At 42.7% G+C, this 72,089-nt stretch overlaps 1 protein-coding gene and 1 long non-coding RNA gene across 3 annotated transcripts; one reads left to right on the top strand and one right to left on the bottom strand.

Moving 5' to 3' along the window:
• Positions 1-12,992: 12,992 nt before the first annotated feature.
• LOC311142747 (uncharacterized protein) lies at positions 12,993-16,946 on the bottom strand. Its single transcript, XM_084178413.1, has 6 exons — positions 16,068-16,946; positions 14,699-14,725; positions 14,479-14,508; positions 14,354-14,389; positions 14,148-14,255; positions 12,993-13,980 (listed from the first exon to the last, which is right to left on the bottom strand). The coding sequence occupies exons 1-6, from the start codon at positions 16,083-16,085 to the stop codon at positions 13,927-13,929; spliced, it is 273 nt and encodes a 90-aa protein (XP_084034539.1). The 5' UTR covers positions 16,086-16,946; the 3' UTR covers positions 12,993-13,926.
• LOC311142748 lies at positions 16,732-66,114 on the top strand. Of its 2 annotated transcripts, XR_014614376.1 has the most exons (5): positions 16,732-16,819; positions 25,121-25,188; positions 25,411-25,526; positions 64,152-64,232; positions 64,421-66,114. It is a non-coding gene; the product is annotated as an uncharacterized lncRNA (long non-coding RNA). The 2 variants fall into 2 exon arrangements; XR_014614377.1 differs by lacking the exons at positions 64,152-64,232; positions 64,421-66,114 and adding an exon at positions 26,522-28,153.
• The last annotated feature ends 5,975 nt before the right edge of the window (positions 66,115-72,089 follow it).

Raw genomic sequence — 72,089 nt, 5'->3', positions numbered from 1 at the left:
ATACTGATAAAGACTAACAGCATCAAGGAAACAAAAACCCACAAAACCAAGGTGAAACCACACAGTATAAATATGGCTCCCAATCAGAGATAACGAGCCGACAGCTGACACTCGTTACCTCCGATTGGGAGTCATATGACTAAATCAACATCAAAACCAAACATAGAAATGAAACAACTAGATCCCACATAGAACTACACCCAAACGAAAATGACAACCCTGGCTCACTACTAAGAGTCCCGGAGCCAGAACGTCACAGTACCCCCCCCTAAAGGCGCGGACTGCGACCGCGCCTCACAACCCCACAATAGGGGAGGGCTGGGTGGGTGTTGCTCCCCGGAGGCGGTTCCGGCTCCGGGCTTGACCACCACCCCACTATAGTTACTACCCGCTTTCTTAACCTCCTCCCAATGACCACCCTCCACTTAAACCCACCTGGATTAAGGGGCAGCACCGGACTAAGAGGCAGCACCAGGCTGAGGGACAGCCCCGGACTAAGGGGCAGCACTGGACTAAGGGGCAGCACTGGACTAAGGGGCAGCACCTGACTAAATGGCGGATCCTGGCTGGCTGGCTCTGGCGGATCCTGGCTGGACGGCTCTGGCTGCTCATGGCTGGCTGACGGATCTGGCTGCTCATGGCTGGCTGACGGATCTGGCTGCTCATGGCAGGCGGAAGGCTCTGGCTGATCCCGTCTGGCGGAAGGCTCTGGCTGATCCGGTCTGACGGAAGGCTCTGGCTGATCCGGTCTGGCGGAAGGCTCTGGCTGCTCCTGTCTGGCGGAAGGCTCTGGCTGATCCTGTCTGGCGGAAGGCTCTGGCTGATCCTGTCTGGCGGAAGGCTCTGGCTGATCCTGTCTGGCGGAAGGCTCTGGCTGATCCTGTCTGGCGGAGAGCTCTAGCGGCTCCGGTCTGGCGGACGGCTCTGAAGGCTCATGGCAGACGGGCGGCTTTGCAGGCTCAGTACAGACGGGCAGTTCAGACGGCGTTGGGCAGACGGACAGTTCAGACGGCGTTGGGCAGACGGGCAGTTCAGGCGCCGTTGGGCAGACGGGCAGTTCAGGCCCCGTTGGGCAGACGGCAGACTCTGGCCGTCTGAGGCGCACCGTAGGCCTGGTGCGTGGTGCCGGAACTGGAGGTACCGGGCTGAGGACACGCATCTCAGGGCTAGTGCGGGGAGAAGCAACAGGGCATGCTTGGCCCTGGGGACGCACCGTAGGCCTGATGCGTGGTGCCGGAACTGGAGGTACCGGGCTGAGGACACGCATCTCAGGGCTAGTGCGGGAAGCAGCAACAGGGCATGCTTGGCCCTGGGGACGCACATAAGGCCTAGTGCGGAGAGCAGGAACAGGCCGGGCTGGGCTGGCGACGCGCACCGTATCTCTGGTGCGAGAGGCCGGAACAGGCCGGGCCGGGCTGGCGAAGCGCACCGTATCCCTGGTGCGTGGAGTAGGAACAGGCCGGGCTGGGCTGGCGACGCGCACCGTATCCCTGGTGCGAGTGGCCGGAACAGGCCGGGCCGGGCTGGCGAAGCGCACCGTATCCCTGGTGCGTGGAGTAGGAACAGGCCGGGCTGAGCTGGCGACGCGCACCGTATCCCTGGTGCGAGTGGCCGGAACAGGCCGGGCCGGGCTGGCGAAGCGCACCCTATCCCTGGTGCGTGGAGCAGGAACAGGCCGGGCTGGGTTGGCGACGCGCACCGCAGGCTTCGTACGAGGCTCAGGAACAGGCCGGGCTGGGCTGGCGACGCGCACCGTACACTTGGTGCGAGGGGCCGGAACAGGCCGTACCGTACTGGGGACACACACTACTGGCTGTACCTCGGGATTAGGAACGGGCCGGACCGGACTGGTTACACACCCCAGTACCTCTCGCCGTGCCTCTACACCTTCCTTCCCTGCTTTTCCCAGTAGCCCCCTTAACCTGGTAGCCTCCTGAATCCGTCCCTTCTCTGCCTCCGTCAGCCCCCTTAACCTGGTAGCCTTCTGAATCTGCCTTGTGGCAGCCTCCTGCTGCTCAGTCGCCCAAGCCATGTGCCCCCCCCAAAAAACTTTTTGGGGTTGCCTCTCGTCCTTCCGACGATGGCCCTGCCGATGCCGTTGCTCCTCTCGCCGTCGCCTCTCCACCGTCTCGTTCCATGGTCGGCGATCCATACCATCCAGGATCTCCTCCCAAGTCCAGGACCCTTTACCGTCCAACAGTTCCATCCATGTCCAGACCCTTTGCTCCTGGACGCGCTGCTTGGTCCTTTTATGGTGGGTTTTTCTGTCACGGTCGTCAAAAGGAGGAGACCAAAGCGCAGCGTGTTGAGCGAACATCGTAGACTTTATTATAAAGAAACCACGATAAAACAACAAACCAAATATGACGAAAGTGAAGTTCAATACTGATAAAGACTAACAGCATCAAGGAAACAAAAACCCACAAAACCAAGGTGAAACCACACAGTATAAATATGGCTCCCAATCAGAGATAACGAGCCGACAGCTGACACTCGTTACCTCCGATTGGGAGTCATATGACTAAATCAACATCAAAACCAAACATAGAAATGAAACAACTAGATCCCACATAGAACTACACCCAAACGAAAATGACAACCCTGGCTCACTACTAAGAGTCCCGGAGCCAGAACGTCACAACCATATGACAAATTATCATGCTTTAACAATTATTCCTAATACCAATTCCTAATATACTTCCCAATTTCTATTAGATAAACCCTTTAAATACATATAACCGAATGGAATGACAGCCAGTTGATTCCTGAAAAATCTGGAAAATCTTGAAATTATTGGAGGTCTATAGCTCTGTTCCTCCACTGAGGTAATCAGTCATAACCCACATCTCATCAGTATCATTCCTCAAACATCGTCCTCCATCACCTGATAATTGTCATCAACAGTATCCTCATCTCCCGCATCTCTAGATCGTCAGTTTCCTCGTAGCAATCCGTTGCATTGGTTGACCTGATACCTGGTCAATCTCCCCTCTATCCATACCTCCGTTGGTGTAGACTGTGTAATGATGCTTGAACCTTCTTCCTTCACTAGTTCTATGATCATGCAGAGTCCTTCTCCATTTATCACCATCTCTCTGTGGATTGTGTCCTTCTATCAGCGTACCAATATTCCCTGCTTCCAAAAACACACAAACAAAACAAAACAATGCTCCGCCGAAGCGGTGCCATCTTCCTCCTCTGCGTTAGAAAAGTCCTACAATGGTACATACAGATCTAGGAATCTCTCTCTCTTACTCACCCCTCCATCAAGGTAGCCATCAACACCTATTACTAACCTTCCCACTTGGGTGTTGTCCATCAATGACTTCCTTAATCCTTTACCATCACATAGTCTCCAAGTTGCAAAAAATGTCCAGATTCTCCTGGTAGGTCTGGCAGAGCAGCCTTCACCTTTTCGAAAGAAAGTCTGCATAACATTGTTAGTTGAGACACAGCATGCTACTTCATCCTGTCTTCTTATCATTCCTGATAAGCCTTTTAGATTAGGAATTGCACATTCTTGCAGCTTGTTATAGTCACTAATGTCATAGAAAGGCCTCCTCTAAATTCTGCCTTATACCCCAAATACATTTTCCCCTAAAACATTTAATCTAACCCATAACACATGACTTACTACTGCTCATATTCTAAATACAATATGCAAATGTACCAATAAATCCTCATACCATCCATACTACCCCCTTTTTTGAACACATGAGTCACAACGTGATTCATGCTTTCAAAAACAAAACACCAACATTGTTTATTAAACCCTAATAAAAATGAAATAAAAATGACAACATTGGATAATACCTCAACTTACTTCTATCCCGTAAAGTAATCCAAGATTAGTACACTTAACTATCAACAGGTATCCCTCATTCAGGATAGATCCCTCTCCCTGTAGTTATTTTATGGTGGGATTCATATATATTATTACCAAATTATAAACTTCCTCACAATTATCCTTATCATAACTAACCCCCAATTCAACATGCCTCAATGATTTACAGTGCGGGTGATCAAGCCACACTATAAATCCAGGACAGATTGCAGAGGTTATTGAAATAATTCAATGAATTGTTCCATGCAATAGTATACTAAACATTACCAACATTCAAAACATCTAATAAATGTTATGTACCCCAAGTGTACATTAAATCCTCATGACATTTATTCTCATAAGAAATCATGTATACCCTAAAATTCACTGTGTGTGCTCCTTTAAGACTTATCACCTTTGACCTGTTGAAACTCCTAACACTCAAAATAACAACCCTTTATATAAACATCATACTAGGTGTGTTGTGTTTTATATGAAAAACCCATTTGGAAAACAAATCAAACAAAAAACATGGCCTTATTTAATTTAGTAGCTCCTTATGACAACCTAAAAATAAGACTACTTAATTTCACTAACTGTTCCACCCTAGCCCTGGGCAATATTCCAATGAGATAAAGAAATCCCCTTTCTCTTGGAATAGAAAGTATACATGTCGTTAACATATAATCAACAATCCAAAGAAAGTAATTACACACAAAACATGATACATATATCCACAGTCCTATCTCATCAATAATCGTTTATATCAAACTAATTCCTCATAACTACTCCATAAAAAGACTATATAATATCTTTCAAAAATTAAAACCACTCAAAATTCCTCTGAGTTTACAATGATTATGTTGAATTGATTACCCTTCAGATCATATCCTCTTTAAATCTCACCATGATTACTGAACCCCTACAGTGGGGAAAAAAAAGTATTTAGTCAGCCACCAATTGTGCAAGTTCTCCCACTTAAAAAGATGAGAGAGGCCTGTAATTTTTATCATAGGTACACGTCAACTATGACAGACAAATTGAGAAAAAAAATCCAGAAAATCACATTGTAGGATTTTTAATGAATTTATTTGCAAATTATGGTGGAAAATAAGTATTTGGTCACCTACAAACAAGCAAGATTTCAGGCTCTCACAGACCTGTAACTTCTTCTTTAAGAGGCTCCTCTGTCCTCCACTCATTACCTGTATTAATGGCACCTGTTTGAACTTGTTATCAGTATTAAAGACACCTGTCCACAACCTCAAACAGTCACACTCCAAACTCCACTATGGCCAAGACCAAAGAGCTGTCAAAGGACACCAGAAACAAAATTGTAGACCTGCACCAGGCTGGGAAGACTGAATCTGCAATAGGTAAGCAGCTTGGTTTGAAGAAATCAACTGTGGGAGCAATTATTAGGAAATGGAAGACATACAAGACCACTGATAATCTCCCTCGATCTGGGGCTCCACGCAAGATCTCACCCCGTGGGGTCAAAATGATCACAAGCAAAAATCCCAGAACCACACGGGGGGACCTAGTGAATGACCTGCAGAGAGCTGGGACCAAAGTAACAAAGCCTACCATCAGTAACACACTACGCCGCCAGGGACTCAAATCCTGCAGTGCCAGACGTGTCCCCCTGCTTAAGCCAGTACATGTCCAGGCCCGTCTGAAGTTTGCTAGAGTGCATTTGGATGATCCAGAAGAGGATTGGGAGAATGTCATATGGTCAGATGAAACCAAAATAGAACTTTTTGGTAAAAACTCAACTCGTCGTGTTTGGAGGACAAAGAATGCTGAGTTGCATCCAAAGAACACCATACCTACTGTGAAGCATGGGGGTGGAAACATCATGCTTTGGGGCTGTTTTTCTGCAAAGGGACCAGGACGACTGATCCGTGTAAAGGAAAGAATGAATGGGGCCATGTATCGTGAGATTTTGAGTGAAAACCTCCTTCCATCAGCAAGGGCATTGAAGATGAAACGTGGCTGGGTCTTTCAGCATGACAATGATCCCAAACACACCGCCCGGGCAACGAAGGAGTGGCTTCGTAAGAAGCATTTCAAGGTCCTGGAGTGGCCTAGCCAGTCTCCAGATCTCAACCCCATAGAAAATCTTTGGAGGGAGTTGAAAGTCTGTGTTGCCCAGCGACAGCCCCAAAACATCACTGCTCTAGAGGAGATCTGCATGGAGGAATGGGCCAAAATCCCTAGTACGCTCTGCCTCTGGCCATCAATTTATAGAGCGGTTATCAGCTCCTGTGACTTTACAACATGAAAATTCAGGAGGAGAAGTATGCATACCTGTACTGATATCAAGCCTGTGTCCAGTTAATCTACTAGGAAGAGATGCTATGACTCAGTTGAACATAGCTGTGACACCGACTGAGAGAGGTATGAAGGCATATGTAGTAAGGGATAACATGGTAGTGAGCGGGGAGGGAGAGCCATGCTATTGGTATAGCCAGGAGTTACTGAGAGGGGGACTTACAGACATACCTAAATCACTGGTAGACCTCGCAAATGATTTAGTGACTGGACCAACCAAGATGACGGTAGATTACTTACACTGTACATTGTGGTATAATGAGCACCCAGGCCCTGACACAGTTTATGAGGAAGAATTGTTCAAAACCACAGAAAGAACAATTGGGTTAAAATGGGTTCACTATGATAACACATGTGCAGCTGTAGAGGTGGGGTTGGGACCACAGAGCCAGAGACTGTACAGAGAAAGGTGGAGCCCCCATGTTTCCCTAGTGAAAGAACCTTCAGATGAATGGTTATCACTAGGAAAATGGGTAACGCAGGGTATGAACATCAGTGACTGGCAGAGTGCACCAAATGGGGATCAGTATAGCCACTCCACTGGGAGATACAGAAGAAAGTTGAATTGGAGAGCAAAAACCCAACCCGGGGTCCACCTAGAGACAAGTTTTGACAAACTCAGGAACAGGAAGATAAGATAGCAGCAATCCCGTTCAATTTATGGTCACAAGGACCTGCCGATGTGGGGCTAATTAAGGGAGTAGCTCCAGTGCAAGTGGTTCCTCGATCCGATCACAGGCCATACCAAAAGCAATATCCTATGAAGCCAGAAGCAATAAAAGGGATAACACCTACGTTTGAGCATTTACTTAAGGGAGGGGTGATAATTCCTGGAGATGAGGCACAATGCAACTCTCCAGTATTTCCTGTTAAAAAAGCGGCACCCAGCGCCGACTGGAGGATGGTCATGGACTTGCAGGGGGTTAATAATTAGTATTAGAGATAGAAATTCTCATGACAGTTTCTAAAAACCTGTTTTTGCTTTGTCGTTATGGGGTATTGTGTGCAGATTAATGATGACAAAAAACAATTTAATCAATTTTAGAATAAGGCTGTAACGTAACAATGTGGAAAAAGTCAAGGGGTCTGAATACTTTTCGAATGCACTGTATATATTTTCGGATATCTGACATTTCAGTAGATATAAGGAGTAGACATGCTCCAGATATGCATGTCCTTAATTTCATACACAGTGCTACGATATTCTCCATAATGGGACAGTTTCTACATGCATCCAATCCGGACCTCAGAAATCTCCCTGCTACCGTGAGTCCAGGGAGATATCTGTGGTGAGATACGTTCAAGACACGCACCTAATGAGTGTGCCCCCGTCTACGTATTTGTAGAATATTCTAACTCTGGAAAGGGTATGTGTCAACATACTGACATATCTAAGCCTTTATACTTAGGCTTGAAGGAATCCACATTCACTATATATACAAAAGTATGTGGACACCCCTTCAAATGAGTGGATTAGGTTATTTCAGCCACACCCGTTGCTAACAGGTGTATAAAATTGAGCACACAGCCATGCAATCTCCATAGACAAAAATTGGCAGTAGAATGGCCCTACTGAAGAACTCAGTGACTTTCAATGTGGCACCGTCATAGGATGCCACCTTTCCAACAAGTCAGTTTGTCAAATTACTGCCCTGCTAGAGCTGCCCCGGTCAGAGGTAAGTGCTATTACTGTGAAGTGGAAACATCTAGGAGCAACAATGGCTCAGCCGCGAAGTGGTAGGCCACACAAACTCACAGAACGGGACTGCCGAGTGCTGAAGCGCGTAAAAATAATCTGTCCTCGGATGCAACACTCACTACGAGTTCCAAACTGCCTCTGGAAGCAAGGTCAGCACAATAACTGTTAGACGGGAGCTTCATGAAATGGGTTTCCATGGCTGAGCAGCTGCTCACAAGCCTAAGATCACCATGCGCAATGCCAAGTGTTGGCTGGAGTGGTGTAAAGCTCGCCGCCAATGGACTCTGGAGCAGTGGAAACGCATTCTCTGGAGTGATGAATCACGCTTCACCATCTGGCAGTCTGACGGACTAATCTGGGTTTGGCGGATGCCAGGAGAACGCTACTTGCCCGAATGCATAGTGCCAACTGTAAAGTTTGGTGGAGGAGGAATAATGGTCTGGGGCTGTATTTCATGGTTCGGGCTAAGCCCCTTAGTTCCAGTGAAGGGAAATCTTAACGCTACAGCATACAACGACATTCTAGACGATTCTGTGCTTCCAACTTTGTGGCAACAGTTTGGGGAAGGCCCTTTCCTGTTTCAGCATGACAATGCCTCTGTGCACAAATCGAGGTTCATGCAGAAATGGTTTGTTGAAATCGGTGTGGAAGAACTTGACTGGCCTGCATAGAGCCCTGTCCTCAACCCCATCGAACTGCTTTGGGATGAATTGTAACGCAGACTGCGAGCCAGGCATAATCGCCCAACATCAGTGCCCAACCTCACTAATGCTCTTGTGGCTGAATGGAAGCATGTTCCCACAGCAATGTTTCAACATCTAGTGGAAAGCCTTCCCAGAAGAGTGGAAGTTGTTACAGTATAGGAGCAAAGGGGGGACCAACTCCATATTGATGCCCATGATTTTGGAATGAGATGTTCGACGAGCAGGTGTCCACATACTTTGGTCATGTAGTGTATTTTCCAAAATGTATCATTTATGTATTCGTATTTCTACCAAAATTCATAATTTCAATAGATATCCTTACATGATATGTAATATTCATCCTCGTATGTCTGATCGAAAATGGGCTAAATCTGACTCATGATCAATACAGTGCCCAAATTATTTGACCTGTTCAGGCGCAAAAAATCATTGTGCTTCTTCACATGAAAGTGACATATCTGAGCATACATTTGCACCATATTCAGTAGTAGGCTACAAGGCACGGAAAGGCAAACATCGTCATTGCTATTTACAAAGCATATAAATATTCAAACATAGGCCAATCTTTGCTAAACATTTATTTGAGTTATTTAACAGAAAATAAAAGTTGCACACCCTCAACACCCCTGCCTGCCCTGTTTGTTATGGACGATGGATGTGATGGGTACAGATTGGGTTGTCAGCGGGCGTTCCTCCAGACCCAACTTGGTGGAAGTGTTGGTCTGTGATCCACTCCAAACTGACAATGCATAAATCATGAATCAAAATTGTGTTCATATTGCAAGAAAATATTGTCATTTCACATAACCATACCACAAGGTAGCTACTCTACCTGCTTCATTCATGATGCGAAAACTAACTGGAACAAGCTAGCTAGCTAGCCAAGTTGCTAGTTAGCTAGCTAAGTTAGTTAGCTAGCTTATATTAACAGGGTAAAAAAAAATATGCCTAAATGTTTTAAAATTTTAGCTGTCACCTGATGGGAAGGCAATTTCGTTATTTGTTAGCTAGCTAGGCTACCTTTGACAAACCGTCTGTAATAGCCGCAGAACCCAAGGAAAGACTGAAGGGTCTTGAGGTTGGTTGGACGAGGCCATGTGACCAGGGCTTCAATCTTGGAGGGGTCAGTTGCAATGCCTTTGTCAGACACAATGTGGCCAAGGTATTTCACAGATGTCTAGAAGAGCTGGCACTTGTCCACGGAGAGCTTCAACCCACAGGCCTCCAGCCGGTCCAATACCTCCATGAGCCTCTCCTCATGCTCCTCAAGGGTCTTCCCGAAGACTATCGGGGCATCGAGGTGTCACCCACAGCCTTCTCCATCTTTTTCAATAAATTTACAAAAATGTTTAAAAACATGTTTTAACTTTTTCATTATGGGGTACGGTGTGTAGATGGGTGAGAAAAAATCTATTGAATCCATTTTGAATTCAGGCTGTAACACAACAAAATGTGGAATAAGTCAAGAGGTATGAAGACTTTCTGAAGGTACTGTACATGTAGGCCTGCAGACCTGTTAACTCTTATCTGCATCACCTTTATTTGTAAGTCGCTTTGGATAAAAGCGTCTGCTAAATGGCATATTATTATTATTATTATTATTATTTATGTTCTGCTTGCTAGCTAGTAATGTAATTTACATTTTACATTTTAGTCATTTAGCAGATGCTCTTATCCAGAGTGACTTACAGTTAGTGAGTGCATACATTTTTCATACTACTGTCATGCACAGTTCATACAGCACATTTTTGGCTAGTCAAACTGAATATAAATTAAGAGCCGGCTACTGCATTTTGCCATGGTGCAGATAGAAAAATTTGCAGTTTTATTATGCTATTACACATTTTGTCATGAGGCTAAGAGAAAAGTTTTAAACGTCATTTTATGCAATACTACACTTTTTGCAAAGGGGCAGGGAAAACATTTGCTGTTTTATAGCTCTTCTCATGCTTTTGTTCAAATTTTGCCATGATGCTGAGAGAAAATGTTGCAGTTTTAAAGCAAATTTCCTACTATTCAGAACATTTTGCCAATAGGCTGTGAGACGATTTTGCCGTTTTAAAGCTAATTTCCTGCAATTCTACACATTATGCTATCTGGGTCATTTTAAGATATCACTAGGGTAATTTAAAGATGTAAGGCTTGAAAATCCATTCAGCCATTTTTGCACAGTGAAGTACTACCCAAACCAGATTTCGCACAGTGGTGGCGCTCCAAACATTTGCAAATTCCCATAGGAACACAGCCACTTTAAAAACGCAGGGCTTGTGCAACGTGCCGTGCCTTCATTTTTCGTCTTACAGGAATGATATACATATGAGGAGAAAGCTGGAGTTGTTGGTTTGTTTGGTCGTTGGTCTGTTGGTCGTTCTGCTGACAAAATATCCACAGGAAAGTATTATTAAACTGACTTTTCAAAATTTCTATCACCTGGCACATGCGCAAAACCATGTAAACTACTGCAAGACTTAAGGTTTGAATGTGTGAATCGCGTGCACGTGCCATTGGTGATTAACAAAAAAATGATGAGCCACACACAGACCCATGTTTTGAAGTCGGATTAATAATACTTTCCTGTGGATATTTTGTCAAAATGTTCAACCAGCATAAGGACCAACCGCACAGACAACCGGTAGAATAAGTTCAACATTAATTTTATTCAACATTCTGGTTTAAGAGGAAACGTTCACATTTTTTGCAGATAGACTGTTTACCCAGAATTGGTATCACTGTCGGATTTATTAAGCAATGCACAGTGATCAGAGCAGGATGGGCTCCTATACTCTGAGTAGCAGACTCATGCTTCAACATAGGTGCTGAATGCAGTGGGTCCCTCTGTAAAACTATACCCCTATGTTTACATGGCCTCCTATACACATAACGGCGAGGTATAGAGTGAAATCTTCCCTAAATGTTAATCAAAGATCAGTTTAGCTTTTTTTATCTTGCTATTTAGGTCAGGAAAGGTGAAAGGTCAAATCCATATCAACTCCGATTTGCAACTGCTTGGATTATCTAGCTGAGGGTTACCCAACCCTGTTCCTGGAGAGCTACCCTCCTGTACATTTTCACTCCAACCCCAGGTACTAACCTGATTCATTTTATCAACCTGCTAATTATTAGATTATTATTGTGCTAGATTATGTTTGGAGCAAAAACCTACAGGACGGTAGCTCTCCAGGAACAGGGTTGGGCAGTCCTGATCTAGCTAGATCAGGGTTTCACAAACTCGGTCCTGTGGCCCCCCTGGGTGTACGTTTTGTTTTTTGTCCTAGCACTACAAAGCTAATTCAAATAACCAACTCATCATCAAATCAGCTGTGTGGTGCTGGGGCAAAACCCAAAACGTGCACTCAGGGAAGGCCCCAGGACCGAGTTTGGGAAACCCTGAGTAGTCCTGCAGTCAGCATACCAATTGCACGCTCCCTCAAAACTTGAGACATCTGTGGCATTGTGTTGTGTGACAAAACTGCACATTTTATGTGGCCTTTTATTGTCCCCAGCACAAGGTTCACCTGTGTAATAATCATGCTGTTTATTCAGCTTCTTGATATGCCACACCTGTCAGGTGGATGTATTATCTTGGCAAAGGAGAAATGCTCACTAACAGGGATGTAAACTAATTTGTGCACTAAATTTGAGAGAAATAAGCTTTTTGTGCATCTGGAACATTTTTGGGATATTTTATTTCAGCTCATGAGACATGGGACCAACACTACATGGTGCATTCATATTTCTCCTTAGTATATGTGCTAACCTTTTGTTCTAGGTGTGATACGCACTTCTTAATGTACTGAATATAAGGTATGTTTCTTTCTTGCAGCCCTACTTAAAGGAGCTATGTCATATTTTTGCATTGTAATTTCAGAAAATTTCCTTTATACAGTATCTACAGTAAATACAGTTTCACAATATTTTTTACCCCCAACATTTTTTGGGCCCACACAAAATTGCATTCTAATGGTGCAGCCTTCTTATTGATCACCAAAAGATGGACCGGACATCACTTGTCAAATTGACTGGGGCCAGCAAAGTGCAAACATGTAGAAATCACTCAGCCCCAGTCAATTTGACAAGAGATTTGCTAGCCCCAGTCAATTTGACAGGAGACAGTAAATCTTTTGTTGACCAATAAGAATGGAGTTCCTTACTAATCAGTCACCTTAATTGATCAATCAAGTAAAAGTGCAGAGTGAAAACCTGCAGACAATGTGCCCATGGAATGAGTTTGACAGGAGTCTAATAACCTTTTTTCATGTAAAGGACAGATACTAGCTGTTGCCATGTCAGTCTCAGAACTGGAATTCTTTAGCTACAGCGTTATGTATTTGTGGTCAATCAGAACTATCAACTAGCATCTGAAATAATGTCTAGTTTTTACATTATTATTTGGATTCACACATCATTGTCTATTTCCATCACACAGAGAAAAAACAATTACAACCAAATTTTTATTGGTTTGTTTATACCAATCATTACACAGATACATCTATAAACAAAGAATAAAAGAACTGTACACTAGTACTTGATACCTAAAACCCACATGAATATTGCTACTGCTGGTTTGTGTATTTGACAGCTCAAGTGGATGTACAGTTTCTCAGCATCCAAGGAACCATAACCGTCAGTATGTTTCACACTTATGTACGTCTTTAGCTTGGCTAACAACACAATTCCATTTTTACCATCCACAATGTACCATTACACACTGCATATATAAAGTTGAAACCCCTTTTAACAGCAGCTATACAATTTTATTGCAACGCTATCACAGAACAGAGACAAAACCAATTACACCGAACGCACAGGCCTGATGGGAACTCTAGTACTAGGGAATAGGTTTATTAAGCAGAATGGTAAAGAAAAAACATAATGAGTACAAGAGTTAACATATGGAACAAAGCTTAAACATTCTAAATGTTTTCCTCATTATAAACAATACAACAATGTGTTCCCCCTTGAGTAATTCATCCCCACCACACAATGCAGGTTACATATAGCGTCCCTCATATAGCCTATGGAATGTAAGTCTCTCAGGCAAGCTCTGTTGTTTTGACCGGATCCTGTAAACGACGTGCTTGCATGTTCTTGGTGCAGCAACCTGTCCCATTCCCACCCCTTCCCCATATCGAAAATAAAAACCGTTGACATTTACAATGACCGTAATTGTTCCGGAGATGTAAAAACGTGGGATGCGATGAAATCCCCATCTCCAAATGTATTTTTTGTTTCATAAAAAAATGTGTTTCTACAGTCAAACTACTAAAAAACCTGCATTTAGAAAATAGTCGATAAAAATATACCCCTGAATTGTACAAGAAAAAGAGGTACAGGGAGCACTGATAAAAGATGTGGTTTGAGAGATGTTATTCGGCTGCCTCTTCTTCCTCCTCTTTCTGTTCAGGTTCTTCTTCTGGTGCCTAAAATTCAAACATAACGGAATAAAACAGTTGCAATAGTTTTGAGAGCTCTTAATTTACATTCAATATTTTACATTTAACAGTATAAGGTCATACACATCAAATGGATAGTTTTTTTTTCTTGTCTTTGTATGAGGAAATGCCTACATATCCCATCAGCCCCTTACTTCTTCCTCAGCTTTGGCTTCTCCATTCTCTGAGGGCACCTCCTTCTCCTCAGGCTCTGCCTTCTTCACCTCTTTAGCTTTCTTGGGCTTAGGTGCTGCCTTCTCCTTCTGTAAATAAATATGTTTAATGGGACAAGACACCGTAAGTCCTTAATTGCAATTCATTTACTATTACATTTACATTTTAAATGTCAGTGCTTCCTCACCTTTGGCTTGGGCTCTGCCTTTGCAATTGCGGGTTTCTGCAATGAAAGATTGATTGTGATTCTTAGCTGAAATTCTGTTTTTGGGTGCATCTTCAATTAATGTGTCAAAGGTGTGTAATACTCACATTTACCAATCTCTCAGATCTCCTTTTAGGCTGCAAAATATTTCAAAAGAAAATACAAAATTATTGAATCATCAAATGGGAGCAACGTTTAACATGGGTTGCTGCTGACCCCTGGTGGCAGAACAATGGAATTGTATTTTGAACATTTAAATCTTTACAACCAGCGATCGCCTTGATTAAATACAACAAATTATATTTGAGTAAGATGTTTATCACTCACCTCTGCTGCCTCAGCATCAGCGTTTGCCTATAATAATGATATAGAATGTTAGTGACAGCTCAGCATGGCAACCGTGATAGGTGGGTTTTACTGGGGGAGGGGCAGTTTAAATGCCACGAGTATTAGGGGAATTATGTAATCCAAAATAGGCGTAGGGAGGCAAAGAAAAGCATTGCAGCGTGTTATGTGTCACAGTGTCGATATAGCTGCTTATTTGTTCCACTTACATCACCCACGAACTACCTAATAAACGGATAATAGTGTCAACTTCCTCAGATCATGTTCCCATTGCCTTAGTTGCCTATGATTATACCATGCTGCCTGTGATCTCTATGGAGAGGAGGGGAATACCGACTCCGCCTCCTCCCTACGCATTCATTCACCAGTGATACATGGGATTTGCCAGGCAACATGACTGTGTCCTCTCCTCCGACCAGACAGTCTACTATGCGTTCCCGCCATTCATTCGAATTTTCCGAGATCCTCAGCGATTCTCCAAATGGTTACAGAATCTACTAGAATCCCCAGCAACAAGAGCGGCTCTGTGATGTCGACGAATCGCCATTGCATAACCCAGAATTGGCACGAGCCAACAAAAGGGCACAAGGACATGTAATTAAACCAAACATTTTAACGATGCAGCATGTTGCATTTGTGCACTTAAACGCATTTTACGTCCTGTAACTACTAAGTTTTATATTGCAAAGTAATAAAAACGTCGTCAGTTCGACTTGCTCACAAGGGCAGCCATGACACAAGACTTCGTGCCCTTTTCAAAGCGCCCTAGAAGCAGGCTTCTGCATGTGCATAACGCCCTCCGTGCGTTGAGCATTTTGCTACCAACAATTAAGTTATATTTTAATGATACAGTATTTAAATAAAATGGTAAATGCAATATAATCTAAATTAAGTGTTATTTGTACGATAGTCTTTGCCTAGTAAAAATATGTGTCACCAACTTTATTTCTGCAGATTCGCCATCTTACGACGTAGCTAGCGACCTACACCTCTTTGTCTGGCTATAGGTAAATGTAATGTATTTGTAAACAACCACCATGAAAACGTGACAAAACCCCAATTTAAAATTGATCTGATACGGTAAATATTAAGCACCAAACATTTAACCAGTCCTACATTTCGAAGAGTAAAATCACAGCGTGAAATACTAGAAAACCCGCCACTTCCCAAATCAAAACAGACCGATACATTTTAAACTCCTGACTGAACACAGCAGTGCAACAATGTTGCAACGGAGCGGAACAAAACATGGATATGCAGCTACATTTTACGTAAAAAAATAAATGCATTTCATGCAATTGTGTTTTTATCTATCAAAGGATATATACAACCAATAAAACATTCTACTTACTTTGCTCCTTTTAGGCATGGCTGTTTTGCGTATTTGTTAAAATAAAGAGGGAACTGTTCCAAAATGGAGCAAGAAAAATACTGTATGTTGGTATAAGATTCAAACACTACGTTCTATTACACCGTAGCAAGACCTTAATGTTCCATTGGAACAAAAACTAGCTCAAACCGGATTGGATTCTCCCCCTCCCTCCCTATTCAATTCATTATAGCATCAATCTGACGGACAAGCTACTCTCCGCCCCTGGTAGCCATTGATTGGCTTTAGGAGTCGTCAACACAGTTTCAAATCATAGCGAGATACCTGTGTGGATAACTTTACATGCCAATCAGATCTATATTTATTTGTCTTTAGATGAGCAGCGATCAGGGGGTGGGGAACCATGACACATTTCTGTTTTTATCCTCTCCATGTTGTTTTGCCCATATACCCTTTATGGCAAAATGTTAAAACGCCAAGCTCCACATATTGATATTCCTTAACTTTACACACAATACCCCTTATTATCAGAATATTAGGCTACCAACAATGCATTAGTTTGATTCATGTATTTTAGAAAAATAAAGAAAACTGGCCAACTTCACTAGGCAAAAACACAAAATATTCAGTAAAGATACCCTGCACCGTGTAGAAAGAGAGGGGGTGTGCTTCCCTAGCGACGGCTATTGTAAATCCAAGGAAAATGGCGACCGAGTACGTCTGGCTGCTGCTGCAACCTCGTCAAAAGGTTGTTACCGTCAATTTCCTCTTATGTGAGTATGTCATTAAAGCGGTATCGTTTACAAATTGTAGGCCAGGTTTACCGGTTTACCGGTAAAGCTGTATTCAAACTCTGAAGTTGTGTCGACATGTTTCTCTGGTACATTATAGCACAGGGACATGATGTTCGTTCTCCTACTGGGAGAGATTGACAAAGACCCGCCAACATTTAATTGCTGTTGATGGTGAGGCTTGAGTTGATCTCCCTCTCCAAAACTGTCATCTGCTCTTCAACCTTATTTGACTCGATCCTTCCTGGCTCTTTTTAGCACCATAAACGTTGCAGGCTAAAAATAAGACATATCCGTGATATAAGGTTAAATGGCAGATTTGGGTATACTGAACAAAAATATAAACGCAACAATTTCATTGATTTTACCGAGTTACAGTTCATATGAGGAAATCAGTCAATTTAAATACATTATTAGGCCCTAATCTATGGATTTTACATTTTAGTCATTTAACAGACGCTCTTATCCAGAGCGATTTATAGTTAGTGAGTGCATTAATCTTTCCCCCCATTTTTGTTCTTCATACTGACCCCCCGTGGGAATCGAACCCACAACCCTGGTGTTGCAAGCGCCATGCTCTACCAACTGAGCTACACTGGGCCCATGACTGGGAATACAGATATGCATCTGTTGGTCACAGATACCTTTAAAAAAATGGGCCTCAGGATTTCGTTATGGGTATTTTTGAGCATTCAAATTGCCATCGATAAAATCCAATTGTGTTAGTTGTCCGTAATTGCCTGCCCATACTATAAACCCATCGCCACCATGGGGCACTCTGTTCACAACGTTGACATCAGCAAACTGCTCGCCCACACAACTCCATACATATGGTATGCGGTTGTGAGGCCGGTTGGACGTACTACCAAATTCTCTAAAACGACGTTCGAGGTGGCTTATGGTAGAGAAATTAACAATTAGTTCTATGCCAACAGCTCTGGTGGACATTCCTGCAGTCAGCATGCCAACTGCATTGTATAACAAAACTGCACATTTTTAGAGTGGCCTTTTATTGTCCCCAGCACAAGGTGCACCTGTGTAATGATCATACCGTTTAATCAACTTCTTGATATGCCACACCTGTCAGGTGGATGAATTGTCTTGGCGAAGGAGAAATGCCCACTAACAGGGATTTTAGAGAAATAAGCTTTTTGTGCGTATGGAAAATGTCTGGGATCTTTTATTTCAGCTCATGAAACATGGGACCAACACTTTACATGTTGCGTTTATATTTTTGTTCAGTGTTGTACACAGAAATCTGGTAAACTACATCACATGTGGAATGGATGGACAAGCAGAGTCTGCTGTGCATATCTCAAGGGTTTAGTGCTATGACAAAGTGATTTCTCCATAAGTATAATAATTTAAATCTTCTCAGATCCACAAACACCAAATCCCGTGTTAACCACATAGTACGCCACAGTAGCCAATAGAATACTGTCCATGTACAAGTATGTTGCCATCAAATCATTAACAGGAGAAAATGCATTAATCCCACTTAATCTGCCATGGATCAGTGCAAATTCCTTTACTTATTTTGTGCTAGCAACCTGCAGCTTGATAACATAATGCCCTGTGATGATACCTTACTGCACAGTTCACTGTTAGGGCGAGGCCAGACTGGCCTGTTGATTTGATCAGTATCCATGATTTCCAATGCTTTCTCAATGGGAGTCGTACGTTGACAGTCAAATCAAATGTATTTGTCACATGCGCTGAATACAACAGGTGTAGATCTTACCGTTAAATGCTTACTTACAAGCCCTTAACCAACAATGCAGTTCAAGAAAGAGTTAAGAAAATATTGACTAAATAAACTAATGTAAAAAATAAAAAAAATAAAACAACAATAACTAGGCTATATACAGGGGGTACCGGTACCGAGTCAATTTGTGGGGGTACGGGTTAGTCGAGGTAATTTGTACATGTAGGTAGGGGTAAAGTGCCTATGCATAGATAATAAACAGCGAGTAGCTGCAGTGTAAAAACAAAGGGAGGGGGGAGGTGTCAATTTAAATAGTCCGGTTGGCCATTTGATTAATTGTTCAGCAGTCTTATGGCTTGGAGGTAGAAGCTGTTAAGGAGCCTTTTGGTCCTAGACTTGGCGCTCCGGTACTGCTTGCCGTGCGGTAGCAGAGAGAACAGTCTATGACTTGGGTAACTGGAGTCTTTGACAATTTTTTGGGCCTTCCTCTGACACCGCCTAGTATATAGGTCCTGGATGGCAGGAATCTTGGCCCTAGTAATGTACTTGGCCGTACGCACTACCCTCTGTGGCGCCTTATGGTCTGATGCCGAGCAGTTGCCATACCAGGTGGTGATGCAACCAGTCAGGATGCTCTCGATGGTGCAGCTGTATAACTTTTTGAGGATCTGGGGACCCATACCAAATCTTTTCAGTCTTCTGAGGGGGAAAAGGTGTTGTCGTGCCCTCTTCACGACTGTCTTGGTGTGTTTGGACCATGATAGTTTGTTGGTGATGTGGACACCAAGGAACTTGAAACTCTTGATCCGCTCCACTACAGCCAATGTTAATGGGGGCCTGTTCGGCCCGCCTTTTCCTGTAGGCCACAATCAGCTCCTTTGTCTTACTCACATTGAGGGAGAGGTTGTTGTCCTGGCACCACACTGCCAGGTCTCTGACCTCCTCCCTATAGGCTGTCTCATCGTTGTCGGTGATCAGGCCTAACAATGTTGTGTTGTCAGCAAACTTAATGATGGTGTTGGAGTTGTTTGGCCATGCAGTCGTGGGTGAACAGGGAGTACAGGAGGGGACTAAGCACGCACCCCTGAGGGGCCCCAGTGTTGAGGATCAGTGTGGCAGATGTTGTTGCCTACCCTTACCACCTGGGGGCGGCCCGTCAGGAAGTCCAGGATCGAGTTGCAGAGGGAGGTGTTTAGTCCCAGGGTCCTTAGCAAAGATAATGCGTTCATATCCATACAATTTCCATCAATTTTCACGGACAGAAAGTTCAGATGTGTTGAACTTTTGACAGGCCGACGGATATGCAACCATCCTTTTAGAAAAGAGAGCATTTTATACAGCTAGGACGGTATACCGTATACCGGGGTATTTGGAAATAGCTACGGGATGGTTTTTCAATACCGTTAACTATTTATTTGAAGTTTAGCTACTTTTTAAGTAAATACCTGCAGTCAACTTGTGCAATATGTTAGAAGATAAAGCAGATTGCATTCTTCATTTTAAGTTTACCATAGTTCCCCAGAACAGTTGATCCAGTCATGTTTGTTTGTAAATAGCACAAAGCGGGAGCAGGTCCAACTGTGTATATATTTTTTTTTTCTTCAATAGAGTGATCAGGGACCTGCAACTATAGTTTTCCTTCACAGAAAATACATTCATTTTCATCAGATAACAACAGAAGTGCAACACTATTTGGCTGCCATCCACACAAGTACAATGAAAAAGCAAGGTATTTTTTGCAAAAACTATACATGGCCATATTTCTGTTTATCATAGAAAGAATGTAGCCAGCTACATGTCCTAACTTTTTTCTCAAAGTTAATCTTGCATTTTACCAGAGAAAAGTAGGCTGGCTACATTGAGAAAAGTACCAGAGAAAAGTAGCTACACATCAGTCAGAGTGCTGTCTGCTGATTATAATGCCATTTGTGAATTCTGGAGAAGTGCAACTGAAACACAAAATGAGTCTGATGCTGACCAAAAATTTCAATACGAAGCATTTCAGATCTGTGTTTACAAGACGCAGTAAGATATTTCTTATGCATTTCATCTTTTGTTCCTGAGTGAAAAACTAAGAATTCTGCGTTAACGCGACCCCTATGTTTAACTTGCAAGTTATCTAAGGAAGTGGCTGAATTAATAAGGTGATGGGGTATCATATTGTGTAAGCCTTCTGCCGTGTTTGAGAAGTCAAAGCCGTTTGGATGCGTGCTCTGTACAACTGCCACTGCTATCTTTTTGATTTCCTTGCATCCTTTCTCCTCTCCGTTCTCGGCCCGTCTACTCCTCCCCCATCTTCTCTGAGCAGAGCAGGCAGGCCTGTTGCCCTAACGACTCCAGACTCCACACAGACACAGCGTGTACACATGCTGCTCCAGAGCCAGGACTGTTTATTTGCACAATGTCTCTCATTCACATTCGCTTCTAAATGTCCAAACTCACCAAAAATGACATTCGGTTGCTCCTACCTCTTACCTACAGCACATTCGGAAAGTATTCAGACCCTTTCCCCTTTTCCACATTTTGTTACGTTACAGCCTTATTCTAAAATTTATGAAATAAATTTTTCCCTCATCAATCTACACACAATAGCCCATAATGACAAAGCAATTTTTTTTATTTTTTTTTGCAGAAATACCTTATTTACATGTATTCAGTATTATTTTGTTAGCTTCTCCCTTTTCAAGAATAACTTTTAACAAGAAGTTAAGTTTCAAATGATAATCTGGTGAGTGGAACTGTGTTTTTTATTGCAGCGCACTTGCTGTTGTTAGCCATCTCTTTGAAAATAACTTACAGTGCATTCGGAAAGTATTCAGACCCCTTGACTTTTTCCACATTTTGTTACGTTACAGAATTATTCTAAAATTGATTTATTATTTTTTCTCCTCAATCTACACACAATACCCCATAATGACAAAGCAAGACCAGGTTTTTTATTTTAGATCGCTGGCCGCTAGACTAACTTACCAATCAAAAAATGTTTTGCTGACATGGGCTAATTGAATGACTGTCAGTGACTGACATAACAAGAGGGAAAAACTGCTGATGTGTAAAAGTCTTGCTTGCTTCCCTCTCCTAATTGTTTTGTTATTTTTTCGTTTTGGTTCATTGATCTGCGGGCCTACAAGCGGGCCGCCAGTTGCCCATCTCTGTTCTAGAGATGTCACATGAAAAGGCCTCATAACCATAACCAATATATTTTTTTCATCTACAGTCCACACATACAACTTTGCATTGTTCCCTTAACTTCTAGAGATTTTTGTAAAATTAAATGTAGCCTATAGAATATTTACCATAACACTATTAGTATAATGAGACATGGTGGAGGTATGGCCTTGTTAATTTCACCCATTGTTTCCCTCCTTTCTCTTAGCTGGTTTAGAAGGCGGGAAAACTCTTTACTGCACAATTTGCTCCATCTCTCTATAGGGGACTCTGTACATGTATGTTAAAAAGGGAGGCGGGGAAGAAAAATAAGAAAAAAACAAACGGGTGAGAGGGAGTGGTGGACAGGTGGGTTTCAGATAACCGCTCTGAGTGTTGACTTGGGGGGCCTCTGTCACAGCTGCAGCCTGTTGCCATCGGACATCTCTTGCCCTCTCTCCGTTTTCTCATTTTCCCGCTCAATCTCTTGAGTCCCTGACAGTAACAGAGGAAGGAAAGGGGCTCCCTTTCAAGAACGTGCCATTTAGCAGCACACCACTTCCACGGACCAGTGGTGACCAAATACAGGGCCGTTATTTTGTCAGAATGGAACTAATATATACTTGTAGGTACTACACTCATACACATTTATTTTAAGGGAAGAATGTGCTGTATTAGCTGAATATTCCTGTTTTCCCTGGAGTAAAAGATAACTCTACCACTTCTATCATTTCAAATGTGAAACCCGAGGACAATGGCACAGTGAAATAATTTTATGGAGAAGTTTTCATATCTTTAGGGTGTTAGCGTCCTTAAATTCATTGTGATGAAATGCAGCGACCAGTATGAATACATGGAGGGTTTTAAATTAGAACTCTCCCATAATCCTGAGGCTAGAGCTTGAGGCGGATGAAGGAAGGGAAAGGTGACCTTGACATGAGACACTTCCTGTGGCTTGACCAAAGCTTCTTTGAGGAGGGGCAACACTTCTGCTGACGTCTCCACCCCTTCTAACCAGCTGTCATACAGTCTCACCTGTTGGCCTTACAGTCCCACTGTGATACATTGTCTCTGTGTCGGAAACCACACTCTGTTATCAGTTTAAAATATAAATCAAATTTTATTTGTCACATGCACCGAATACAACAGGTGTAGACCTTACCGCGAAATGCTTACTTACAAGCCCTTAACCAACATTGCAGTTCAAGAAATAGAGTTCAGAAAATATTTACTAAATAAACTAAAGTAAAAAAATACAATCTAAAAGTAACACAAAATTACATAACAATAACGAGGCTATATACAGGGGGTACCAGTACTGAGTCAATGTGCAGGGGTACAGGTTAGTCGAGGTAATTTGTAAAGTGACTATGCATAGATAATATGCATAAAGTCGGAAGTTTACATACACCTTAGCCAAATACATTTAAACTCAGTTTTTCACAATTCTTGACATTTAATCCTAGTAAAAATTCCCTGTTTTAGGTCAGTTAGGATCACCACTTTATTTTAAGAATGTGAAATGTCAGAATAATAGTAGAGAGTGATTTATTTCAGCTTTTATTTCTTTCATCACATTCCCAGTGGGTCAGAAGTTTACATACACTCAATTAGTATTTGGTAGCATTGCCTTTACATTGTTTAACTTAGGTGAAACATTTTGGGTAGCCTTCTACAAGCTTCCCACAATAAGTTGGGTGAATTTTGGCCCGTTCCTCCTGACAGAGCTGGTGTAACTGAGTCAGGTTTGTAGGCCTCCTTGCTTGCACATGCTTTTTCAGTTCTGCCCACAAATGTTCTATAGGATTGAGGTCAGTTCTTTGTGATGGCCACTCCAATACCTTGACTTTGTTGTCCTTAAGCCATTTTGCCACAACTTTGGAAGTATGCTTGGGGTCATTGTCCATTTGGAAGACCCATTTGCGACCAAGCTTTAACTTCCTGACTGATGTCTTGAGATATTGCTTAAATATATCCACATAATTGTCCTTCCTCATGATGGCATCTATTTTGTGAAGTGCACCAGCCCCTCCTGCAGCAAAGCACCCCCACAGCATGATGCTGCCACCCCCGTGCTTCACGGTTGGGATGGTGTTGTTTGGCTTGCAAGCAACCCCCTTTTTCCTCCAAACATGACGATGTTCATTATGGCCAAACAGTTCTATTTTTGTTTAATCAGACCAGAGGACATTTCTCCAAAAACTACGATCTTTGTCCCCATGTGCAGTTGCAAACCGTAGTCTGGCTTTTTTATGGCAGTTTTGGAGCAGTGGCTTCTTCCTTAATGAGCGACCTTTCAGGTTATGTCGATATAGGACTCGTTTTACTGTGGTTATAGATACTTTTGTACCTGTTTCCTTCAGCATCTTCACAAGGTCCTTTGCCGTTGTTCTGGGATTGATTTACACTTTTCTAAACAAAGTACGTTAATCTCTAGGAGACAAAACGCATCTCCTTCCTGAGCGGTCTGACGGCTGCGTAGTCCCATGGTGTTTATACTTGCATACTATTGTTTGTACAGATGAATGTGGTACCTTCAGGCGTTTGGAAATTGCTCCCAAGGATGAACCAGATTTGTGGAGGTCTACAATTTTTTTTCTGAGGTCTTGGCTGATTCCTTTTGATTTTCCCATGATGTCAAGCAAAGAGGCACTGAGTTTGAAGGTAGGTCTTGAAATACATCCACAGGTACACCTCCAATTGACTCTAATGATGTCAATTAGCCTATCAGAAGCTTCTAAAGCCATAAAGTCTGGAATTTTCCAAGCTGTTTAAAGGCACAGTCAATAAAGTGTATGTACACTCCTGACCCACTGGAATTGTGATACAGTGAATTATAAGTGAAATAATCTGTCTGTAAACAATTGTTGGAAAAATGACTTGTGTCATGCACAAAGTAGATGTCCTAACCGACTTGCCAAAACTATAGTTTGTTAACAAGAAATTTGTGGAGTGGTTGAAAAACAAGTTTTAATGACTCCAGCCTAAGTGTATGTAAACTTCCGACTTCAACTGTAGGTCCTGGATGTCAGGAATCTTGGCCCCAGTGATGTACTGGGCCGTACGCACTACCCTTTGTAGCACCTTACGGTCAGATGCCGAGCAGTTGCCATACCAGGCAGTGATGTAACCGGTCAGGATGCTCTCGATGGTGCAGCTATATAACCTTTTGAGGATCTGGGGACCCATCCCAAATCTTTTCAGTCTTCTGAGGGGGAAAAGGTGTTGTAGTGCCCTCTTCACAACTGTCTAGGTGTGTTTGGACCATGATAGTTCGTTGGTGATGTGGACACCAAGGAACTTGAAACTCTCGACCCGCTCCACTTCAGCCCTGTCGATGTTAATGGGGGCCTGTTCAGCCCTCCTTTTCCTATAGTCCACGATCAGCTCAGTTTGTTGCCTGAAGTTTGTATTTTCCTCTCTTCCCCCAGTTAAGTCCAGAAATGGTCAGCAGGCCAAAGTCAAATACGTCGTCAACACAGTGTACTAAATTCTGCAGGTAAGTGATGTAAACCTGAAATATATGGAGTATAAACTCTAAAATATATATAATTAAAATTAATTGGTATATTTTCATAGTAGCTTATTTCACAATCTTGCAATAGGAAACTATGCAAATATTTAATAGAGATGTGGGACTATGGATGATGACGGACAGATGCACAGTCCAATGGCAGCAAGTGGCAGAGAGTGACGTCCTCCCTCCCTCTGTCTCTTCCAGGCTGTGCTGATGATCTCTCTGACGTGGAAGTACTATGCTGACCCAGTGACGGTTCTGCCCAGAAAGTGGCTTTTCTCCTCTAGAGCAAATGTTGGCCTTCCCATCTGGAGTAGCAGGTAAACCAGATTACAGTGCCTGCCCTGAGAGGTGCTGTAATACCAGGCGGGATTGCGTCTCAAATGGCACCCTATTCCCTATGTAGTGCACTATTGTATTAATGCACGATTGTATTAATGCAATTCCAGGGCTCCAGACTGCGACCATATAGTTGTATTTTGCGACCTTTTGAATTGGCTGTGCAAGTTATGTTTTTTGTTGGTCACACTGGTGCAAGCTGTACATTCTACCTGGTCACCTCACTCAAAACGTCCTATTGTTTTGTCGCATAAAACCATGATTTGGTCAAACAGTAAAGTGCATGATTCCTGTAATGAAAGTGTCTGCCCTGCGGCTGTGCCTGTTTCACACGTTTACAATTGAGATATCTGATATGGCTTTGAAATACGGAGCTGTGCATCGTCCATTGGGAGTGCACTAGGCCTCATTGGGTAGTAGGTTTGAACTTGGTAGGAAGTCAATTAAATGTAATGAACTCATTAGAACATTTTATTAATTTTCCAATCTGTATAATAAGTCATGAACAGAATACATCAGTGATTCGTATTTCCTGCAACTTTCTGAAGAGGCAACGACACGGGAATGCCCCTGTCTCATCTGTGTGTGTGTGTGTGTGTGTGTGTGTGTAGTGCGCATATTCTACCACTGTAGCCGTCTTCTGGTAGATGGAGAAAGGCTTTCCCAAAAACCTTCTCATTAACTAGAAAGTCGTTTATGCCTGATTTATTTGCATCAATCCATTGGATATTTGTTTACCAAACTTTACCATCACATGTGCGCTACAAAACACTGCTAAACAAGTTGCCACTTGAATTAAAGGGTAATGACACTCCAAAATCTAAATGTCTTATATTTTTCCCAGACCTACAACATTGTCTCCTGATGTGGTTTAAGCATTGTTGTGAACTTAAAACATCCTTATTATATACACTGAGGGTACAAAACATTTAAGAACACCTTCCTAAAAATGAGTTTCTCCCTTTCTTCTCTGCAGATCCTCTCAAGCTTTGTCAGGTTAGATGGGGAGTGTCGCTGCACAGCTATATCCAGGTCTCTCCAGAGATGTTAGATCGGGTTCAAGTCCGGGATCTGGCTGGGCCACTCGAGGGTCGTTGTCCTGTTGAAAGGAGAACCTTCGCCCCAGTCTGAGGTCCTGAGAGCTCTGGAGCAGGTTTTCATCAAGTATCTTTCTGTACTTTGCTCCATTCATCTTTCCCTCGACCCTGTCTAGTCTCCCAGTCCCTGCCGCTGAAAAACATCCCTACAGCATGATGCTGCCACCACCATGCTTCACCGTAGGAATGGTGCCAGGTTTCCTCCAGACGTGATGCTTGGCATTCAGGCAAAATAGTTCAATCTTGGTTTCATCAGACCAGAGAATCTTGTTTGTCATGGTCTGAGAGTATTTAGGTGCCTTTTGGCAAACTCTGAGCGGGCTGTCTAAGCCTTTTACTGAGGAGTGGCTTCCGTCTGGCCACTCTACCATAAAGGCCTGATTGGTGGTGTGCTGCAGAGATGGTTGTCCTTCTGGAAAGTTCTCCCATCTCCACAGAGGAACTCTGGAGCTCTGTCAGAGTGACCATCGGGTTCTTGGTCACCTCCTTGACCAAGGCCCTTCTCCCCCGATTGCTCAGTTTGGCCAGGCAGCCAGCTCTAGGAAGAGTCTTAGTGGTTCCAAACTTTTTCCATTTAAGAATGATGGAGGCCACTGTGCTCTTGAGGACCTTTTAAAGCTGCAGAAATGTTTTGGTACTCTTCCCCAGATCTGTGCCTCGACACAATCCTGTCTCTGAGCTCTATGGACAATTCCTTCGACCTCATGGCTTGGTTTTTGCTCTGACCTTATATAGACAGGTGTGTGCCTGTATGTCATGGAAATGTTTATGTTTTGTACACTCAGTGTATTTTGGAGCAGATGTTTCCTCAGCTCTGTTTAAACCCTAAAGTCTGTTTCTCTAAGAACAGTAATACCTACGGATCTCTTCTAAATCCGTGCCTGTGGATTTGTCACATTTTCATGATTTGCATTGTTTAGCTTGATCTGCGACTTTCAGAATCTTGAACGCTTACGTTTAGAAATTAGGTTAGATTACATTGATCTGGTCTCCCTGGGACTGTATCTCTCTGCATCTAACTGGTAGTATAATGATTCTTCATTCACCTGCTCTAGTGCATGCGTTTCAGATGGTGTTGGAATCCCATGGCGGCTCGTTGTTTGTAACAAGGTAGTGGCTATAATGCTCCAAGCAGTGGCTTGACAGCCTGAACTTTACTGTCCACACTGTGAGACCAAATTATGCAATTGTGTACTGTGGGCCTTGATATTTTGTTTTTTGAGAAACTGCACTAACGTTACATTTTGATAAACCAGCAGGATTGTTTTGTAGCGTTTTCTTTCTTTACCAATCCATTCCTCTTCATGAAACTACATCAGACTTCTCAAAGATGTCTTATGAACAAAGTGTGGCTTAATAATTTTGTTACAATTTGTTCCTTTTCTAAATGATTCAAGCCATATCACTCATTTACCTACATGCAACAGTGTTCTGCTGTGCATCTGTGTTTGTTGGTTGCCTACTTTTATAACCCTCATTTTGACATATCAATAAAAACATGCAAAACATTATTTGTGCCTGGCATTGTGTAAGTTAAAGGGGGGCTGAAATTCCTGATTTTGCCTTGTTTTGGGGCTTTGCTCATTAGAAATGCTAGCGGCCATGACTGAAGCCAAACGAGAGTTGTGTTGGGGGTGTGGTTTGATGTGGATGTTTCTTTGCCATTCATTAACAACAAACAAGGGCAGTAACATTAATGTAGTGACAGGTCGTCACTAGCATCTATAACCCAAAGTCATGAACCCTGCCAATTTCTACAAATTATCTTAAAATTAGATTTGAAACCTAACCTTAACCCTAACCTTAACCACACTGCTAACCTTAAATTAAGACCAAAAAGCATATTTTTGTAGCCAATTTTGACTTTGTGGCTGTGGAATCTGACTTTGTGGCAATAATAATAATTTATTTAACTTGTATAGTGCTTTTCATTACAGAAAATAATCTGAAAGCACATAACAAGCAAAACAAACAGCACATTTAAATTGAGATTTGAGGCTCCTGAGTGGCACAGTGATCTAAGGCACTGCATCGCAGTGCTAGCTGTGCCATTAGAGATCCTGGTTCGTATCCAGGCTCTGTCGTAGCCGGCCGCGACCGGGAGACGCATGGAGCGGCGCACAATTGGCCCAGCATCGTCCAGGGTAGGGGAGGGAATGGCCGGCAGGGATGTAGCTTAGTTGGTAGAGCATGGCGTTTGCAACGCAGGGTTGTGGGTTCGATTCCCACGGGGGGCCAGTATGAAAAATAAAATAATGTATGCACTCACTAACTGTAAGTCGCTCTGGATAAGAGCGTCTGCTAAATGACAAAAATGTAAAATGAGATGGTAGAGTTCAGTGTTGTAGTACTTGTCTTGTCTCGGTGTTGGATACATTTGTACTCTGTCTTGACTCGGTCTCGGACAGTGAGGACTAGTAATTTCTTCCCGAGACCAGCGGATTAAAAAAACTCATTATCAGCTTCCATTCAGTCAACACATAAAACCGCTTCGCCAGGCCAAATATGTACACTCCTTTCTTGAAACATTAATATCTTAACCGCCTTTATATCTATTATAGGCATGTTTGCGCAGTGGGGAACCTATAGGCCTTATGTGTGTGTGTGACAGGAGGTTCGTGATTCTGAAAGGACAGTAACCGTAATACCATCGCACTCATGTAGTAGAGTGCACTTTTTGTAAAACACAAAGGGCCAGTGATGTAGTGGAGGGTATACGCACTTTATTTTCAATGGGCATTGCTTATAATCACTTCTTAACTAGGGTGACCATACGTCCTCTTTTTCCCCGACATGTCCTCTTTTTGGACCTAAAAAAATGAGTCCGGCCGGGATTTCTAAATCGCCCAAAATGTCCGGGATTCGGCTTTTGCTTTCTACAGTCACCATTCATTGTGTGCGTTTTGGGGGTTTCGCTTTGCTTTGACCTTTCTCTTTAGGTCCCGCCTTCTCACACGCCACCATTGGTCGGTCATGTAGGCCTGAGCAAACATTGGTCAAACTGCATCTCAATCATTACCCTCACCATGGCAACAGCCAAAAGACAGAGCAGCAGCTTGCTTGTCAACAGTGGCACATGGCTCCAGAACAGCGTAAAAATGCCCAAGACGATTTACAGAGAAAATTCCTGTGTTTTCGTCTTGGTCGGGATCCGTGTGAAGCAGAATGCATGACCTGCAAAGCTGCCACGTACTTGTCAGTGTCAAATAAAGGTGCTAGCGACCTAGAAGCCCACATAAGCTCCGCAAAACACAAAATTGCAGCTAAAGGAGAGAGTTTGTCAGGTAAATTAACTGACTATTTTGTGAGAGCAGGTACAACAGAAGATGCTGTTACTACTGCGGAGGGAGTTTTTGCATTCCACACCACGAAGCATCACAATAGCTACAGATCAACGGACTGCACGTCTGCCTTGATAAAAAAGGCTTTCCCTGATTCCAAGACTGCGCAAACATTTTCAAGCGCTCGTACTAAGACCGAGGCAATTGTTAACGCTGTGATAGCACCACATTCTGTCGACATAGCTCTGAAAGCACTAGAAGACATACCTTACTGTGGTGCTTCTACTGATGGGAGCAATCACGGTGCTGTGAAAATATTCCCTCTGCTTATTCAGTATTTTGATTGGAAGAATGGTGGCGTGCAAAGTAAATTAGTCTAAGTTAAAAACACTCCAAATGAGACAGCTGATACGATCGCGCAATACATCAAAGAAACACTGGAAAATAATGGGATTTTTTCTAAATGTATTGCATTTACAGGTGACAACTGCAATACAATGTTCGGGAGAATCAGGCGTGATGAAGAAGGAAATAATGTTTTCGCAAACTTAAAGAAGTCATTGCAGAACAAGTCTTTAATCGGTGTGGGCTGCCCAGCACACATCTTGAACAATTGTGTTCATTACGGGGCAGACACACTAGATGTCGATATTGAGAACATCATCTTCAAAATATGTCAATACTTTCACATCTACACTGTGCGCACAGAGAATCTGAAGGAGTACTGTGAATTTGTTGATGTTGAATACAGAAGTCTCCTTTCTTACAGCAAGACGCGATGGCTGTCATTATTCCCAGGTATTGAGAGGCTGCTACCGATGTTTCCAGCCTTGAAAGCATTTTTTCTGTCACAGGAAAAAACACCCTCTAAGTTTTTTGAAGATGTTCAGTGAAATTTACCTCTGGCACATGCACTCACTCGTGTGTGTTTCATTCACACATTCAGGAGATGGAAAGGGAGAGCAATTCAATTGTGGAAGTGAAGAACCTTTTGAACAAAGTCCACACCATGCTTCTTGAACGCAAGACCAATAACTTCATGTCCCTTAAAGTTAAGGGACTATTGGCACAAAAGCACAAGGATGGACTTGGTAAGAATTGTGACAATTTCAGTGCTCAAGTACAGGGTCTGTACAGTTCATGCCTGGAGTATCTGGAGAAATGGATGGCACCCATGGAGGAGTTCTCCTCTTTCATGTGGATGGATCTGAGTGAGACACCTGACTGGAATGACATAGAAGCCTGTATCAAACACCTGGGAGAAAAGGGGGAGCCAATTGATGATGCAAAGTGCTTTGATCAGGTCACCAACCTGAAGAAATTCACAGAAAGGTGTAACAGTGATGGAGAGTTCAGTAATCTGCAAGCACACAAGAAGTGGACCAAATATTTTGAAAGGTCCAAAAGCATGGATTTTCATTCAGAGCTACTGAAGATTGCACAGTTTTTCTTTGCTATTCCTTCTCACAATGCAAATGTAGAGAGAGTTTTTTCACTGATGCAAAGCCAGTGGACAAAGGAAAGGAATCACTTGTCTGTTGAGTCACTCAAGGGGCTTCTGTGTACACAATACAACTTAAAAAATATGTCTTGCAAAGACTTTTATGCCTACTTGATTGGTAATCAAGGACTGTTGGGAAAGATTCGATCTTCGGGAAAGTATACCAGAGAGCATCAGGAGGACTGACATTATCTTTGACTGAAATAGTGGATTTTTTTATGACAACTGTTTATTTTATTTTATTGTAACCTATGGCCATGAAAAGAAACAGTGTCATGTAAAAGGTGTTAAAAGCTAAACTCAAATATTTTTGTTTTGTTATTATTCTATTGTTGAGGGCCAACAGTTGAATGGAAAGGATGTATTACTTTATGTATTAAAGTTCAATAACATAGTTGCATGGTTGTGAACACATTTGTATTTACCACCAACTGCGGGTGTCCGTCTGCCTCCTGCTCCCACTGTCCTCTTTAAAAAAAACTAAAATATGGTCACAATATCTTAACCCCTACTGATGCGTATCAAAGTAGTGTAGTGGAGGTGTATGATTGATCAATTATGTAGTACAATAGAGAAATCATGCACAAAGTAGCCTACACAATCGCAAAGCACGTGAAATATATTCACATGTGTGCCGCACACACCCTAGTTTCAACCGAATATCAGCTGCAGGCATCAAGTGTGCAGCTCTCAACTGGTTTTGGCATGGAGCAGCTCACAGAAGAATGACATTGGTAGCCGGTTGGGTAGGAAAGACGTTTCAATTTAGGATATATAACAGTAAATGCTAAATAAGGCAACAATGGGTATGCAAACCAGGTATTAAAAAAGTTAATCAGAAGTGTTGGTTAGTAGGCTATTTGTAATGCGCAATTGTCATCATGAGCTGTTTACATCAGGGGCGTAGACATGGATGGGCCTGGGTGGACAGAGGCCCACCCACTGGGGAGCCAGGCCCTGACAGGCCCACCCAATCAGATTGATGTGGTTTAAGCATTGTTGTGGATTTAGACCTTAACATTTTTGTATTTTTTCTATAAAAAACTGATTTTGAGAGTGACAATCTTAAAAATCTATAGAAAAACTCATAAAAAACGTAGGAAAACACAGGATTTTTCACAGGTGCCTTTCCTTCGCTGGGCGGGCCGTTTGGAAACTTTTTGGCAGAATTTGAGTACACACACTTCTCCAGGCACCACTGCATAGGGCCGATGGAAAGACAGCAGTCACACACAACATCATGTTAAAGGATAAGCAGTCCATAAACTCGGACATAATAAGCCAGTAGGTCCCAATCATAAGAATACAAAAACGCAACCATTAAGCATTTCCCGATCGAACTGTACAACTATTACTTCCCATTGCAAAAAACATTTCACTTTTAGCACACGCATTAACTGGTGACCTAAAGTTTAAAGTGGAACTGACAGCGTTTTAACAGACAATCATAATATCAGTCAAAAATATAAAATTCCCAGTTTATGCAACAAAACCAACTTTATAAGAGGTTTTAAAAATAGGTTATATTTGACTCAATGTTCCATGATGTACACTAAGGCATTGTTGGCAGAATAGATTGATGCAGTTCAATGCATGATTAATATAATTCACCAATACATTTCTTGGTAGTCCAAAAAATATTGCTATCAGGTTGTAAATCACAGCTGGCCTGGTACATTGTTTGCTGCCTCCATTCGGGATGCACTGTTTGTTTTAATGACTAAATATTCTGGACAAAAATGGAAGAGTCGTGAAGAGGGCACGACAAAGCCTATTCCTCCTTAGGAGACTGAAAATATTTGGCATGGGTCCTCAGACCCTCAAAAAGTTTTACAGCTGCACCATCGAGAGCATCCTGAATGGTTGCATCACTGCCTGGTATTGCAATTGCTCGTCCTCCGACCACAAGGCACAACAGAGGGTAGTGCGTACGGCCCAGTACATCACTGGGGCCAAGCTTCCTGCCATCCAGGACCTCTATACCAGGCGGGGTCAGAGGAAGGCCCTAAATATTGTCAAAGACTCCAGCCGCCCTAGTCAGACTGTTCTCTCTGCTACCACACGGCAAGGGGTACTGGAGCGCCAAGTCTAGGTCCAAAAGGCTTCTTATCAGCTTCTACCCCCAAGCCATAAGACTCCTGAACAGCTAATCAAATGGAGGAGTGGGTGAGTGACTTTTTCCCTCTCATATAATTTTTCGGTGGCTATACACAGGTAGAGATGCAGGTGTCATTTGGTTAGCTAGCAAGAACTTGAATGACTGTTATACAGTTAGCATATCTCTTGCATTCGCAAATTCACTCTGGCTATCTACTCCGATTTCAGAGCACTCTCATCTGAGTGTGCCAGAGCGCAGAACAACTGATGAATTTACGAACGCGCAACACCTGCTGAATATGACCGGTGTCAGTAAACATAGGCAAAAAATTAATAGTTAGTCAAAAATGCTCTAGATAACATGTAAACAGCCTAACCAGCTCTGCTACGGCGAGTAAAATGGTCAGTGAGATGTTCTCTCATTTGTGTCTGGAAGTAGCAAGCTAGCCAACTTTGCATTGGCAGGCAAGATGCAGAAGGATGAGGAGGCTAAATTTCAAGAACTTTGAAAGTTTCTTAAAGTGCAGTCGCAAAAACCATCAAGCACTATGATGAAACTGGCTCTCATGAGGACTATCACAGGAAAGGAAGACCCAGAGTTACCTCTGCTGCAGAGGATAAGTTCATTAGAGTTACCAGCCTCAGAAATCGGCAATTAACTGCACCTCAGATTGCAGCCAAAATAAATGCTTCACAGAGTTCAAGTAACAGACACATCTCAACATCAACTGTTCAGAGGAGACTGCGTGAATCAGGCCTTCATGGTCGAATTGCTGCAAATAAACCACTACTAAAGGACACCAATAATAAGAAGAGACTTGCTTGGGCCAAGAAACACGAGCAATGGACATTAGACCGGTGGAAATCTGTCCTTTGGTCTGATGAGTCCAAATTTGAGATTTTGGGTTCCAACCGCCATATTTTTGTGAGACGCAGAGTAGGTGAACGGATGATCTCTGCATGTGTGGTTCCCACCGTAAAGCATGGAGGAGGAGGTGCGATGGTGTGGGGGTGCTTTGCAGGTGACGTTGTCTGTGATTTATTTAGAAATCAAGGCACACTTAACCAGGATGGCTACCACAGCATTCTGCAACGATACATCATCCCATCTGGTTTGCACTTAGTGGGACTATCATTTGTTTTTCAACAGGACAATGACCCAACACACTTCCAGGCTGTGTAAGGGCTATTTGACCAAGAATGAGTGTGATGGAGTGCTGCATCAGATGACCTGGCTTCCACAATCACCCAACCTCAACGGAAATGTGGAAAAAATAAAGGGGTCTGAATACTTTCTGAATGCACTGTAAGTTATTTTCAAAGAGATGGCTAACAACAGCAAGCGTGCTGCAATAAAAAACACATTTCCACTCACCAGATGATGATCATTTGAAACTTAACTTCTTGTTAAGTTATTCTTGAGAAGGGAGAAGCTAACAAATTAGCAACAACCTCCTCTTTGATAACACCTGCTGCAGTCGCTGCAAACTAGCAGACTACAAAAGCTAGCTAGCTAGAATGTGGGAAAACTACTGCTCGCTATTGCACAGTGACCTGTTGGCCTTCAAGAAGGCAGAAGTTTTTATACGTTTTTGTAAAAATGGTCCCACTCATTAAGTCAAAATGTGATTGGTTGATTCCACTGTCACTCCCAAATTTTGCCCTAATACAGTTGAATGGCAGCTGCCTTTATCTAGGTTCTGATGGCCTAGCGAATGGTTGACTTAGCTAGCTAGATTTATCTCCCCAGAGACAGCAAATAAAAATCCTGATTGGATATTTTTTCTCTTCAGTGTTAACCCATTTCTTTCCAACAAAAACTGAAGGGATTCAATCAGAAAATAATTGAAAATAATAATAATAATAATATTATTATTATTATAATCATTATTTTATAAATTCTTAGCCCTTGTCTGAAGGCGTAGAAGGCCTATTGCTCCCCAATGTGTTTGGGTTAGTAATAATTTGTAGAGTGGCTCTATTTTCCCTCAGCAAGCATTTTTTCACTATTCTGAATGTCTAATGAATCCATATGTTGTTCTGAAATATGAACACAGAAATACTGGACATTTTGAACTCTTATTATGGTGGTGATTTGACCAAATATAATCATGGTCTTGAATTGGACTCACATTTTTCTGGTCTAGGTCTTGACTCTGTCTCGCACCCCTTGTCCCCCTTCGGTCTTGGTCTTGACTCAGACTAGATTTGCTCCGGTCTTGGTCTTGAATCGGTCTCGCTTTAGGTTGTCTGAAACACAACCCTGGTAGAGATAGAGATTGATTGTCTCTATTTGGCTTTGGATTAAAGGCTTGGAGTTGAGGCAGTTTGGATTGGAAAGGCAGTGTAGCTTCAGCAGAGGGGGCATCGATGGTACTGAGCCAAAGAGAAACAAAGACAGTCTGACAAACAGGCCCGGAGCGCTTCATCAGTGCACCACATCTGCTTCTCCGACAGTCAGTTCCTTCATAGGACCTGCTCCTCCGTAGATACTGGTTCTCCATTGCCAAACATGTAGCACCCACCTGGGTGATGTCACAGTTGCTGAAAAGCTACCACATCTTGGCAGTGGTTAAGAACAGTCCCCGAGCCTCTTCTGCCATCTCTAGACACAGCATGCAGTACTTGTTGTAAATCTTCCCGATAGATGAAACAATAAAAACGGGGAGGCATTATTTGAATCCAAACAGCCTGCTAGCTAGCCAAGAATATATACTTTTCGTCCCAATTCTGCAACTGAGAGTCAAGGCCACGAGATGTAAGTGATCAACCCCCAAAGCAGTCAAACCCCACCAAAATAAAATGCAACAAAATACACACAAAAAATAACCGAATTCTGTACAATATTTACAGAGCTCTCTGTCTAGGCGACCTTACAGCGCCATGGCAACCACGGACCCAATATATACTGAACAAAAACATAAACGCAACATACAACAATTTCAAAGATTTTTCTGAGTTACAGTTCATATTTAAGTGATAATGCCAGAGAAGCCGGTGTTTGGAGGATATATTTACACAGGTGTTGTTAGGCCCGAGACGAAGTCAGTCAATTGAAATAAATAAATTAGGCGCTATATACACTGCTCAAAGAAATAAAGGGAACACTAAAATAACACATCCTAGATCTGAATGAATGAAATAATCTTATTAAATACTTTTTTCTTTACATAGTTGAATGTGCTGACAACAAAATCACACAAAAATGATCAATGGAAATCAAATGTATCAACCCATGGAGGTCTGGATTTGGAGTCACCCTCAAAATTAAAGTGGAAAACCACACTACAGGCTGATCCAACTTTGATGTAATGTCCTTAAAACAAATCAAAATGAGGCTCAGTAGTGTGTGTGGCCTCCACGTGCCTGTATGACCTCCCTACAACGCCTGGGCATGCTCCTGATGAGGTGGCGGATGGTCTCCTGAGGGATCTCCTCCCAGACCTGGACTAAAGCATCCGCCAACTCCTGGACAGTCTGTGGTGCAACGTGGCGTTGGTGGATGGAGCGAGACATGATGTCCCAGATGTGCTCAATTGGATTCAGGTCTGGGGAACGGGCAGGCCAGTCCATAGCATCAATGCCTTCCTCTTGCAGGAACTGCTGACACACTCCAGCCACATGAGGTCTAGCATTGTCTTGCATTAGGAGGAACCCAGGGCCAACCGCACCAGCATATGGTCTCACAAGGGGTCTGAGGATCTCATCTCGGTACCTAATGGCAGTCAGGCTACCTCTGGCGAGCACATGGAGGGCTGTGCGGCCCCCCAAAGAAATGCCACCCCACACCATGACTGACCCACCGCCAAACCGGTCATGCTGGAGGATGTTGCAGGCAGCAGAACGTTCTCCACAGCGTCTCCAGACTCTGTCACGTCTGTCACATGTGCTCAGTGTGAACCTGCTTTCATCTGTGAAGAGCACAGGGCGCCAGTGGCGAATTGGCAATATTGGTGTTCTCTGGCAAATGCCAAACATCCTGTACGGTGTTGGGCTGTAAGCACAACCCCCACCTGTGGACGTCGGGCCCTCATACCACCCTCATGGAGTCTGTTTCTGACCGTTTGAGCAGACGCATGCACATTTGTGGCCTGCTGGAGGTCATTTTGCAGGGCTCTGGCATTTTGCAGGGCTCCTCCTGCTCCTCCTTGCACAAAGGCGGAGGTAGCAGTCCTGCTGCTGGGTTGTTGCCCTCCTACGGCCTCCTCCACGTCTCCTGATGTACTGGCCTGTCTCCTGGTAGCGCCTCCATGCTCTGGACACTACGCTGACAGACACAGCAAACCTTCTTGCCACAGCTCGCATTTATGTGCCATCCTGGATGAGCTGCACTACCTGAGCCACTTGTGTGGGTTGTAGACTCCGTCTCATGCTACCACTAGAGTGAAAGCACCGCCAGCATTCAAAAGTGACCAAAACATCAGCCAGGAAGCATAGGAACTGAGAAGTGGTCTGTGGTCACCACCTGCAAAACCAGTCCTTTATTGGGGGTGTCTTGCTAATTGCCTATAATTTCCACCTGTTGTCTATTCCATTTGCACAACAGCATGTGAAATTTATTGTCAATCAGTGTTGCTTCCTAAGTGGACAGTTTGATTTCACAGAAGTGTGATTGACTTGGAGTTACATTGTGTTGTTTAAGTGTTCCCTTAATTTTTTTGAGCAGTGTATTTCACATGACTGGGCAGGGTCGCAGCCATGGGTGGGGCCTAGGCCACCCCACTTGGGAACCAGGCCAACCCATTGGGGAGCCAGGCCCAGCCAATCAGAATGAGTTTTTGCCCCTCTCAGACGATCCCTCGGTTGAAGAAGCCGGATGTGGCGGTCTTGGGCTGGTGTGGTTACACGTTGTCTGCGGTTGTGAGGCCGGTTGGACATACTGCCAAATTCTCTAAAACAACGTTGGAGGCTGCTTATGGTAGGGAAATGAACATTAAATATCTGGCAACAGCTCTGGTAGACATTCCTGCAGTCAGCGTGACAATTGCATAATACCCTAGAAACTTGAGACATCTGTGGCATTGTGTTGTGTGACAAAACTGCATATTTTAGAGTGGCCTTTTATTGTCCCCAGCATAAGGTGCATCTGTGTAATGATTATGCTGTTTAATCAGCTTCTTGATATGCCACACCTGTCAGGTGGATGGATTATCTTGACAAATGATCAAATGCTCACTAACAGGGATGTAAAAAAAAATGCTGCACAAAATTTGAGAGAAATAAGCTTTTTGTGCATATGGAAAATGTCTGGTATCTTTTTTTTCAGCTCATGAAACATGGGACCAACATTTTACACGTTGCGTTTATATTTTTGTTCAGTATATAATACTATAGAAGCTAGTGGAAACCCAGTAGTGACAGCAAGGTAAGCTAAGCTAGCTTTGCATGGAGAGAAGTTTTGAAGTTGGACTCCTCCTCTCCTGACTGACTTGCCATCTCAAGATGGTCAGCTAATTCAGTTAGGCTTAAGCAGAGAGGAAGAGGCGAATAGATAATCTTTGGCGCTGACCTTGTGTTTAGCTAAGCTGAGAGCAGCTAGCTAGCATAGCTTGGGGGATATACACGACATGACCAAAAGTATGTGGACACCTGCTCATCGAACATCTCATTCTAAAATCATGGGCATTATTGAGTTGGTCCCCCATTTGCTGGTATAACAGCCCCCACTCTTCTGGGAAGGCTTTCCACTATATGTTGGAACATTGCTGCTGGGACTTGCTTCCATTCAGCCACAAGCATTAGTGGGGTCGGGCATGGATGTTGGGCGATTAGGCCTGGCTCGCAGTCTGCGTTCCAATTAATCCCAAAGGTGTTCGATGGGGTTGAGGTCAGGGCTCTGTGCAGGCCAGTCAAGTTCTTTCACACCGATTTCGACAAACCATTTCTGTACGGACCTCGCTTTGTGCACGGGGGCATTGTCATGCTGAAACAGGAAAGGGCCTTCCCCAAACTGTTGCCTCAAAGTTGGAAGCACAGAATCGTCTAGAATGTCATTGTATGCTGTAGCGTTAAGATTTCCCTTCACTGGAACTAAGGGGCCTAGCCCGAACCATGAAAAACAGCCCCAGACCATTATTCCTCCTCCACCAAACTTTACAGTTGGCACTATGCATTGGGGCAGGTAGCGTTCTCATGGCATCCTCCAAACCCAGATTCGTCCGTTGGATTGCCAGATGGTGAAGCGTGATTCCTCACTGCAGAGAATGCATTTCCACTGCTCCAGAGTCCAATGGCGGCGAGATTTACACCACTCAACTTGGCATTGCGCATGGTGACCTTGGGCTTATGTGCGGCTCCTCGGCCATGGAAACCCATTTCATGAAGCTCCCGACGAACTGTTATTGTGTTGACGTTGCTTCCAGAGGCAATTTGTAACTCGGTAGTGAGTGTTGCAACTGAGGACAGACGATTTCTACACACTACGCGTTTCAGCACTCAGCGGTGCCGTTCTGTGAGTTTGTGTGGCCTACCACTTCGTGGCTGAGCCATTGTTGCTCCTAGACGTTTTCACTTCACAATAACAGCGCTTACAGTTGACCGGGGCAGCTTCAGCAGGGCATACATTTGACGAACTGACTTGTTGGAAAGGTGGCATCCTATGACGGTGCCACGTTGAAAGTTACTGAGCTCTTCAGTAAGGCCATTCTACTGCCAGTGTTTGTCTATGGAGATTGCATGGCTGTGTGCTCAATGTTATACACCTGTCGGCAACGGTTGTGGCTGAAATAGCCGAATCCACTAATTTGAAGGGGTGTCCACATACTTTTGTATATATAGTGTAGCTGCAGCCTATCTAGCTTATATTTTTCTGTCAAATCACAATTATGCCAAAATCGCAAGAACCAGTGTCTGGAATGTGTTTCATGAGACACTTGTTCTACAATGCTTTGCCACGAAAGTAGCTTGCAAGTTAGTTTCAAAGTTTCATCAGTCATGTACAGTTGAAGTCGGAAGTTTACATACACTTAGGTTAGGGGTCATTAAAACTTGTTTTTCAACCACTCCACAAATTTCTTGTTATCAAACTATCGTTTTGGCAAGTCGGTTAGGACATCTACTTTGTGCATGACACAAGTAATTATTTCACTTATAATTCACTGTATCACAATTCCAGTGGGTCAGAAGTTTACATACACTAAGTTGACTGTGCCTTTAAACAGCTTGGAAAATTCCAGAAAATGATGTCATGGCTTTAGAAGCTTCTGATTGACATCATTAGAGTCAATTGGAGGTGTACCTGTGGATATATTTCAAGGCCTACCTTCAAACTCTCTTTGCTTGACATCATGGGAAAATCAAAAGAAAAAGACCTCAGAAAAATATTGTAGACCTCCAAAAGTCTGGTTCATCCTTGGGAGCAATTTCCAAATGCCTGAAGGTACCACGTTCATCTGTACAAACAGTAGTACGCAAGTATAAACACCATGGGACCACGCAGCCGTCATACCGCTCAGAAAGGAGACGCGTTCTGTCTCCTAGAGATGAATGTACTTTGGTGCGAAAAGTGCAAATCAATCCCAGAACAACAGCAAAGGACCTTGTGAAGATGCTGGAGGAAACAGGTACAAAAGTATATTGACATAACCTGAAAGGCCGCTCAGCAAGGAAGAAGCCACTGCTCCAAAACTGCCATAAAAAAGCAGACTACGGTTTGCAACTGCACATGGGGACAAAGATTGTACTTTTTGGAGACATGTCCTCTGGTCTGATGAAACAAAAATAGAACTGTTTGGCCATAATGACCATCATTATGTTTGGAGGAAAAAGGGGGTTGCTTGCAAGCCGAAGAACACCATCCCAACCGTGAAGCACGGGGGTGACAGCATCATGCTGTGGGGGTGCTTTGCTGCAGGAGGGACTGGTGCACTTCAGAAAATAGATGGCATCATGAGGAAGGAAAATTATGTGGATATATTGAAGCAACATCTCAAGACATCAGTCAGGAAGTTAAATCTTGGTCGCAAATGGGTCTTCCAAATGGACAATGACCTCAAGCATACTTCCAAAGTTGTGGCAAAATGGCTTAAGGACAACAAAGTCAAGGTATTGGAGTGGCCATCACAAAGCCCTGACCTCAATCTATAGAAAAAGTGTGGGCAGAACTGAAAAAGCGTGTGCAAGCAAGGAGGCCTACAAACCTGACTCAGTTACACCTACTCTGTCAGGAGGAATGGCCCAAAATTCACCCAACTTATTGTGGGAAGCTTGTGGAAGGCTACCCGAAATGTTTGACCCAAGTATTTCAAGGCAATGCTACCAAATACTAATTTAGTCTATGTAAACTTCTGACCCACTGGGAATGTGATGAAATAAATAAAAGCTGAAATAAATAATTCTCTCTACTATTATTCTGACATTTCACATTCTTAAAATAAAGTGGTGATCCTAACTGACCTAAAACAGGGAATTTTTACTACGATTAAATGTCAGGAATTTTGAAAAACTGAGTTTAAATGCCAAGGTGTATGTATACCTCCGACTTCAACTGTAAAACATGTTACCTTGGAAACGATGTCAACTACTGCGAGTTGAATTCCTGCAGTCTTCAGTCAACTTAGCTGTCCTACAACACAGTATTCTATAACTGTCTAGTTTTGTCCGCTGTTAGAGCTTTCCCGGAATACAAATCCCAGAACTAATTATATATTAATATGATATGATATTCAATATCCCTACAGGTATAGGCTACATGTGGACATCGCATACACATTGCCCAGCTTGAGTGTAGTCTATCGATGTGCTTATAAAGACAATAAGACTACCATAGAATTAGGAATTAGAATACTAGAATGGACATTAACCTTCTTATGATGGGATAAAGGTCAGCCATTTTAGTCAGGGAGTTGGTCAACCATGGTTTGCCAGTGCTGTGATAAGATATTGTTTAAAATAATGAATTTAAAGAATGAATCTGCACTGTATTTTTTTTAGCTAGCTAGCCAGCCAGTTTAAGAGGAAAGATTCCATTATTTTTCTAATTAACTGCCAATATGCAAACATTCCAATCAAACAATGCAGTCAATCCACAGCGATATCTACAGTTGATGATAGGACTTAGACAAGTTGTAAATGCAACAAGTACTGATAATATATCATTCAGTATATAATACCACTCGACACATTCTAAGAAAACAAAAATGGAGACATTTATTGTCTGTTTACATATACACTGAGTGTACAAGCAGGGATCAACCCTGTCTTCAGATGCAACATTAGCTACAGTGCATTCTGAAAGTATTCAGGCATCTTCCATTTTCCACATTTTGTTACGTTACTTCCTTATTCTAAAATAGATTTTTTTGGGTGATCTTTTTCTATAATTTTTTTTACTGATCAATCTACACACAATACCCCATAATGACAAAGTGAAAACAGGTTTATTGAAATGTTTGCAAATGTATAAAAAAATAAAACAGATACCTTATTTACATGAGTATTCAGACCCTTTGCAATGAGACTCGAAATTGAGCTCAGCTGCATCCTGTTTCCATTGATCATCCTTGATGTTTCTACAACTGTGGTAAATTCAATTGATTTGGAAAGGCACACACCTGTCTATATAAGGTCCCACAGTTAACAGTGCATGTCAGAGCAAAAACCAAGCCATGAGGTCAAAGGAATTATCAATAGAGCTCTGAGACAGGATTGTGTTGAGGCACAGATCTGGGGAAGGATACCAAAAAATGTCTGCAGCATTGAATGTCCCCAAGAACACAGTGGCCTCCATCATTCTTAAATGGAAGAAGTTTGGAACCACCAAGACTCTTCCTAGAGCTGGCCACCCGGCCAAACTGAGCAATCAGGGGAGAAGGGCCTTGGTCATGGGGGTGACCAAGAACCCAATGGTCACTCTGACAGAGCTCCAGAGTTCCTCTGTGGAGATGGGAGAACCTTCCAGAAGGACAACCATCTCTGCAGCACTCCACCAATCAGGCCTTTATGGTAGACGGAAGCCACTCCTCAGTAGAAGTTACATGACAGCCCGCTTGGAGTTTGCCAAAAGGCACCTAAAGACTCAGACCATAAGAAACAAGATTCTCTGGTCTGATGAAACCAAGATTGAACTCTTTGGCCTGAATGCCAAGTGTCACGTCTGGAGGAAACCTGGCACCATCCCTACGTGAAGCATGGTGGTGGCAGCATCGTGCTGTGGGGATGCTTTTCAGCGGCAGGGACTGGGAGACTAGTCAGGATCGAGGGAAAGATGAATGGAGCAAAGTACAGAGAGATTATTTATTTGCTACCATTGGAAACGACATGCTGTGGCCTATCTTGGGTCAGTTATAAACATCTTTGATTATACTGTATGTTATTATTTCTTATTTGTTTTTCATTTTTTAAATGTATTTAAACAGGGAATCCTATTGAGACCAAGGCCTCTTTTTGCAAGGTAGCCCTGCACACAAATTCACAATGTTTACAATTCCAAGGCAATAATAGCGAACTTTTTTTTGCATGGACTCCGTGACACAGTTAGCTTTTAACAGCTAGGACTAGGGCTGTTGTGGTGACCATATTACCGCCACACCGGCGGTCACGAGTCATGAAGGCAGTCAAATTCCACGTGACCGTTTAGTCATGCTGCTGATGGTCATTAGTAACCTACCAAACTTGCTAACTGCCTGGTACTCAGCACTCTATTGTCCCTCTAATCACTCTGACATCAATGCAATGTGTTCGAAATTCTAATCAAAGACTTCATGAGCTCATGTTGTGCAACATTTCAATAGGCTATGCAATTGCGCGAGAAAACAGAGTGATGGCCTCTACTAAAAAGAGGAGGAGCCCATCAGCTTTCTATAGGCTAGGCCTACTATATTTATTTAAGCATATTGTTTATCTTACACAACAGGAGTATAGCCTACCTGGCTGGCATGAAAATGAACCACAGGAAAAGCGTCCTCCATTCGCTATTTAAGTGCATAGATTACATGTATTTTTCACGCTGCCCCTGTTTTTGAGACAGGTGCATGAAAAGGGTCCATTTTAAATCAAAACAAATTTCACACATATATTATTTAGTATATAGTATATTGCAAAATTATTCATCCCCCTTGGCGTTTTTCCTATTTTGTTGCATTACAACCTGCAATTTAAATTGATTTTTATTTGGATTTCATGTAATGGACATACACAAAATAGTACAAATTGGTGACGTGAAATGAAAAAAATAACTTGTTTCAAAAAATTCTAAAAAATAAATAACGGAAAAGTGCTGCGTGCATATGTATTCAACCCCTTTGCTATGAAGCCCCTAAATAAGATCTGGTGCAACCAATTACCTTCAGAAGTCACATAATTAGTTAAATAAAGTTCACCTTTGTGCAATCTGTGTCACATGATCTGTCACATGATCTCAGTATATATACACCTGTTCTGAAAGGCCCCAGAGTCTGCAACACCACTAAGCAAGGGGCACCAACAAGCAAGCGGCACCATGAAGACCAAGGAGCTCTCCAGATCAGGGTTGGGTTATAAAAAAATATCTGAAACTTTGAACATCCCACGGAGCACCATTTAAATCCATTATTAAAAAATGGAAAGAATATGGCACCACAACAAACCTGCCAAGAGAGGGCCGCGCACCAAAATTCACGGACCAGGCAAGGAGGGCATTAATCAGAGAGGCAACAAAGAGACCAAAGATAACCCTGAAGGAGCTGCAAAGCTCCAGAGCGGAGATTGGAGTATCTGTCCATAGGACCACTTTAAGCTGTACACTCCACAGAGCTGGGCTTTATGGAAGAGTGGCCAAAAAAAAGCCATTGCTTAAAGAGAAAAATAAGCAAACATGTTTGGTGTAGGCCAAAAGGCATGTGGTAGACTCCCCAAACATATGGAAGAAGGTACTCTGGTCAGATGAGATTAAAATTGAGCTTTTTGGCCATCAAGGAAAACTCTATGTCTGGCGCAAACCCAACACCTCAAGTTTTCTGTTTTTTTGTCTTATTTCTTGTTTGTTTCACAAGAAAAAATATTTTGCATCTTCAAAGTGGTAGGCATATTGTTTTTTTTTTGTTTTTTTTTTTTTTTTTGGGTCATTTAGCAGACACTCTTATCCAGAGCGACTTACAGGAGCAATTAGGGTTAAGAGCCTTGCTCAAGGACACATCGGCAGATTTTTCACCTAGTCGGCTCGGGGATTAGAACCAGCGACCTTTCAGTTACTGGCACAACGCTCTTAACCACTAAGCTACCTGCCGCCCAAAAATCAATTTGTATTCCAGGTTGTAAGGCAACAAAATAGGAAAAATGTCAAGGGGGGTGAATACTTTCGCAAGCCACTGTAAAGACAAGATTAAATCAAGAATAGTCTGATGGGTAACAATATTAGCCTATCACTTGTGAATTATATATTATCACTTGTGAATGATGCCCAGCATAAGAAACTGCTTTTTTTGTGTTACTTTTTCGAATCATAGTCGCACACCTCATGTAGCCTAGCCCATAGGCCTAAATGTTTTGATAAGGTTTGTATCACAACTAAAATGGCCAAATAACTTCTTAAAATTAAGCACATGAATCAGCTTTACAGGGTTTTACGTGTGAGTTTCAAGTTTGGGATGTGTCTGTCTTCAATTGTAGCCTGTGAGAAAGACCAGATCACGTGATGGAGAGCAATGCGAGTGAGAGGTGCTTAAGAGCGCGCAGCACTCATGGAGAACAGCACAACGGCCACTGGCTGCAAAAGACATGGAATCTTTTAGGGTACATTACGGCCACGAAGGGGATGCCACCGTGATATTCGAGGCAATATCAAGTGCTTGTCAATTTGTGAATGAGAGACTAATGAAGTGTGTACAGCCTGCGCAAAAACAAAGCCACTTTTTTCAAATCATCATTAGAGACGCATCATGCAGCCTTACAATGTATTAAAAATCAAAACATATGGCCCAATGTTTTTAGAACATCTAAAGTTACATTAATAACTCTAAATTAAGCACATAGGAGTACCTATTTCTTTGTTTGCCGCTCAACACAGAATAGCCACATTTGCGCACTCCCTCAAATCGTTTGGAGAGAATATTTATATTTTATTCAGCTTTGTTCAATTGTATTCTAAATACTATAAAATAATATAAAATAATCAAATGGAATTCTTAAATCTTGTCTGCTAAATGAACTAGTGTAGCCCACAGCCATTTGGCATAGCCAGATCAGGACCTAACATATGGACAACTCAGAGTATGCTATCTTCTGAAATAGACTACATTTTCTTCATATGATGCTTCTTTAGACCTGTCTAAAATAAATAATCGATTTATTGTGGAGGTGTAGGCTTTATTACGTGGATCTATTAGACTTTTTTTAATGTAGATGTTCCAAAGGTCTGCATCAGTGGCTTGTAGGCTATATGTGACTTGTTTCCGGAAACTAATCGTATGTCACGCGTCACTACTTCACAGGAGAGCCATTTGAAGGTAAACTTTTTTTTAAATCAAAAGGTGTTTTTTTTTGCCAGAAATGCCTTCTGGAACATTTTAACTTTCATATGCCTTAATAACAAACTTGTATGCCATCTGTAAATACAAATAAAATTGGTTAAATTATGAGCCTAGTTGGTTTAGCCACAGAAAAAGACAGCAACCTTCCTGCTAGCCATGATTGGCTGAGATAATGAGTGGGCTGCACATGCCGAGAGATGAGTTCGAATTGGTCTGCCATGTAGCACGCTTCTGTCTATTTGAGCTGGTCAGTATGTGTAGGTAATCCTGCCTAACGGCGCTTTAAAAAATATATATTGCGTAGTAGAACTGCATAAATGTTGCTCTCCATTTTCTGGAGGACCGAGTTTTGAAATCCGTGGAATTAGAGTATGATAGCTAAGGAGATGGAGAAAACACCTGTCTTCGGATTACATCTTCAAACTAAGGGCAACCATGGCATCTGTGACAGAGAGGGAGAAGCGTCCACCCATGTACAGTGAGGGGGAAAAAGTATTTGATCCCCTGCTGATTTTGTACGTTTGCCCACTGACAAAGAAATGATCAGTCTATAATTTGAATGGTAGGTTTATTTGAACAGTGAGAGACAGAATAACAACAAAAAAATCCAGAAAACGCCTGTCAAAAATGTTATAAATTGATTTGCATTTTAATGGGGGAAATAAGTATTTGACCCCCTCTCAATCAGAAAGATTTCTGGCTCCCAGGTGTCTTTTTATACAGGTAACGAGCTGAGATTAGGAGCACACTCTTAAAGTGCTCCTAATCTCATGTTATTACCTGTATAAAAGACACCTGTCCACAGAAGCAATCAATCAATCAGATTCCAAACTCTCCACCATGGCCAAGACCAACGAGCTCTCCAAGGATGTCAGGGACAAGATTGTAGACCTACACAAGGCTGGAATGGGCTACAAGACCATCGCCAAGCAGCTTGGTGAGAAGGTGACAACAGTTGGTGCGATTATTCGCAAATGGAAGAAACACAAAATAACTGTCAATCTCCCTCGGCCTGGGGCTCCATGCAAGATCTCACCTTGTGGAGTTGCAATGATCATGAGAACGTTGAGGAATCAGCCCAGAACTACACAGGAGGATCTTGTCAATGATGTCAAGGCAGCTGGGACCATAGTCACCAAGAAAACAATTGGTAACACACTACGCCGTGAAGGACTGAAATCCTGCAGCGCCCGCAAAGTCCCCCTGCTCAAGAAAGCACATATACAGGGCCGTCTGAAGTTTGCCAATGAACATCTGAATGATTCAGAGGAGAACTGGGTGAAAGTGTTGTGGTCAGATGAGACCAAAATCAAGCATTTTGGCATCAACTCAACTCGCTGTGTTTGGAGGAGGAGGAATGCTGCCTATGACCCTAAGAACACCATCCCCACCGTCAAACATGGAGGTGGAAACATTATGCTTTGGGGGTGTTTTTCTGCTAAGAGGACAGGACAACTTCACCGCATCAAAGGGACGATGGACGGGGCCATGTACCGTCAAATCTTGGGTGAGAACCTCCTTCCTTCAGCCAGGGCATTGAAAATGGGTCGTGGATGGGTATTCCAGCATGACAATGACCCAAAACACACGGCCAAGGCAACAAAGGAGTGGCTCAAGAAGAAGCACATTAAGGTCCTGGAGTGGTCTAGCCAGTCTCCAGACCTTAATCCCATAGAAAATCTGTGGAGGGAGCTGAAGGTTTGAGTTGCCAAACATCAGCCTCGAAACCTTAATGACTTGGAGAAGATCTGCAAAGAGGAGTGGAACAAAATCCCTCCTGAGATGTGTGCAAACCTGGTGGCCAACTACAAGAAACGTCTGACCTCTGTGATTGCCAACAAGGGTTTTGCCACCAAGTACTAAGTCATGTTTTGCAGAGGGGTCAAATACTTATTTCCCTCATTAAAATGCAAATCAATTTATAACATTTTTGACATGCGTTTTTCTGGATTTTCTTGTTGTTATTCTGTCTCTCACTGTTCAAATAAACCTACCATTAAAATTATAGACTGATCATGTCTTTGTCAGTGGGCAAACGTACAAAATCAGTAGGGGATCAAATACTTTTTTCCCTCACTGTATACGGGTAAGATAGTCTAGCTAGCTACATTTTCAGTTATTACACATTTCTAATTTAGTCAGAAAGTCATTTTCATTTCAAGTTAGTGTACTGTTAGCTAGATAGCTAACGTTAGCTGGCTGGCTCGCTAGCTAATGTTACGTGTATGATCTGTGTAGTAATATTATTCGTATCTCAGAGCCATTTGCTTTGCTGGTTTCAGCCTAATGTTAGCTAGCTAACATTGAACCTGGTTGGTTAGCTACCTGCAGATTCATGCAGGGTAGTAATGTCATGAGTTGGGATTATGGTTCATTGTTTAGCTAGCAAGCTACATGTCTTAACAAAAGACTCCACAATGCAAGTATCCATTTCAATAGAATGTTCATGATGTCACTGCGACACGACAGCTGTTGATAGACGTAGCTGGTAAATTCGCTCTGGCTATCTACTCCGATTTCAGAGCACTCTCATCTGAGTGTGCCAGAGCGCAGAATAACTGACGAATTTACGAACACTCAACACCCGTTGAATACGGCCTTTGTCAGTAAACGTTGGCAAAAAAGCGTAAATAAATTGTTGCCAGCAGCACAGTTGCAGTCACCAACGCTCTGGATAACAAAAAAACAGCCTAACAAGCTTACAAGTTAGTGTACTGTTAGCTAGATAGCTAACGTTAGCTGGCTGGCTCGCTAGCTAATGTTACGTGTATGATCTGAGTAGTAATATTATTCGTATCTCAGAGCCATTTGCTTTGCTAGTTTCAGCCTAATGTTATCTAGCTAACATTGAACCTGGTTGGTTAGCTACCTGCAGATTCATGCAGGGTAGTAATGTCATGAGTTGGGATTATGGTTTATTGATTAGCTAGCAAGCTACATGTCTTAACAAAAGACTCCACTATGCAAGTATCCATTTATATCTGGAAGTAGCTAGCAAGCTAGCCAACATTAGCCAGTTAGCTTGGGTGCTTGACTGCAGAACGCTCGGATCAACCCTTAAAGAGATGGGTGGGGCTAAAGCTTAAGAGGGTGTGAACGATGCTGAATGGGTGTAGACAAAGAAGAGCTCTCCAATAGGTGTACCAAAACATTCAAAGGCCATTTTATCAAAAGTGAGGTTACAAGTTTATCAACTTTCCAAGCAGAATTACTTTCCCATTGTTCCTCAACTGTAGTGTAGGATATACAATTTTCTATCTCTGAGTCTCTACTTTTATCCAATCTAAAAACACAATTTCAAATTTGGCTACATAAGTCCGAATTGAGCCGGTTGGTCATATATGTGGAAGCCAAATGTGTTTATGTTAATTAACGGTCAATTACCGTGAGACCGACCAGTTATTTGCTTGACAATCACCGGCTGACGAAATTTCATGACCGCCACAGCCCTAGCTAGGACCGCTATTTCTTGTCCCGGAATCCTGCCTAACAGACAGGTTAAAGCCTGCTTGACAGAGCCGCTAACCTAGCTGAGCTGCTAGCCATCAAGCTAACAAAGTTAGTCCCAGATGAGTTTTGCAATGGAGCCCTCTTTGTCTGGAGAAGTAAATTAACAGTTCCAGCGCTGTAGGAGCTGTATCTACTACACTTTGTTTCGGGACAAACTGGATCACTTAGAGTTCCAATGCGGCAAGGACGAGGCTTGATCATGCAGGTTGCCAGCCTACGTAAGAAACTGGGGAAAACGCAGAGTGGAATGTTTACCTTTTCTTCGCCGGTGGCTGGACGGCGTTCGCGTTTGTTGGATGCATCTCCGCCTTGTCGTTTGTCGTTATCTGATAGAGGAGTTGAAGGAGCACAGCAAGAGGAGCATGGCAATCAACGATGGTCGCATGTCACGAGCCGTGGAAGCCGAAGACAGCGGCCTCCCGCAAAGCAGTCTACACTCCCAAGGAGAGGCCCGGAGCGGATACAAATAACTAATAGTTTCGCCTGAAGATGAGTCTCATCTTCCTGTACCTTCGTCGCTGGGGGTACCTATGTCTGCGGCCACTGTGCCTACTCATACTCCTTCTACGATTTCGAAGTCGACGTCGGCAACCTTCCGTTCCTGCTCTGGATCGAGCAGAGCTTCTCCATCTGTTGGAGGCCTGCACCAGGCACCGGGAGCTACAGGCTCAAGTTATCCTGCCTCTAGCCCATCCTTAGAGCGTTCTCCAAATCCTATGAATTGTGGGAGTGGGCGGATTTGCTCGTCCTTCTCGCCAGCTGTGATTTTGGGCAGCTCCATGGTAAGAAATGTGATTGTTTTTGCACCAGGAGCAATGTCCTATCCCGGAGCTCGAGTAAATTACATTACTAAGCTGCTCCCGAATGTACTACGTCAGGAAATGGAAATCGATTATATCGTAGTCCATAAGGTTTTAATGGCATTATGAAGGGCAGCTTTGAACAGTTGAAACTGGATTTTAAAGAGCTGATTGATTCTCTGCTAGACACTAATAAAATACCTATCATATCTGGCCCTGTGCCCTCTCTGAATCGTGGCATTGAATGCTTTAGCAGGATACTGTCCCTTCAAAACTGGCTACGTGATTATTGCAGCTCTTTTGTTGACAATTTCAATACCTTTTGGAAACAAAACACGTTTTATAAGGAGGATGGGATCCACCCAAATCATTTGGGTTCCTGGATCCTTTCACAGCATTATAAGGCTGCGTTGAGACAATTACTTATTAATGACCCAAGCCCACTCAGTTAATCCCTACCATTGTGTCGCTGAGTTGTCATAATGCTTTAGCAAATTAACTTGGTACCAGGGGCGTTGGTAGACACAATGTAAGTAACCTAATTTATGTCCCTCTAACTGCCCTGAATGCCTCTGCTGATCCTACAGTTATTGTATGCAGCAATCATATGCCTATGAACCAGATTTATGCTGTTAGCACTGAGGCGGTGTGCCCTAGTAGGAAGTCCACTGTGTGCAGCACCACCATGCACTAACATAAATAATGTGAGCATGTCTACTTCTGCTAAGCTTTTACCAGTAAAGCAATGAAAACAAGCAAACAGAAAAGTGCTCAAAATAGCCCACGTTAACATATGTAGCTTAAGAAACAAGGTTCATTAAATTAATAACTTGCTAGTAACAGATTACATTCATATTCTGACTATCTCTGAAACCCACTTAGATAATACCTTTGATAAAGTGGTAGCAATACAAGGTTCTAACATTTACAGAAAAGACTAATGCCAATGGTGGAAGTGTTGCTGTTTATATTCAGAACCACATTCCTGTAAAGCTTAGATAGGATCTCATATGAAATACTGTTGAAGTAATATGGCTACAGGTTCATCTGCCTCACCTAAAGCCCATTCTTGTGGGAAGCTGCTATAGACCACCAAGTGCTAACAGTCAGTATCTGGATAACGTGTGAAATGCTTGATAATGTATGTGATATCAACAGAGGTATATTTTCTGGGTGATTTAAATATTGACTGGCTTTCATCAAGCTGCCCACTCAAGAAAAAGCTTCAAACTGTAACCAGTGCCTGCAACCTGGTTCAAGTTATCAGTCAACCTACAAGGGTAGTTACTAACAGCACAGGAATGAAATCATCAACATGTATTGATCACATCTTTACTAATACTGCAGAAATTTGCTTGAAAGCAGTATCTAGATCCATCGGATGTAGTAATCACAATATAGTAGCTATATCTAGGAAAACCAAAGTTCCAAAGGCTGGGCCTAATATAGTGTATAAGAGGTCATACAATATTTTTGGAGTGATTCCTATGTTGTTGATGTAAAGAATATTTGTTGGACATACTCTGTATACATATCCCGAAATAAAGAAATTATCTCACTCCAATACATTTTAATGAAAGTTAGCAAAAATAGATAAGATCTTGCTATTTGTGGAAAAATCACCCTGATTAACTCTTTAGTATTATCCCAGTTTACCTATTTGCATATGGTCTACACCTAGCAAATTTTTTTTTACAATTATATGAGCGAAAAAGATTCAATTTGATTTGGAATGGCAAGCAAGACAAAATTAAAAGGGCCTATTTATATAATGAATATGAATTTGGAGGGAAGAAATTATTAAATATTAAAGCATTAGACCTCTCACTAAAGGCGTCAGTCAAACAAAAGTTATACTTAAATCCGAACTGGTTCTCTAGCAAATTAGTAAGAATGTCTCAACCTATGTTCAAGAATGGCATTGTTCCCTTTATTCAGATTACAACCTCTCACTTTCGGTTATTGAAAATGAAATAATCTCCAAAATATTGCTATTTAAAAAAAAAAAAAAGCCATAGAAAGTCGGTTGCAATTTCAGTTTAATCCACCAGAAAATACAGAACAAATAATACAACACATATTGTGGTTAAACTCAAATATACTAATTGATAAAAAACAAATACATCTTTGTAAATTATATCATAAATAGGACTGGTGGAGTTATGTCACACATTCAGCTAATAAAAAAATATTCTTTACATCTTTACATGTCTGCTCTACCCAAAATTACAACCAACTAATTGCAGCATTACCACAAAAATGGAAGAGGCAAGTGGAAGGGGGAAAAAGTAAGGAACATTTTCCTGCATTAAAGACCAAAATTGGTTAAAGAAAATTGTGATGTGATAAAAAAAGTATACTAGTTTCATTTAAGGACCGAAAAATTTACTGCTGTGCCATATAGATTGCAACATAGTTGGGAAGAGATTTCCGATGTACCGATTCCATGGCACATGGTTTATGAACTGATACGCAAAACGACGCCGTATTGAAAACTTAGAATTTTTCTATTTAAATAATTATACAAAATTCTTGCAACCAATATAATGTTATATACAGTGGGGGGAAAAAGTATTTAGTCAGCCACCAATTGTGCAAGTTCTACCACTTAAAAAGATGAGAGAGGCCTGTAATTTTCATCATAGGTACACGTCAACTATGACAGACAAATTGAGAAAAAAATATCCAGAAAATCACATTGTAGGATTTTTAATGAATTTATTTGCAAATTATGGTGGAAAATAAGTATTTGGTCACCTACAAACAGATTTCTGGCTCTCACAGACCTGTAACTTCTTCTTTAAGAGGCTCCTCTGTCCTCCACTCGTTACCTGTATTAATGGCACCTGTTTGAACTTGTTATCAGTATAAAAGACACCTGTCCACAACCTCAAACAGTCACACTCCAAACTCCACTATGGCCAAGACCAAAGAGCTGTCAAAGGACACCAGAAACAAAATTGTAGACCTGCACCAGGCTGGGAAGACTGAATCTGCAATAGGTAAGCAGCTTGGTTTGAAGAAATCAACTGTGGGAGCAATTATTAGGAAATGGAAGACATACAAGACCACTGATAATCTCCCTCGATCTGGGGTTCCACGCAAGATCTCACCCCGTGGGGTCAAAATGATCACAAGAACGGTGAGCAAAAATCCCAGAACCACACGGGGGGACCTAGTGAATGACCTGCAGAGAGCTGGGACCAAAGTAACAAAGCCTACCATCAGTAACACACTACGCCGCCAGGGACTCAAATCCTGCAGTGCCAGACGTGTCCCCCTGCTTAAGCCAGTACATGTCCAGGCCCGTCTGAAGTTTGCTAGAGTGCATTTGGATGATCCAGAAGAGGATTGGGAGAATGTCATATGGACAGATGAAACCAAAATATAACTTTTTGGTAAAAACTCAACTCGTCGTGTTTGGAGGACAAAGAATGCTGAGTTGCATCCAAATAACACCATACCTACTGTGAAGCATGGGGGTGGAAACATCATGCCTTGGGGCTGTTTTTCTGCAAAGGGACCAGGACGACTGATCCGTGTAAAGGAAAGAATGAATGGGGCCATGTATCGTGAGATTTTGAGTGAAAACCTCCTTCCATCAGCAAGGGCATTGAAGATGAAACGTGGCTGGGTCTTTCAGCATGACAATGATCCCAAACACACCGCCCGGGCAACGAAGGAGTGGCTTCGTAAGAAGCATTTCAAGGTCCTGGAGTGGCCTAGCCGGTCTCCAGATCTCAACCCCATAGAAAATCTTTGGAGGGCGTTGGAAGTCCGTGTTGCCCAGCGACAGCCCCAAAACATCACTGCTCTAGAGGAGATCTGCATGGAGGAATGGGCCAAAATACCAGCAACAGTGTGTGAAAACCTTGTGAAGACTTACAGAAAACGTTTGACCTGTGTCATTGCCAACAAAGGGTATATAACAAAGTATTGAGAAACCTTTGTTATTGACCAAATACTTATTTTCCACCATAATTTGCAAATAAATTCATTAAAAATCCTACAATGTGATTTTCTGGATTTTTTTTCTCAGTTTGTCTGTCATAGTTGACGTGTACCTATGATGAAAATTACAGGCCTCTCTCATCTTTTTAAGTGGGAGAACTTGCACAATTGGTGGCTGACTAAATACTTTTTTTCCCCACTGTATATGGGGGATACAACCTTCCCAGCGCTGCAGATTTTGCTGCGAAGAGACAGAGCCATTAGATCATTTATATAAATACAATATGGATGGTGTTAAGAGCTAGATGGGAGGTGTTGAATGGAGCTGAAGGGTGGGACTAATAACAACAAGATAACTAATGTAAAATATACTGTGTCTGTAAAATGTATATAAAAAAAGAATCATCCCTTTTTCAGGACCCTGTCTTTCAAAGATAATTCTTAAAAATCCAAATAACTTCACAGATCTTCATTGTAAAGGGTTTAAACACTGTTTCCCATGCTTGTTCAATGAACCATAAACAATTAATGAACATGCACCTGTGGAACGGTCGTTAAGACACTAACAGCTTACAGACGGTAGGCAATTAAGGTCACAGTCATGAAAACGTAGGACACTAAAGAGGCCTTTCTACTGACTCTGAAAAACACCAAAAGAAAGATGCCCAGGGTGCCTGCTCATCCGCGTGAACGTGCCTTAGGCATGCTGCAAGGAGGCATGAGGACTGCAGATGTGGCCAGGGCAATAAATTGCAATGTCCGTACTGTGAGACGCCTAAGACAGCGCTACAGGACGGACAGCTGATCGTCCTTGCAGTGGCAGACCCCGTGTAACAACACCTGCACAGGATCGGTATATCCGAACATCACACCTGCGGGACAGGTACAGGATGGCAACAACAACTGCCCGAGTTACACCAGGAACGCACAATCCCTTTATCAGTGCTCAGACTGTCCGCAATAGGCTGAGAGAGGCTGGACTGAGGGCTTGTAGGCCTGTTGTAAGGCAGGTCCTCACCAGACATCACCGGCAACAATGTCGCCTATGGGCACAAACCCACCGTCGCTGGACCAGACAGGACTGGCAAAAAGTGCTCTTCACTGACGAGTCGCGGTTTTGTCTCACCAGGGGTGATGGTCGGATTCGCGTTTATCGTCGAAGGAATGAGCGTTATACCGAGGCCTGTACTCTGGAGCGGGATCAATTTGGAGGTGGAGGGTCCGTCATGGTCTGGGGGCGGTGTGTCACAGCATCATCGGCCTGAGCTTGTTGTCATTGCAGGCAATCTCAACGCTGTGCGTTACAGGGAAGACATCCTCCTCCCTCATGTGGTACCCTTCCTGCAGGCTCATCCTGACATGACCCTCCAGCATGACAATGCCACCAGCCATACTGCTCATTCTGTGCGTGATTTCCTGCAAGACAGGAATGTCAGTGTTCTGCCATGGCCAGCGAAGAGCCCGGATCTCAATCCCATTGAGCACATCTGGGACCTGTTGGATCGGACGGTGAGGGCTAGGGCCATTCCCCCCAGAAATGTCCGGTAACTTGCAGGTGCCTTGGTGGAAGAGTGGGGTAACATCTCACAGCAAGAACTGGCAAATATAGTGCAATCAATTAAGAGGAAATGCACTGCAGTACTTAATGCAGCGGGTGGCCACACGAGATACTGACTGTTACTTTTGATTTTGACCCCCCCCCTTTGTTCAGGGACACATTATTCAATTTCTGTTAGTCACATGCCTGTGGAACTTGTTCAGTTTATGTCTGTTGTTGAATCTTGTTATGTTCGTACAAATATTTACACATGTTAAGTTTGCAGAAAATAAACGCAGTTGACAGTGAGAGGACGTTTCTTTTTTTGCTGAGTGTAGGTTCAGAACTTTTGTGAAACAGCACAGTTAAACATTTATGGCAAATAGAAATAAAACTGGATGGACATCAGACATAGATGGTAGAGGAAGGACGGGACTAAAAACAAACATAATATAACTATTGTAAAATAGATTGTGTCCGTCAAATGTATATAGGATGTAGAAGCTGGAAGTAGAAGCCTAAGTGTTGTTCATTAGTTTACTCCAATTAGGGGAGGGGTGGTAGGCTTAGTGGAAAATATATTTTTAAAAGATATGTGTGTATATATACAGTACCAGTCAAAAGTTTGGACACACCTACTCATTCCAGCGTTTTCCTTTATTTTTTAAAACTATTTTTTACATTGTAGAATAATAGTGAAGACATCAAAACTATTGAAATAACATCAGATGCTGTGGTAACCATGCTGGTTAAGTGTGCCTTGAATTCTAAATCAATCACAGACAGTGACACCAGCAAAGCACCCCCACACCATGCCACCTCCTCCTTCATGCTTTACGGTGGGAAATACACATGCAGAGATAATCCGTTCACCCACACCGCATTTCACAAAGCCACGGTGGTTGGAACCAAAAATCTCCAAATTGGACCAAAGACAAATTTCCACCGGTCTAATGTCCATTGCTCGTATTTCTTGGCCCTAGCAAGTCTCTTGTTATTGGTGTCCTTTAGTACTGGTTTCTTTGCAGCAATTCGACCATGAAGGCCTGATTCACACAGTGTCCTCTGAACAGTTGATGTTGAGATGTGTCTGTTACTTGAAGCATTTATTTGAGCTGCAATTTCTGAGGCTGGTAACTCTAAACAACTTATCCTCTGCAGCAGAGGTAACTCTGGATCTTCCTTTCCTGTGGCGGTCCTCATGAGAGCCAGTTTCATCATAGCGCTTGATGGTTTTTGCAACTGCACTTGAATTCGGAACATTCTTGAAATGTTCCGTATTGACTGACCTTCATGTCTTAAAGTAATGATGGACTGTTGTTTCTCTTTGCTTATTTGAGCTGTTCTTGCCATAAAATGGACTTGGTCTTTTACCACAACACAACTGATTGGCTCAAACACATTAAGAAGGAAATACATTCCACAAAATAACTTTTAAGAAGGCACACCTGTTAATTGAAATGCATTCCAGGTGACTCATCTCATGAAGCTGGTTGAGAGAATGCCAAGAGTGTCCAAAGCTGTCATCAAGGCAAAGGGTGGCTATTTGAAGAATCTCAAATATAGAATACACTTTTTTGGTTACTACATGGTTCCATATGTGTTATTTCAAAGTTTTGATGTCTTCACTATTATTCTATAATGTAAATATAAAGAAAAACCCTTGAATGAGTAGGTGTGTCCAAACTTTTGACTGGTAGTGTATGAATATACACTGCTCAAAAAAATAAAGGGAACACTTAAACAACACAATGTAACTCCAAGTCAATCACACTTCTGTGAAATCAAACTGTCCACTTAGGAAGCAACACTGATTGACAATAAATTTCACATGCTGTTGTGCAAATGGAATAGACAACAGGTGGAAATTATAGGCAATTAGCAAGACACCCCCAATAAAGGACTGGTTTTGCAGGTGGTGACCACAGACCACTTCTCAGTTCCTATGCTTCCTGGCTGATGTTTTGGTCACTTTTGAATGCTGGCGGTGCTTTCACTCTAGTGGTAGCATGAGACGGAGTCTACAACCCACACAAGTGGCTCAGGTAGTGCAGCTCATCCAGGATGGCACATCAATGCGAGCTGTGGCAAGAAGGTTTGCTGTGTCTGTCAGCGTAGTGTCCAGAGCATGGAGGCGCTACCAGGAGACAGGCCAGTACATCAGGAGACGTGGAGGAGGCCGTAGGAGGGCAACAACCCAGCAGCAGGACTGCTAGCTCCGCCTTTATGCAAGGAGGAGCAGGAGGAGCACTGCCAGACCCTGCAAAATGACCTCCAGCAGGCCACAAATGTGCATGCGTCTGCTCAAACGGTCAGAAACAGACTCCATGAGGGTGGTATGAGGGCCCAACGTCCACAGGTAGGCGTTGTGCTTACAGGCCGTTTGGCATTTGCCAGAGAACACCAAGATTGGCAAATTCGCCACTGGCGCCCTGTGCTCTTCACAGATGAAAGCAGGTTCACACTGAGCACATGTGACAGACGTGACAGAGTCTGGAGACGCCGTGGAGAACGTTCTGCTGCCTGCAACATCCTCCAGCATGACCGGTTTGGCGGTGGATCAGTCATGGTGTGGGGTGGCATTTCTTTGGTGGGCCGCACAGCCCTCCATGTGCTCGCCAGAGGTAGCCTGACTGCCATTAGGTACCGAGATGAGATCCTCAGACCCCTTGTGAGACCATATGCTGGTGCGGTTGGCCCTAGGTTCCTCCTAATGCAAGACAATGCTAGACCTCATGTGGCTGGAGTGTGTCAGCAGTTCCTGCAAGAGGAAGGCATTGATGCTATGGACTGGCTCGCCCGTTCCCCAGACCTGAATCCAATTGAGCACATCTGGGACATCATGTCTCGCTCCATCCACCAACGCCACGTTGCACCACAGACTGTCCAGGAGTTGGCGGATGCTTTAGTCCAGGTCTGGGAGGAGATCCCTCAGGAGACCATCCGCCACCTCATCAGGAGCATTCCCAGGCGTTGTAGGGAGGTCATACAGGCACGTGAAGGCCACACACACTACTGAGCCTCATTTTGACTTGTTTTCAGGACATTACATCAAAGTTGGATCAGCCTGTAGTGTGGTTTTCCACTTTAATTTTGAGGGTGACTCCAAATCCAGACCTCCATGGGTTGATATATTTGATTTCCATTGATCATTTTTGTGTGATTTTGTTGTCAGCACATTCAACTATGTAAAGAAAAAAGTATTTAATAAGATTATTTCATTCATTCAGATCTAGGATGTGTTATTTTAGTGTTCCCTTAATTTTTTTGAGCAGTGTGTGTGTGTTTGTGTGTGTGTGTGTATGTATATATGTATATATATATATATATATATATATATATATATATATATATATATATATATATATATATATATATATATATATATATATATATATATATATATATACAGTAAATTTGGAAAATATTCAGACCCTTGACTTTTTCCACATTTTGTTACTTTACAGCCTTATTTTAAAATTGATTGAATTGTTTCCCCCCCCCTCATCAATCTACACACAATACCCCATAATGACAAATCCAAAACAGGTTTTTAGACATTTTTGCTAATTTATTAGAAATAAAATAACTGAAATATCACATTTACATCAGTACTTTGTTGAAGCACCTTTGGCAGTGATTACAGCCTCGAGCCTTCTTTGGTATGTCGCTACAAGCTTGGCACACCTGTATTTGGGGAGTTCCTTCCATTCTTCTCTGCAGATCCTCTAAATCTCTGTCAGGTCACTCCAGAGATGTTCGATCGGATTCAAGTCTGGGCTCTGGCTGGCCCACTCAAGGACATTCAGAGACTTGTCCCGAAGCCACTCCTGCGTTGTCTTGGCTGTGTGCTTAGGGTCGTTGTCCTGTAGGAAGGTGAACCTTGGCCCCAGTCTGAGGTCCTGAGCAATCTGGAGCAGGTTTTCATCAAGGATCTCTCTGTACTTTGCTCCGTTCATCTTTCCCTCGATCCTGACTAGTCTACCAGTCCCTGCTGCTGAAAAACATCCCCACAACATGATGCTGCCACCACCATGCTTCACCATAGGGATGGGGCCAGGTTTCCTCCAGACATGACGCTTGGCATTCAGGCTAAATAGTTTAATCTTGGTTTCATCAGACCAGAGAATCTTGTTTCTCATGGTCTGAGAGTCTTTTAGGTGCCTTTTGGCAAACTCCAAGCAGGCTGTCATGTGCCTTTTACTGAGGAGTGGCTTCATCTGGCCACTCTACAATAAAGGCCTGATTGGTGGAGTTCTGCAGAGATTGCTTCTCCCATCTCCACAGATTAACTCTGCAGCTCTGTCAGAGTGACCATCGGGTTCTTGGTCACCTCCCTGACCAAGGCCCTTCTCCCCCGATTGCTCAGTTTGGCCGGGTGGCCAGCTCTAGGAAGAGTCTTGGTGGTTTCAAACTATTTCCATTTAACTGATGGAGGCCACTGTGTTCTTGGGGACCTTCAATGCTGCAGACATGTTTTGGTACCCTTCCCCAGATCTTTGCCTCAACACAATCCTGTCCCAGAGCTCTACGGACAATTCCTTCGACCTCATGGCTTGGTTTTTGCTCTGACATTAACTGTCAACTGTGGGACCTTATATAGACAGTTGTGTGCCTTTCCAATCAATTGAATTTACCACAGGTGGACTCCATTCAAGTTGTAGAAACATCTCAAGGATGATTAATGGAAACAGGATGCACCTGAGCTCAATTTTGAGTCTCATAGCAAAGGGTCTGAATACTTATGTATATAAGGTATTTCTGTTTTTTATGTTGAATAAATTAGCTAACATTTCTAAAAACCTGTTTTCACTTTGTCATTATAGGTTGTGTGTAGATGGATGAGGAATTTGTTTTATTTAATCCATTTTAGAATAAGGCTGTAACGTGTGGAAAATGTCAAGGGGTCTGAATGCACCGTCTGTTTGTATGTAAATATATGGGGGATTGGAAATGATGCAGACAATGACATTGATGGAAGCTACAATCTATCTGTAATATTAAAGCTGATCTACCCAACAAGCACAGCACTTACACAAATGACTGATGATTGGCTGAGAGAAATTGATAATAAAAATAATGTGTGGACTGTTTTGTTAGACTTCAGTGCGCCTTTTGACATTATCCATCATAGTCTGCTGCTGGAAAAACTTGTGTTATGGCTTTACACCCCCTACTATATTGTGGATAAAGAGCTACCTGTCTAACAGAACACAGAGGCTGTTCTTTAATGGAAGCATCTCCAACATAATCCAGGTAGAATCAGGAATTCCCCAGGGCAGCTGCCTAGGCCCTTTACTTTTTTCAATCTTTATAAACGACATGCCACTGGCTTTGAGTAAAGACTGTGTGTATGTATGCGGATGACTCAACACTATACACGTCAGCTACTACAGCGACTGAAATGACTGCAACACTTAGTTTCAGAATGGGTAGCAAGGAATAAGTTAGTTGTGAATATTTCAACAACTAAAAGCATTGTATTTGGGACAAATCATTCACTAAACCCTAAACCTCTTGTGGAATTTGAGCAAGTTGAGGTCACTAAACTGCTTGGAGTAACCCTGGATTGTAAACTGTCATGGTCAAAACATATTGATACAACAGCAGCTAAGATGGCGAGAAGTCTGTCCATAATAAAGCACTGCTCTACCTTCTTAACAGCACTATCAACAAGGCAGGTCCTACAGGCCCTAGTTTTGATCAATCAAAGTATGCCTGTGTGTGTTTCGTAAACAGGGGAGTTCCTCACACCTTGGATAAAAATGTAGCGTTCAGAGCTCTAGTCTGCATATACAGTGCATTCGGAAAGTATTCAGACCCCTTTACTTGTTCCACATTTTGTTACGTTACAGCCTTATTCTAAAATTGATTAAATATTTTTTTTTCATCAATCTACACACAATACCCCATACTGACAAAGCAGAAACTGGTTTTTAGACATTTTTGCAAATGTATTAAAAAAATATATACTTAAACATTTACATAAATATTCAGACTGTTTACTCAGTACTTTGTTGAAGCACCTTTGGCAGTGATTACAGCCTTGAGTCTTCTTGGGTATGATGCTACAAGCTTGGAACACCTGTATTTGGGGAGTTTCTCCCATTCTTCTCTGCAGATCCTTTCAAGCTTTGTCTGGTTGGATGGGGAGCGTCGCTGCACAGCTATTTTCAGGTCTCTCCAGAGATGTTTAGTCGGGTTCAAGTCCGGGTTCTGGCTGGGCCACTCAAGGACATTCAGAGACTTGTCCCGAAGCCCCTCCTGCATTCTCTTGGCTGTGTGCTTAGGGTAGTTGGCCTGTTGGAAAGTGAACCTTCGCCCCAGTCTGAGGTCCTGAGCGATCTGGAGCAGGTTTTCATCAAGGATCTCTCTGTACTTTGCTGCGTTCATCTTTCCCTCGATTCTGACTAGTCTACCAGTCCCTGCCTCTGAAAAACATCCCCACAGCATGATGCTGCCGCCACCACCCTGCCATGATGGCAGGTTTCCTCCAGACGTGACGCTTGGCATTCAGGCCAAAGAGTTCAATCTTGGTTTCATCAGACCAGAGAATTTAGTTTCTCATGGTCTGAGAGTCCATTAGGTGCCTTTTGGCAAACTCCAAGCGGGCTGTCATGTGCCTTTTACTGAGAAGTGGCTTCATCTGGCCACTCTACCATAAATACCTAATTGGTGGAGTGCTGCAGAGATGGTTGTCCTTCTGGAAGGTTCTCCCATCTCCACAGAGGAACTCTGGAGCTCTGTCAGAGTGACCATCAGGTTCTTGGTCACCTCCCTGACCAAGGCCCTTCTCCCCCGATGGCTCAGTTTGGCCGGGTGGCCAGCTCTAGGAAAAGTCTTGGTGGTTCCAAACCCTTCCCCAGATCTGTGCCTCAACACAATCCTGTCTCGGAGCTCTATGGACAATTTGGACTTCATGGCTTGGTTTTTGCTCTGACATGCACTGTCAACTGTGGGACCTTATATAGACAGGTGTGTGCTTTTCCAAATCATGTACAATCAATTGAATTTACCCCAGGTGGACTCCAATCAAGTTGTGGAAACATCTCAAGGATGATCAATGGAAACAGGATGCACCTGAGCTTAATTTCGAGTCTCATAGCAAAGTGTCTGAATACTTATGTAAATAAGGTATTTCTGTTTTAGTTTTTTATAAATTTGCACACATTTCTAAAAACCTGTTTTCACTTTGTCGTTATGAGGTGTTGTGTGTAGATTGATGAGGAAAACAATTAATTTAATCCATTTTAGAATAAGGCTGTAACGTAACAAAATGTGGAGAAAGGGAAGGTGCCTTAATACTTTCGGAATGCACTTTGTATGTGAATTTATTGTGCTGCCTGCTGGGTCGTTTCCATGCCATTGTGTTGTTTTTATCTTTCAGGCTGGGATTATTAGGATGACTGTTACCTGGGCAACATGGCCAGTCGTTTCTTCACTTTGTTTTTACTCTATGCAACAGGAGGTGAGCAGATTTGAATATTCTTTGCACACATATACTCACACACATTTGACACACTACTTTGCACTATCCCATATACTCACAATTGAAACAGATCTACTGGATATGATAGGATGGGACAAAATCCATAAAAACTCTGAATGAGCATTATTATTATTTATTTATATTTAAAACATACAATCTACTTGCAGTGAAGCCGCTCAACATCTACATCGCATTAGTCATCTAACAGACTCCCATCCAGAGCGACCTACAGAAGCAACCAGGGTCAACGCCCTGCTCAAGGGCATGTCAACAGATCTCCCATAAGGTCAAAAACGGGGACCCGAATCAGCGACCCATCAGCCACCGGCCCAAGCTCCCAACCGCCAGGCCACCAGCCCTCCAAGATCCCCCCCCAAAGTTCCCCAAGAGCTGTCCCTCAACAACCTGCATGGCATCAGCCTCAGGCAAACAGGCATTAGCTGTAACAACACTGCCCCTCAGTGTCATTCAAACTTACTTTTTGTCATGTTTTATTTTGACTTTATTTTTTGACTTTTATCTTTGACCGTCATTCTATCCCCCGCCCAGCAACTCCACTCCCACTTGTCTCCAATTCCACATCCCAACCCTCAGCTTCCCTAAGCCCATCCCACCTATCTCTGCTGGCCACCCTCTTCGGATTTCTACGCACCATATATCTTTCAACTATTCTGTGATGTTTAACATACAATTTGAATCTATGGAATCGAATAGAATAGAATTCACAGTTAGCGAGTTGAAGATAAATACTTTTACTAAGAGTATTAGTATATTAGTAATTGACTGACCCGGTCTCTCCAGATCTCCCAACAATACTATTTCTAGGGTCAATTTTAGATCAGTGTTATGCATTTTCAGGCATTCCTGAACCTGAGGCCAGAAAAAGGCTACCTGAGGACAATACCAAAACAAATGGATTCTGTATCCTCACAACAAAATCTGCAGAGCTGCGATGATTGTATGCCCCAAATATTCAACATTTTGTTGGTGGCAAGAATTCTGTACAATAATTTTAGCTGAAAAACACAAAGTCTTGACTCTTGCGTCATTTTATATATCAACTTGTACACCCTGTATCATGGAATCGGTACATCAAAAATCTCTTCCCAAATATTTTGCAATCTGTATGGCACAGCTGTCAACATCCTGGTCCTCAAATGAAACTGGTATGCTTTCCTATTTAAGCTATTTTTATTCCTCTGCCAGTTTTGATCCTATATTGGGCAGACAGACCAGTTCCCTACTTCCTCCGGCTGCCACCTGCCTCCTCCATTTTTGGGGTAATGCTGTAATCAATTGGTTGTAATCTTGGATTGAGCAGACCTTCCCATACAATTCTGATAACTCCATGGAAACATAACTCTACCATTCCAATTTACAATATCATTTAAAAACAAAATACCCTTTTCAAACATCCTTTCCATAAATACAGGTATTTTATCAACCAGCACATTTGAGTTCAGCCATAATATTTGATTATTTTATGAGCATTTCACTGAATGAGCATGAGAACCCAGCTCAATGCATAATTTATCTCAGCAGCTTAACTGATATGTGTCACGCCCTGGCTCTGGGACTCTGTTATGTTGAGCCAGGGTGTGTTGTTTCTATGTGTTTTGTTTCTAGGTTCTTTATCTAGTTATTTGTTTCTATGTTGGCCGGTGTGGTTCTCAATCAGAGGCAACGTGAATCAGCTGTTGCTTGTTGTCTCTGATTGGGAACCATACTTAGGCAGCCTGTTTGGCCACAGTGTTTGTGGGATCTTGTTCCGTTTGGTTTGTGTAACCGTAGGACTTCACGTTTCGTATCGTTTGTTGTTTTGTTCGTTGTGTTGTACATTCAATAAATATTATGTACGCATATCACGCTGCGCCTTGGCCCGCTTCTTCTCAGGACGATCGTGACAATATGACTGGCTTCATCTGCTCATATGCTCTCGTTTGGGAGTGATTAAAGCTGTTAATTTAACTCTGAGGCCTTCTCATGTTTATCACAGCCATGCAGAGACATCCAGGAGATGGGTGCAAGTCTCTAATTTAACACGCCTAATGGATATGGCTTTACATTGACTATACCAGACTATATTACCTCCTGCTTTAGGAAACTTTGAGTCAGGTCTCATCCTTAGGATAATAATTACCTATCAATTGTATACTCACCTTACAGATAATAAAAACCTATCTGATTCATTCCTAACTAATGTGGTTAAAACTTAATTATTTGAATAACAATTTCTACTGGCTGTTAACTGGTGACGGTGGGATCACGCAATATGTTTTAATAACTATGAGTAAGATACAATAGAAAACAAGTTGAGTCAAAAATATTTCACAAATGTATGAGATTTATTTAGCTAAAAGTGAATAAAAATCATTTCTCCATAGAGTAACAAAAAGGACAGCCAAATAGAGTAATGAATGATCTCCTCAGAGTGTAAACAGACCCATGACTCCAAACACCTGAGACTGTTTGAGGAACGTGTTCTATCGACAGAACAATGAGCCAAGATGGTTCTCTATGTTTACTCTTCTGAAGGTGTGGTACTTGCAACAAACAACCCAAGAATGTAGAAAACTTTAAAGAACACAGATTTCCAATGCAAGACATGATTCATTGGGTCGTTCCACAAAATGAGTCCCTTTTTGCGTCCCTTTGATATTTTAAATAGAAATTGTGCACCAATATTGAATTATAATATTAAAAGCCTGTTATATTAAATGAAGTACCTTTATTATAGACCATTGACATTTCAATAAATACATTTTTTTATATGAATAAAGTCTTGCTAAAGTGCCAAGATTCAGCATTTTGACATGTCCCTCTGTGCACTCTGTGACTTCTAAGAAGATTTTAATCCACTTAACCCAACACTTCTTAAAGTTTCACCATCATTGTAAAGCTATTTTGTGGTTTTGACAAAGTCATTTCTGAAGATGATTATTTATTTAATGTGATTAGTAAGGTAAAAAAACAACAACAACAACCTGTCCCTCATTTTAAGGTCAACCCTGTTACGTGAATTGAACTCTTATTTTAATATGGTGATTTTTTTTCTTCCAAAAACAAACATTGTACATCTAATAGTCAAATCATAGTCTGGTATTTTGTGGTGGAAAACTGAGTGGGTCGAATATAACACATCAACCCTGTGACCCATAGATAAACAGGCTAGAAATGAATGCAAGCTTTTTGTGAAACTTGCATTCAATTGCCCCTCCCTGTTGCACACAACAAGCTTCCGTTCCCCCCTGTCACATGGGGATTTATGGCTGATTTTAAGATGAAATCGTCAACCCTGTTACAGTCAACCCTGTTACTTTATTGGGCACTTAATAGGCACTTACTATAGTCATTTTCTTTACCCTCTTGAGATGGGAAAACATGTTTCTTATTAAGTTGAACATGTGCTCTTTATGACAGAATGTTAAAATTAGGCAAAATAAAACTATTTTTTTACACTAACCAAAAGGGACTCATATCATGGAATGACCCAATTACTCTAGTGAACAGAATAATCTTAGTGTTTATTGGTTTTCCCCTCAGTTAAAGCCAAAAACAACAATCGTCACCACTTTCACAACTATTTCAACTTTTATAACTCTGCAGTGAATGTTCGTCTTCAACAAATTGAACCTAAGAATTCACAAATATCTCTCAAATACAACAAATGATATATGGATAATCATGATCTCCACCCCCAACCATGAACTCTCCTCTCCTCTCCTCTCCTCTCCTCTCCTCTCCTCTCCTCTCCTCTCCTCTCCTCTCCTCTCCTCTCCTCTCCTCTCCTCTCCTCTCCTCTTCAGGAGTCCCAAAGCTGGAGCCCCTGAATGCGGCTGTGCTGCAGGGCTCAGAGGCCCGGTTCAACGTTAGCCTGTCTGAGGTCTGGGTGTCCATGTCCTGGATGCTTAATTTACTGCAGTGGGCTAAATAAGGGTCACACAGAGTGATTCTTAGTAATCTTAAACAAATCTACTTTGAAACAAAAGTGTACACCTCACACACATGGTTATTGGCTTAAAAAAAAAGAAGACACCTGTACCATGTCAAAATGTATTCAATTTTGAGTTTGCATCCCAATATTACACTATATACATCACAGAAGACTGAAATACAGTACCAGTCAAAAGTTTGGACACACCTACTCAAGGGTTTTTCTTTGTTTGTACTATTTTTTACATTGTGGAATAATAGTGAAGACATCAAAACTATGAAATAACACATATGGAATCATGTAGCAATAAAAAAGTGTTACATTGAAATGTATTTTATATTTGAGATTCTTCAAATAGCCACCCTTTGCCCTGATGACAGCTTTGCACACTCTTGGCATTCTCTCCACCAGCTTCATGAGGTAGTCACCTGGAATGCATTTAAATTAACAGGTGTGCCTTGTTAAAAGTTAATTTGTGGAATTTCTTTCCTTCTTAATGCGTTTGAGACAATCAGTTGTGTTGTGACAAGGTAAGGGGGTATACAGAAGATAGCACTATTTGGTAAAAGACCAAGTCAATATTATGGCAAGAACAGCTTTAATAAGCAAAGAGAAACGACAGTCCATCATTACTTTAAGACATGAAGATCAGTCAATACGAAAAACGTTTAATGTTTCTTCAAGTGCAGTCGCAAAAACCATCAAGCGCTATGATGAAACTGGCTCTCATGAGGACCGGCACAGGAATGGAAGACCCAGAGTTACCTCTGCTGCAAAGGATAAGTTCATTAGAGTTACCAGCCTCAGAAATTGCAGCCCAAAACAATGCTTCACAGAGTTCAAGTCACGATGTGGTGAGTGATTTTGAAGGAGTCAGGCGCAGGAGGGTCAATCACAGAATAAAATATTTATTCAGAAAACACAGCGGTACGCAGCAATGTGTCTAAAACTCCAGTGCGGAAATAAGGCGCACTGGAAAACAACGAGGCACACAGGTGAAATATACCGGAGATACAAAATACAAGGAGCTCCACCGAGCTAATCTAACCTCCACAATAAACAATCACACACAAAGACAAGGGGGCAGAGGGAACACTTATACAGGTACTGATGAGGGGATATAAACAAGGTGTGTGTAATAAACAAGACAAAACAAATGGAATGATGAGATGAGGAGCGGCGTTGGCTAAAAGTACCCCCCCCCCATCAGCGCGCCGACACCGGCCTCGGGGACGGCCAGGAGGATGAGGAGCAGGGCGAGCCGGATGGCTACATTGGAAATCGGGTAAATCAGGATGTGGGTAGGTTCCTTCGGTCCTACTGCCAAGACCGGCCGGCGGAGTGGTCGGTGTTCTTGTCATGGGCCGAATATGCCCAGAACTCTCTCCATCACTCCTCCACTAACCTAACGCCATTCCAATGTGTTTTAGAGCCAGACCGAGGCTCCTGCGGTGGATGACTGGTTTCGGCGCGTTGGAGGTGGACGTGAGCAGTGTTCCACATTTCCTCTGCGCGCCGAAACCAGTCATCCACCACAGGAGCCTCGGTCTGGCTCTAAAACACATTGGAATGGCGTTAGGTTAGTGGAAGAGTGATGGAGAGAGTTCTGGGCATATTCGGCCCATGACAAGAACACCGACCACTCCCCCGGCCGGTCTTGGCAGTAGGACCGAAGGAACCTACCCACATCCTGATTTACCCGTTCCACCTGCCCTTTAGACACGGGGTGGAAACCAGAGGTCAGGCTGACCGAGACCCCCAGACGTTCCATGAACGCCTTCCAGACCTTGGATGTGAACTGGGAACCCCGGTCAGACACTATGTCCTCTGGTACCCCGTAGTGCCGGAAAACGTGTGTAAACAGGGCCTCCGCAGTCTACAGGACCGTGGGGAGAACGGGCAGAGGAAGGAGGCGGCAGGCTTTATAAAAGCGGTCCACAACGACCAGGATGGTGGTGTTACCTTGAGAGAGGGGAAGATCAGTAAGGAAATCAATACACCGGTGAGACGATGGCCATTGTGGAACTGGTAAAGGCTGTAACTTACCCGCTTGGAGGTGCCTAGGTGCCTTACTCTGAGCGCACACCGAGCAGGAGGAGACATACACCCTCACGTCCTTAGCCAAGGTAGGCCACCAGTACTTTCCGGTCAGGCAGCGCACTGTACGACCGATACCTGGGTGACCAGAGGAGGGGGACGTGGGTGCCCAGTAGATCAGATGGTCACGGACAAGAGCAGGCACGTACTGCAGCCCAGCTGGACACTGAGGTGGAGATGGCTCTGTGCGTAACGCCTGCTCCATATCCACGTCCATCGCCCATACTACCGGCGCCACAATGCAGGAGGCCGGGAGTATTGGGGTGTTGACTCTGGGCCTGTCCTCTGTGTCGTACAGCCATGACAGTGCATCTGTCTTCACGTTCTTCGTAACCGGGATGTATGATAGAGTGAAATCAAACCGGGTGAAGAATAGGGCCTACCAGGCCTGACGAGGGTTCAGCCTCCTCGCTGCCTGGATGTACTCCAGGTTACGGTTGTCCGTCCAGACGAGGAAAGAGTGTTTCGCCCCTTCGAGCCAGTGCCTCCACACGGTCAGGGCTCGGACAACAGCCAACAGCTCCCGATCACCAACATCGTAGTTCTGCTCCGCTGGGCTGAGCTTCTTGGAGAAGAAGGCACAGGGGCGGAGCTTGGGTGGCGTGCCCGAGCGTTGAGATAGGAAAGCGCCTATCCCTACCTCGGACGCATCCACCTCCACTACGAACGGTAGTGATGGATCAGGGTGGGCCAGTACCGGGGTTGAGGTGAACAGACCCCTCAGGTTACTGAAGGCCCTGTCAGCCTCAGTAGATGATATGAGGTTTTTATAGTGTTATGATGTCATGTCATAGTATCATGGGGAACAGGTTAGAGTTAGTAGATAATTGGCTTGGTGCCATGGAGTCTACATTCCGTTATGTCAAAGGAGATTACTGATGTTTAGGATAGCATGATTGATGGACAGGATACTGACTTGGGGTAAAGAGTAATAACATTAAAGAATGGCAGTGCTCATTGACGATGGCCAGATGTGGTTGAAGAAATGTGTAACCAAGAGTATAAAAGATGTGAAATTTGTGTGTGTGGGCAGTTCAACTGACAATGGGGCAAGGCTAGACAAAAGAGAATACAGGAGTGGGTGTAGAACTTAGAGAGATGTGTTGTATCATCATGGAATAATTAATGAAATAAGTATTCTGATGTGTTGCGTCATCATGGAATAATTCATGAAATAAGTATTCTGATGTGTTGTATCATCATGGAATAATTCATGAAATAAGTATTCTGATGTGTTATATCATCATGGAATAATTCATGAAATAGAGAGATGTGTTGTATCATCATGAAATAGGATCTATAATGTGTTGTATCATTATGAAACATATATTCTAATGTTCTTTGATGTGTTGTATCATCATTAGATTTGAATACCTTGGTAAAGAGAGAATTAAAGAAATAGGTTACGGACCTTTTAGATGTGGTAAAAACATCATTAAATAAGGAGAGAATTAGACGTGAATTACTCAAAACGACCAGGAGATGGAGCCAATGCAATGTAACATATTGAATCATAGCACCAAAAGAACATAAAATGACAAATAGAAACAACATTTTAATACAGATCAGGGTGGAGATTTTAATATAAGTATTTAATTACTAATAATTGCATGTAGTAATAGTAATAATGAGTGGCCAGCTTAGTAGACCGATATCTGGAAAAACAGTCACCATTAAGAGTAAAGCAGAGCTTCATTTAACGCGAAGTGAGATACAGGAAATGACGAAATTATTACAGGCAAATCCGCAGTTAGAATAAGTATTTTGTAAAAGTAATGTAAAGTTAAGTAATTGAATGGGACAAC

This window comes from Coregonus lavaretus (genome assembly GCF_964263955.1).
Source record: "Coregonus lavaretus genome assembly, chromosome: 15".
Lineage (NCBI taxonomy): Eukaryota > Metazoa > Chordata > Actinopteri > Salmoniformes > Salmonidae > Coregonus > Coregonus lavaretus.
This window is presented reverse-complemented; position numbering and strand designations above follow the sequence as displayed.

Coding starts and splice junctions, on each gene's coding strand:
- LOC311142747 (XM_084178413.1), bottom strand. Junction 14,509..14,698: donor CTGATGCTGAGGCAGCAGAG/GTGAGTGATAAA, acceptor AATATTTTGCAG/CCTAAAAGGAGATCTGAGAG. Junction 14,390..14,478: donor GATCTGAGAGATTGGTAAAT/GTGAGTATTACA, acceptor CTTTCATTGCAG/AAACCCGCAATTGCAAAGGC.